This window comes from Mustelus asterias, chromosome 24, assembly GCF_964213995.1.
Source record: "Mustelus asterias chromosome 24, sMusAst1.hap1.1, whole genome shotgun sequence".
In the NCBI taxonomy this organism is placed as follows: Eukaryota; Metazoa; Chordata; class Chondrichthyes; order Carcharhiniformes; family Triakidae; genus Mustelus; species Mustelus asterias.
Window position 1 is genome coordinate 28,649,730 of NC_135824.1, and position 72,089 is coordinate 28,721,818.

The window sequence follows — 72,089 nt, forward strand, 5'->3', positions numbered from 1 at the left end:
CTAACCCCTCTAATCTATGCATTCCGGGACACTAAGGGGCAATTTAGAATGGCCAATCAACCTATCCCGCCCCACGCAGACACGGGGAGAATATGCAAACTCCACACAGACAGCGACCTGAGCCGGGATTCGAACCCAGGTCCCTGGAGCTGTGAAGCAGCAGTGCTAACCACTGTGCTACCGTGCCGCCCCATCATCATGCGTGGCATTTCTGTCACTGCCAGCTCTCCATCCAGTTGTCAGAATCTACCTTCACAATTTGAACAATGCAACTTTTCCTGAACACTGCACTGTATTGTCAGACTAGAGGATGGCACAGTGGCACAGCGGTGAGCACTGCTGCCTCACAGCGCCAGGGACCTGGGTTCGATTCCCGGCTTGGGTCACTGTGTGCGCGGAGGTTGTACATTCTCCCCTGTCTGCGTGGGTTTCCTCCGGGTGCTCCGGTTTCCTCCCACAGTCTGAAAGATGTGCTGATTAGGTGCATTGGCCATGCTAAATTCTCCCTCAGTGTACCCGAACAGGCGCCGGAGTGTGACGATCAAGGGATTTTCATAGTAACTTCATTGCAGTAAGCTTATTTGCTCTTTTGGAGAGTCAGTGCAGACCAGATGGCCTCTTTTTGTACTGTGGGGTTTCTATAATTTAACTGAATGGTAGAACAGATTTGAGGAGTTGAATGGCCTCCTTCCAACCCTATGTTCCTATGTGAGGGACTATGTAAAATGATCTTCTTCAACTAATAAGGAGCGATCTGGAATAAAATGAACAGAAACATACATTATTGAAATTGTATTGCAGAAACATCTGTCAATCAAACTTTTCTTTTAATTAAACTGCACGACCATACATAGAAGTGTGCACATGGTGCATTAATTTATTCACACACAGCAGGATTAGCACCATACTATTTAATGAATAATTTCCAGTCATCGAAAGTTGCTCATTCACACTAAGCTGGAGGTGATATTATGAGAAGTGTTTATGGCCCAAATATTAAAAACAGTTATGGTTCAGCTTTATTCAGATGTACATGTCCAGCTGTTGTATAACATGGGTAAGGACTGCTACGTTTGAATTTTTTTTTAAGGATTGTATTTTTACAAAATTAAATTGGTGTTAAAATCAATCATTTGGTTACGTTAGAATTATTTTCAAATTGCTTTGGACAGCTTTTCCACTGATTAACTGAAGGCACTTTACCAGGTTTGGATAAGGGTTTAAGCAAAATACTGCGGATGCTGGAATCTGAAACAAAAACAGAAAATGCTGGAAAATCTCAGCAGGTCTGACAGCATCTGTGGAGAGAGAATAGTGCCAATGTTTTGTATTTGGATGACCTTTTGTGAGAGGTTGGATAGGGATTTTATAGATGCCAGTTGACACTGGGCGAGATTTTCTGCCCCCACCTGTGGCGTGTTTTTCAGTGGCAGGGGTGGCTCACCGTTGCTTGACGGCGGGATTTTCTAGTCCCACTGATTTGTACGGCGTATTGTGTGGCTTGCCCATTCCTCCGCCGGGGACCCGGTATGGGGGTGGGGGTGAATTGGAGAAGGGGTGCATGGGGGGGTTGGCCTTTGGAGCTTTGGGTCCAGAAGATCCCGCCAGCAGGAAGGTTTGGAAAATCCCACCCATCAAGTACCTCACCCAATCTCCCATTCATGTGGGATCTTGTTTGCGAGTATTAGCAATCTATTCAACTATAACCATCAAATTTGAGTTCCATTCGATCCTTCTTGAAATGTTTTCACAAGGAAACACCAAGCAAGAATTAATGCAAAGGAAGCGACATCAGAATAATTGGCTGATTTTTCTTTTTCTTTCCAACTCAATCCAATTGTAATATCCATTTTATTATCTTAACTTAGATCAGGTTCGGGGATAAAATTTAGTAACTCCCTGAATTTCTGGCTTTCAAATGAAACTTTAAACCAAGGTCAGATTCCCCCTTCACAGGTGGACATAAAAGACTCTGTGGCAGTATTCAAAGGGTGTAGTTGTATTGTCACTGAAGCAGTTAATCGTTGGTTTGAATCCTGCCAAAGCAGATGGTGGAATTTTCAATAGATATCTGGAACTAAACGTCTGGTGATAACCATTGGTGTAAAAGCCTATCTGGTTCATGAATGCCTTTTAGGGAAGGAAATCTGCCGATTTACCTGGCCTACATGTGACTCCAAACACGACAGTGGTTGACTCTTAACTGTGCTCTCAAACAAATGCTAGCCTTGCCAGTGATGCCCACATCCAATGTGAAAACAAAAAGGGTGTCCAACTCAATATTTATCCCTCAGCCAACACCAGAAAAGAAAAGTTGGCACAGTGTCCATCACAGCTCAAGGGACCCAGGTTCAATTCTAGCCTTGGATGATTGTGTGAAGTTAGTACATTCCCCCTGTGTTTGGTGGGTTTCCTCCAGGTGCTCCAGTTTCCTCCCACAGTCCAAAGATGTGCAGGGTTAGGTTGTTTGGCCATGCTAAATTGCCCCTTAGTATTGGGGGATAAGGCCTGGGTGGGATTGTCGTTGATGCAGGCTTGATGGGCTGAATGGCACTGAATTTGCACTGTAGAGATTCTATGATTCCATGATTGATCTTCTCATCTGACTCATTGCTGGTTGTGGGAGTTTGATGGGGGATTATGTTTGTATTTCCTATATTAGAACACTGATTATGCTTCAAAAGTATTTTATTGGTTGTAAAACACTCTGGGATTTCTGGTGGTTGCGAAAGGTGCTATACAAATGCAAGTACTTTTTTTAAAGCCTTTTTGTATGGTTCGGCTTCACACTTGGCAATGTTACATGGACAGCTGTGTTGTAATATTTAACGTAACAATGCATTGAAATGGGGAAAATATCATGTTACCTTTAGTTTATGTTTTTCTAAGATGCATTCACACTATGGAAGAAAATGACTTCAACCGTAGTTGAACCATTGTTTACTTCTTTTAATAAAATAAATCAAAATGAGGATATTCATGGAGCACAATTGTCCCATTTTGAGACTTAGTCCTGTAGCGGGGCAGGAGTGTGAAGTGTTTCCCGCTGCAGAGGCAGGCAGGAAAACATGTCAAATCCTCTGGCCCCCAATCTCATTAATTATACATCCAGATGTTTCACACCGTATTCAGTGACAGGAAAAGCCTGGATTGCACGTAGTCTCCTGTCGTGTCTGGGGGCCACAATGAAAAAGCTCCCAACATAACTGACCCACTATTGAAGAAAGAAGGTGCACTTCCTGGAAATTAAGATGGATGTCCAGCAGAACTCTGAGCCAGAAGGTGGACCACCTAGGAATGAAAGTGGAGCTCCAGGATCATTCTGAGGCTGGAAGATGAAACCCCTCCAGGATACGAATCTGGAAGGTCCACCTGCAGATGCTCCCCCGACTCTTGTGGTATTCCGGGATCCAGGATTGTGGGCAACCTCCATCCTGAACTCCGGAGCCAGCCATAAGCATTTTTCAGATGAGGCCCGATATCTGTACCCCATGTGGTATGAACGTATTTCATATCGGAATGTTTTCCTGTCTGCTCGTGGAGAATCTGGAATTGTGGGAGGGATGGGCCTTCACTGCATCCCATTAACGGGATGCAACTGAGGTTCACCATCGCCCCAGCAAGTATTCTGACCCGCCACGGTGGGCGCCCGAGGAAGATCCCGCTGCAAATTCACGTTGGCATAATAATGATTTCTGGGAGTTCTGCCATATTCTTCCATCGTGCCCGCCATCGAACATGCCAGCAGGGGACTGGGAGAATCCCACCCACGATGTATTATCGTAATGACTTCCAAATTTATTTGGTTAATTTTATTTGACAGGTGTCCACAAAAGTGGACTGTGACCCGCTGAGAGGGACTTATCAGCAATGGTGCAGCTACACACATGAGGCAGTTCGTGGCATTTGACCTACTGATCAATTTACTCCTGTTGTGTAAAGTAGATGTGCGGGTTAGGTGGATTGACCGTGCTAAGTTGCCCTTTAGTGTCAGGGGGACTAACAGGGTAAATGCATAGGGTTACAGGGATAGGTGGAACTGTGGTCGGTGCAGACTCGATGGGCCAAATGGCCTCCTTCTGCACTGTAGGATTCTATGATAAATATAAATCTAAAAGTGGCAGCCTTACGTATGAAAATACAAACTGTTGCTACATTCATTTTAAAGTAGTTAATTAAAAAAACATGATGCTAACGTACTTGTGGGGGAGATATTCTGTGCATGCTTTGTGTGATGAAACTGTTTATATGCTGACTTAAGACGTTTTAAAACTCCACTCATAGAGGATTGATACATTCCTGATGTACATTAATGTATCCTACTGTGAATTAGTCATTGAAGTGGCCACAGATTTAGTGGCCCCTGATTTGATTTGATTGAAAATGAGTTGCATAGCTGCTATAAATGCCTAACACTCTTGCACAATGACAGACCAGAAAGAATATTTATTGAAGTTAACTTTCAGTTCCGTTCCTGCAGCTGACAAAATGCAGTCTTCCTGTCATGAGCATTTCAATTTAATTCATAACTTACTGCCGAAATGAGTAGTGCCTGAAATATTCCAAATCCCATAAGGTAAGCGGGCTATGACTTCAGTTCCTGGAATTGAGAAACCAGTTGGAAACTAATCCTGGATTCTAACATTTGAACAATTATGGCTTTCGAAATGTGAAAGTATGAAGAAATATTTGGACTATTTCTGAATCCCATGTAGCTTTCAGATGAGTGGTTATTGGATCCTGGAACCCATTGTAAGTGCGCAGCCTTACATTAGCAGTTGAACAGATGCTGTTTCGAAATGTTAATGAAACAAAAAATGCATTTGTGACTGCAATTTAAGCAAAAGAAATTGTGCTCGTCCCAGTACCAATGCTGATCTATGAATCATTAACCTGGCAGTTCAGAGGTTTACTAGATTAATACCAGGAATGGGCAGGTTGTCTTAAGAGGAAAGGCTGAGGAAGTTAGGTTTGTATCCAGTAGAGTTTAGAAGAGTACGTATGTATTCATTTATTAGTGTCACGAGTAGGCTTACATTACACTGCAGTGAAGCTACTGTGAAAAATCCCCTTGTCGCCACACTCCAGCGCCTGTTCGGGTACACTGAGGGAGAATTTAGCATGGCCACTGCACCTAATCAGCATGTCTTTTGGACTGTGGAAGAAAACCGGAGCACCCGGAGGAAACCCACACAGACACGGGGAGAACGTGCAGACTCTGCACAGACATGACCCAAGCTGAGAATCGAACCTGGCGCTATGAGGCAGCAGTGCTAACCACGGTGCCATTGTGCCAACTGACTTGATTGAAACCTTTAAAATTCTGAGGGGTATTGACAGGGTGGATGTTTTCTCTCGTGGGAGAATCTAGAACCGGTGGCGGGGGGGGGGGGGGGGGGGGGGTGGGGGCGGGGGTCACTGTTTAAAAATATGGGTTGTCTCATTTAAGACAGAGATGAGAATTCTTTTCTGTCTGAGGGTGGTGAATCTCTGGAAATCTCTTCCTCAAAAGGCAGTGGAAGCAGAAGCTTTGAATGTTTTTAAGGCAGAGTTAGATAGATTCTTGATTAACAAAGGGTTGAAAGGTTACCAGGATGAAGTAGGAATGTGGGGTTGAGGTTACAATCAGATCACTCACGCACCCCGGACATTCTCTCTTCCACTTTCTTCCGTCGGGAAAAAGATACAAAAGTCTGAGGTCACGTACCGATGGAAGAACAGCTTCTTCCCTGCCGCCATCAGACTTTTGAATGGGCCAACATTAATTAAGTTGATCTTTCTCTGCACTATAGCTATGATTGTCACACTGCATTCTACACTGTCTCTTTTCCTTCTCTATGAACGGTATGCTTTGTCTGTATAGTACGCAAGAAACAATACTTTTCACTGTATACTAATAGATGTGACAATAACAAATCAAATCAAATCTTAGTGAATGGCAGAGCAGGCACGAGGGGTCAAGTGGCCTACTCCTACTCCTAATACATACATAACTTGGAATCGTACCACAGTAAACACTTGCCTTGACAGTAAGAAGGCTCAGTTCTGAATTAAGTTACAATTCAACTGTCTTTAATTTAAGGGAGGAGGGGGCATTCAAATCTAAATAGAGCTGTTTTAAAAATTATGTTAAAAATTAAGGACGTATCTTCTTTAAGATACCGGGCGGCACGGTAGCACAGTGGTTAGCACTGCTGCTTCACAGCTCCAGGGTCCTGGGTTCGATTCCCGGCTCGGGTCACTGTCTGTGTGGAGTTTGCACATTCTCCTCGTGTCTGCGTGGGTTTCCTCCGGGTGCTCCGGTTTCCTCCCACAGTCCAAAGATATGCGGGTTAGGTTGATTGGCCAGGTTAAAAATTGTCCCTGAGATGTGTAGTTAGAGGGATTAGCGGGTAAATATGTGGGGGTAGGGCCTGGGTGGGATTGTGGTTGGTGCAGACTCGATGGGCCGAATGGCCTCCTTCTGCACTGTAGGGTTTCTATGTTCTTAATTGTTTGCAGGAAATAGGCAGGAGTGTTGCAAAGTTAATTCTGATCCCGGAGATTTAAACCAAAATATATTCAAATATTCTTGGATGTTGAACAGCTGCTGTGTCAGAGGTATCAGACAGGAATAGTTGCACAGAGTATTGGGTATGGTGCAATAACTCCCTCTGCCCTTTTCCCCCCTTAACATGTGGATTTTTTGACTATGTTAATGCATTTGTTGATGTCAGTTGTGGTTCAGTGAATAACACACTTGCCTCTGAGTCAGAGGCTTGTGAGTTCCAACACCACTTCACAGACTTGAGCCCAGAACCAAGGCTGACACTCTTGTGTAGTGCTGAGGGGTTAAGTGGTTTAACTTCCTCTTTTGCAAACATTATTATTCATTCTTCATTATTCATTTGTGGGACACGGGCGTCACTGGCTTGCCAGCATTTATTGCCCATCCCTAGTTGCCCGAGGGCAGTTGAAAGAGTCAACCACATTGCGGTGGCTCTGGAGTCACATATAGGCCAAACGAGGTAAGGTTGACAGATTTCCTTCCCTAAAGGACATTGTGGTTAGAAACAATAGGTGTACTTGAGGTGCGTTCAAGCATGAAGGGAAAGATAAATAAACACAGCTGACTGGAGGCTGAGTAGAAAACCACTAGAGCAATGTGGTTGACTCTTAAAATGCCATCTGAAAAGGGCACAGCAAGCCACACAGTTCAAGGACAATTCGGGAAGGGAAATAAATGCTGTCCCAGCCAAGTGATGCCAACATCCCCTGAATAAAACGCAAGGTTAGAGCTTTTCCTCTTCAAGATCTCTTTTAGTCCTGTGATTTGACTTTATTGCTTCATGTATGCTTTTGATGCTAACACTTTATCCTATACTAAGTGTCCTGTCCTCATTCCCCTGCCATTAGTTGTCATTGGATGTCATTGGATGTCCCGAGGCATGGTACATTGGGGAGACCATGCGGACGCTACGACAATGGATGAATGAACACCGCTCGACAATCACCAGGCAAGAGTGTTCTCTTCCTGTTGGGGAACACTTCAGTGGTCATGGGCATTCGGCCTCTGATGTTCGGGTAAGCGTTCTCCAAGGCGGCCTTCACGACACACAACAACGCAGAGTCGCTGAACAGAGACTGATAGCCTAGTTCCGCACACATGAGGACGGCCTCAACCGGGATCTTGGGTTCATGTCACACTATCTGTAACCCCCACGACTTGCCTGGGCTTGCAAAATCTCACTAACTGTCCTGGTTGGAGACAATACACATCTCTTTAACCTGTGCTGAACCCTGTCTCCACTCATATTGTCTGTACCTTTAAGACTTGATTACCTGTAAAGACTCGCATTCCAACCATTATTTTGTAAATTGAGTTTGTGTTTTTATATGCCCTGTTTGTGAACTGAAATCCCACTCACCTGATGAAGGAGCAGCGCTCCGAAAGCTAGTGGCTTGTGCTACCAAATAAACCTGTTGGACTTTAACCGGGTGTTGTGAGACTTCTTATTGGTTGTCAAACACATTAGTACTCTTCGTGCACAGTGGTCTAATACCAAATGGAACAAAAACATGTTCTTAATAATCTGATTATAGGCTTTATTATCAGGTCTCCAATAATTTTATATCTGATAAGTGTTCAAAGAAAATGCAAAAAGACGTGCTTGTCCTTCACCCTGTGGAAATTACTGTTTCCATTTATTCTGGCCGGAATTCTCCCACCCTGTCCGCCACTGCAATTGTAGCGGGTTGCGGACAACGTGAAGGCCCATTGACAGCCGGGCAGGAATTTCTGGCCTATAGACCAGCGCGGCTGAAGAATTCCGCCCTGTGTCTTTGGGCCTCTGTAGATTGATAGCTCAGTTGATAGATAGTGAACATTTCAATTCAAGGTCATTGGTTGGGCACCTCATTTACTGAAAAGCCCTGATTATATATCTTCCTGAATCTTCAGGAAGAAGTCTCACAACACCAGGTTATCATCAGGGACATCCTCCCAGAGGAAACAATAGAAAATGACAGGTAGACTCTCGATATAGGAACTTGAGTTTGGTTAAGGACTGCAGAGACCTAAAACTGGGTAACTTGAACTTTATTATTGGACTTTGTGAAACCAACTTGTTGATCGTAAAGGAGGTCGTTGACACTCTGACACTGACAGAGTCTGCGAATGAGCATGAACAAGAGAGGATGAAAGTGGAACAGATACACAAACCCCCTGGGGTACATCTCTTGTTGATTTTCACACCATACTGAAACTCTTCAAAGGTTTCTGAGATGAAACATCAAATGGCACGGCGGCACAATGGTCAGCACTGCTACCGCACAGTGCCAGGGACCCGGTTCAATTCTGGGCTTGGGTCACTGTCTGTGCGGAGTGTGCACGTTCTCCCCATGTCTGCATGGAGTTCCTCTGGGTGCTCCGGTTTCCTCCCACAATCCAAAAGACGTGCTGGTTAGGTGCATTGGCCATGCTAAATTCTCCCTCAGCGTACCCGAACAGGCGCCAGAGTGTGGCGACTGGAGGATTTTCACAGTAACTTCATTGCAGTGTTAATGTAAGCCTACTTACATTAAATAAACTTCAAACTTTAAACCAATATTGCCCAAATATCCAAACCTTCATCTATTAGAAAAATGCCCATACCTTTCTGGAGCCTGAAATGACTGAAATTGTCCTTTTCCGCTCCGACCTGTCCTGTGTTCCTGCGCACCACAGTCAAAACTAGTCAAATGTACTGAGATGGTTCACAGCAGTGTGCTCAGACAAAAAATGGCACCCAAGCCGAAGGCAAAGATACTAGGAAGGGTAACGAAAGATTTAAGGAATGTCGTAATGGAGGAGAAAGAAAGAAGGAAAGTGAGTAAGGTGCAAAGAAGGAATTTTGGAGCTTAAGACACTGATGACAGAAAGCACAAGTGCCAATGGTGGGATGAAACAAGTGAAGGATACACAAGTGGGCAGAACTAGAGAAAATCGATAGTTCTCAGAGGGTTGCAGGGCTGGAGAATGTTACAGAGGGGCAGACAAGACCATGGAAGGATTTTAACACAAATATGAGAAGTTTAAAATCAAGACCTTATGTGACCAGGACCCAATGCAGATCAATAAACATGATGATGATGGGGGAATGGGACAAGCTTTAGATGAGAAATAGTTTATAAAGGGACGTTAACCAGGACAGTAGTTGAGTCTGTGGGTCACTAAGCATGGTTGAAGTTTTCTTGGAATCACAGAATCATAACAGTGCAGAAGAAGGCCATTTGGCCCATCGAGTCTGCACCGGCAACAATCCCACACGGGCCCTATTCGCGTAACCCCACATTTTTACCTTGTTAATCCCCCTGACACTAGGGTCAATTTAGCATGGCAAATCTAACCCACACATCTTTGGACTGCATCTTTCAGCTGCAGGTAAGATAAAGAAAGGAAAACCATGATGTGTTAAACATTTTGGGGTGAATTTGCCCATTCTGCTCGCCACGGGAATTGTAGCGGGCGAGGGACAGACCATGGAAAGGTCTGTTGACCTTGGGGGGGAGCTTTTCGGTCTCAGGGCGAGCGCAGCCGGAAAATCCCACCCCTTGTCACAAACAGATTACAAAGCCATTGCCACCTCAATGGGCATAAGGAAAAACACTGAGGAGCAATGATCTTCTCATAGAATCCCGACAGTGCAGAAGGAGGCCATTTGGCCCATAGTGTCTGCACTGACCACGATCCCACCCAGGCCCTATTCTCACAACCCCTCATATTTATCCTGCTAATCTCCCTGACACTAGGGTTAATTTAGCATGGCCAATCAACCTAATCCACAGATCTTTGGACTGTGGGAGGCAACCAGAGCACCCGGGGGAAACCCACGCAGACATGGGGAGAATGTGCAAGCTCCACGCAGATAGTGACCCGAGGCCTGAATCGAACCCGGGTCCCTGGTGCTGTGAGGCAGCAGTGCTAACCACTGTGCCACCGTGCCGCCCCTAGTTGAAGAAGGTGTACAGTGTGGCAACACAGAACCCTCGGTTCTGCTGCAAAACATCACTATATAGGTACTGGCTAAAGTAGACACCTGAGGTAGAATGCCAATCATGCCGCTGTTGGAAAATGAAAGAAAGTGCAGAGGCCACCTTACTTTGTATTGGGAGAATTAATTTGTGAGCTGTAAAAATTCACAGCTCCACCCCGAAAGGAGCAATTTTGAACTTTTCCCACAGCATCACTGCGCTTTGTATATCCTTGGTCCCTGAAGAAGACAAGAGCAATTATACTGATGACTTTATACAGTACTCCCATGACACTGCTCATTGTGAGTCAGTGAATATACTGTTTAATAATGGCAAGTGCCATGCAAGGCGCAAAGCATTATTATAAAGCACAAATCGAGTTACTGAAAAGCTCAGAAGCAACAAAAGTATGCAGCAAAATTACATTTCTTTCTCCCTGCGACACAGAAGATGCTGGAAGTGCTGGTGAGGGGTTGAAGGGGGAGAGGGTCAGAGATCATACGGTTCACATATGCACACAGCATGGGACAGTGGTGGTGGAGAAAAATAGAGAATAGAATAAGAAGGCTGTACAGAATCGACCACGGCTAGCAAGATAATAAAAGTTCTTCAGGAAAGAATTGAGTGCATAATATTTTCAGGCAGTCAAAGCTTGCCTGTGTCAGCCAAGTTGGAAAAAACATTTTTTACTTTTTAGAAAGTTAAATACTTGGACAAGCAGTCGGCAGACAGAAAATTAAAAACACATTTTGGTTTTTGGCAGAGATTATGTCCAAATCTGAAAGGTCACGCCTGATGGCGTACGTGTGATCAAAAAACAAATCTGTCGAAGGAGTGAGGAGAAACCACACTAGGAATCAAGGTGACTGCTAAAAGGAGGTTAAGAACATCGAGTGGATTGTTTGATTTGTTTTGTGTAAGTTTTTCCTCACCCAAATTGCTCATTTTGAAAATAAATGGAGTGGTTTGATGTGGATATTTGGCTGTTTCCTTTTCATTCATTTCAACAGGAAGAGTCGGATAGCAGATTTTTTTTAGATGGCATCAAAATGACAAATGTACCGAAGAACTTGGGTGCACTTAGAATCAGAATCCCTCCAGCACAAAAGGGGGCCTTTTAGCCTTTTAGCCCACTGAGCCTCTACCGACAACAATCCCACCCAGGCCCTATCCCCGTAACCCTACACATCTACGCTGCTAATTTCCCTGACACTAAGGGACAATTTAGCATGGCCAACCCACCTAATGTGCCCATCTTTGGACTGTAGGAGGAAACTGGAGTGCCCCCACACAGACAGGGGGAGAATGTGCAAACTCCACACAGTCACCCGAGGCTGGAATTGAACCCGGGTCCCTATCACTGTGAGGCAGCAGTGCTAACCACTGTGCCACCGTGCACTTGTCCAAGGGACCACGGAAAGTTAGGGTTCAGGTAGCCCAGCAAATCTAGGAGACAAATCTCATCTCGACCTTTATTGCAAGGGGATTGGAGAACAAGAATAATTAAGTCTTGCTCCAATTGAACAGGGTTTTGATGAGACGACCAACCTTGAGTACTAGTCTTGGGCAGTCTTGGGCCTGAATTTTTACAACCAAGGTCAGCCTCTCCGTCACTGCGAAAGTGGGAGAGGAGGGAGAAATCTGGAAGGCACCTACCATTTTTTGCAGGGGGCAGGAATGGGACTGGGCCAGGATTTGCGCATGTGTGTTTCACAGAGGCAGCTACCCAGATAAAACAGTCACTGCCTCCAATCATGTCTGATTTTTATTAGCCAGGAATAGGAAACATGATGGTGGCATTTTCCAGTCCCACCACTGGCAATTCCCACCGTTGGCGAGAACGGAAAATCCTGGCTGATGTTTGCAGATTAGACATGCTCCAATCCTTTGGACAGGTGGTGTTCCCTTTTGGCTCTTTGGGCGGAAGCTTCTCCGTCATTTCATTGTACGATAAACTTAAAATGAGGAGGCGGGGCGGTGGGTCACATAACATCATGCTGGCAGGCTAAGTTCTGATTGAGTGCACCCTGTCAGCAACTTAGTTTTATGAAGACCAGGGTTCCTTTCCAAAAGGTCACACTAGTGCACAAAAGTTCATATGGAAACCCTCCCCCACACACCCCACTCCCAAGCAAATGTCCCCTCCCCCATTCCCCTCCCAAGGCACTGACTAGGCACTTCCCCTGGCACTACCCAGGTACTGTCCCCAGAACTATCTGGGCATTACCTCTTGGCACTATCCGGGAACAACTCTCACTCCGCTGAGTGGTGCACTAACCTGAACTCCTCTGGAAGGTCTGCCTGCCAGGTGCATGCCTTGGGAGCCAAAAGAGAAAATGCTGGAAAAACTCAGCAGGTCTGGCAGCATCTGTGAAGAGAGAAAAGAGCTGACGTTTCGAGTCCGCATGACCTTTTGTCAAAGCTAAAAGGCATAGAAAGTGGGAGATATTTATAATGCAGGGCGAGGGAATGAAAAATGAGTCATAGCCACAGAAACCAGGGGAAAAGGCTGCTAATGGCAGTCCATAGAGAAAATAAAGGGTGTGAATGGCCAAACGGCAGAGTAGCTGAAATGAAGATGTTGAGTGAGGGGAGGGGGGGGGGGGAATGGATGGGACAGAGGTAAGATTTAGAAAAGGGGAAGAAAAGTAAGGGAAAGGGAATAAAGTAGGGGGAAAGAGTGGGGGGAGAGGAAGGAAAATGAAGAAAGACAATAAAGAAATAAAATAAATAGAAAACAGTAAAAAAGTAAATAAAATAGAATGAAAACAAAGGGGTCGAGGTGGGGTAGAGCAAATCATCTGAAGCTGTTGAATTCGATGTTGAGACTGGAAGGTTGTAACGTGCCCAGCCGGAAGATAAGATGCTGTTGCTCCAGTTTGCGTTGAGCTTCACTGGAACATTGCAGCAGGCCAAGGACAGTCATGTGGGCATGGGAGCAGGATCGTGTGTTAAAATGGCAAGCAACCGGAAGGTCTTGATTGCACACAGACCAAAGGTGCTCAGCAAAGCGATCACCCAGTCTATGCTTGGTCTCTCCAATATAGAGGAGACCACATTGGGAGCAGCGAATGCAATAGACCAAATTGAAAGAGGTGCAAGTGAAACGCTGCTTAACCTGGAATGAATGTTTTGGACCTTGGATGGTAAGCATAGAAGAGGTAAAGGGACAGGTGTTACATCTTCTGCGATTGAGGACAGTTACGTCACGCTTTACGTTGGTGTGAAACACAATTTGACATTTTACGAGATTTTCTGTTCCCATCACCAATAATACTTGACGAGAATGGGAGCAGAAAATCCTCCTCTTTGAGCACCTATTTTGGATATGGTAATGAAACACCTTTGGGAGAGGTCAGGTGCCATTTCAGAGAAGTAAGATGCTCTTTGGTTTAGTCAAAAGTCAGTATGAATGTGTATAAAAAGTGCATGAACTCAGTGGAATTGTCAGCAGAGCTGTCTGTTTAAAGGAACTGATAAAAGCAACTGTCAAACTGGACTTTGAAATAAACTGAGTTAAATGCTAAAAAAAAATGCTTGCTATTTCACTCTGCCTGTTGATGTAGGCCTGGGGTGGTCATTGCTGTTTACTGCATGACGCATTTCGTAACCATCCATTGAAGCTGTTGAATTCGATGTTGAGACCGGAAGGTTGTAACGTGCCCAGCCGGAAGATAAGATGCTGTTGCTCCAGTTTGCGTTGAGCTTCACTGGAACATTGCAGCAGGCCAAGGACAGTCATGTGGGCATGGGAGCAGGATCATGTGTTAAAATGGCAAGCAACCGGAAGGTCTTGATTGCACACAGACCAAAGGTGCTCAGCAAAGCGATCACCCAGTCTATGCTTGGTCTCTCCAATATAGAGGAGACCACATTGGGAGCAGCGAATGCAATAGACCAAATTGAAAGAGGTGCAAGTGAAACGCTGCTTAACCTGGAATGAATGTTTTGGACCTTGGATGGTAAGCATAGAAGAGGTGGGGTGCCTGCTATGATGAACAGCTACAGGTGGTTATAGACTATGGATTCCAATGCTTGTTTTTATGATGGATAAAATATTTCTTTTAATGAGAGATTACTCTCTTGAATTAAATATTTGTTTTATAAGGGATTATTTAGTTGAAGGAATGTAATAATAGTAAATGGGTTTTTACAAATTTGAGTGTTTTATTTAAAATTAAGTTTGCAATAGACCCTTAGAACTTTATTTTATTTTTTCTCAACATGGTCTGAGGTCTTACCATTGTAGGTACTGGGTGAATTTCCATACAGGGTGCAAGGGCAAAGGTTGGTAAGTTCATAGAATCATAGAATCCCTACAGTGCAGAAGAGGCCATTCAGCCCATTGAGTCTGCACCGACTCTCTGACAGAGCATCTTACCCAGGCCCTCTCCCCCGTCCTATCCCTGTAGCCCCATACATTTACCATGGCTAATCCATCTAAACTACACATCTTGGGACATTAAGGGGCAATTTGGCACGGCCAATCCACCTAACCTGCACATCTTCGGACTATGGGTGGAAACCGAAGCACCCGGAGGAAACCCCACAGACACGGGGAGAACCTGGGATTGAAGGCCGGGATGGAACCTGGGTCCCTGGAGCTGTGAGGCAGCAGTGCTAACCACTGTGCCACCGTGCCGCCTTGGAAAAGCATGGGTTGTCATGAGTTAGTATGGGGTTATAAAGGGTGCTTGGGATGGGTATAAGGGCATAGGCTGGCATGGATGGTATGAGGGGAGATGAGGGTGGGTAAGGGGCATAAGGTGGTAGGGGTTGGCATGAATAGGACATGGGAAGTGTGTGAGGGTTGATTTGGCATGAGAGAGAAGGGCTAGAGAGCTGTTTGATGTTTCACTGTTTTTTCAAAATGTTGGATAAAGTGCCAGTGCACCAAGGCAGGCCTTCTGCCATCAGGTACCCTATGCATTGTTTCCGAAGTCACCCACCATGACTTCCATTTTCACCCACTTGACTCATCCGGACTGAAAATCTGATTTTTAGGGCCACATCAGGTTCGTGGATCCAGAAATTCTCCCCTCCCTGCGCCCTAAGCGAGAGCAGAAATTCAGGCCTTGGTCACCACAGTTAATGAGGAATATATTGCCTTGGAGGCGGCACAGCTAAGGTTCTCCGGGTGGATATCTGAGATGAGAGGCTTGTCCTATGATGCGGGGCTGAAAAAATTGGGCCCATACTCTCTGAAGTTCACAAGGCTTGAGAAGTGATTTCATTAAGAACATACAAGATTCTGAAGCAACTTAAAAGGCTAGACAAGATCATGGGAGCACAATTTTAGGTTGAGGGGCCGATCATTTCGAACTGGGATATGGGAAAATTCCTTCTGTTGAAGGGATGTGAATCTTTGGAATTCTTTACCTCGGAGAGTTGTGGATGTTCCATTGTTGAACATGTTTAAGGCTGAGATAGAAAGGTTTCTTAGGGAATCAGTAATATTGGGACCTGGTGGGAAAATGGACCTTGGGCACAAGATTAGCTTTTTTTTCATTCATTCGTGGGACATGGGTGTCGCTGGCTGTCTGGCATTTATTGCCCATCCCTCGTTGCCCGAGGGCAGTTGAGAGTCAACCACATTGCTGTGGCTCTGGAGTCACATGGAGGCCAGACCAGGTAAGGATGGCTGATTTTCTTCCCTAAAGGACATGAGTGAACCTGATGGGTTTTTCCGACAATCAACAATGGTTTCATGGTCATCGGTAGATTCTTAATTCCAGATTTTTTTTATTGAACTTAAATTCCACCTTCTGCCTTGGTGGAATTCAAAGCTGGGTCCCCAGAACATTGAATAAAGAGAACAAAGAACAAAGAAAATTACAGCACAGGAACAGGCCCTTCGGCCGTCCAAGCCTGCACCGACCATACTGCTCACTGAACTAATACAAGATTCTGAAGCAACTTAAAAGGCTAGACAAGATCATGGGAGCACAATCTTAGGGCGAGGGGCCAATCATTTCGAACTGGGATATGGGAAAATTCCTTCTGGGGACCATATCCCTCTATTCCCATCTTAGTCATGTATTTGTCCAGACGCCCCTTAAAACTCACTATCGTATCTGCTTCCACTACCTCACCAGGCAGCGAGTTCCAGGCAGCACCCACCACTCTCTGTGTATAAAACTTGTCTCATACATCTCTTTTAAACCTTGCCCCTCACACCTTAAACCTATGCCCCCTAGTAATTGACTCTTCCACCCTGGGAAAAAGCTTTTGACTATCCACTCTGTCCATGCCCCTCATAATCTTGTGGACTTCTATCAGGTCACCCCTCAACCTCTGCCGTTCCAGTGAAAACAAACCATGTTTCTCCAACCTCTCCTCATAGTTAATGCACTCCATACCACGCAATATCTGGCTAAATCTTTTCTGTACCCTCTCCAAAGCCTCTTTCTGGTAGTGTGGCGACCAGAATTGAACACTATATTCCAAGTGCAGCCTAACTAAGGTTCTATAAAGCTGCAACATTACGTGCCAATATGTAAACTCAATGCCCCGGCTGATGAAGGCAAGCATTCCGTATGCCTTCTTTCCTACCTTCTCCACCTGCATTGCCACTTTCAGTGACCTGTGTACCGGTACACCCAGATCCCTCTGCCTATCAATATTCTTAAGGGCTCAGCCATTTATTGAATATTTCCTATCTGCATTAGACCTTCCAAAATGCATTACCTCACATTTGTCCGGATTAAACGCCATCTGCCATCTCTCCACCCAAGTTTCCAACTGATCTATATCCTGCTTTATCCTCTGCTGGTCCTCATCACTATCCCCAAATCCACCAATCTTTGTGTCATCTGCAAACTTGCTAATCAAACCAGTTACATTTTCCTCCAAATCATTCATGTATATTACAAACAGCAATGGTCCCAGCACTGACCCCTGAGGAACGTCACTTGTCACAGCCCTCCATTCAGAAACGCACCCTTCCACTGCTACCCTCTGTCTTCTATGATCGAGCCAGTTCTGTATCCACCTTGCCAGCTCACCTCTGATCCCATGCAACTTCACCTTCTGCACCAGTCTGCCATGAGGGACCTTGTCAAAAGCCTTACAGAAGTGCATGTAGACAACATCCACTGCCCTACCCTCATCAATCATCTTCGTCACTTCCTCGAAAAACTCGATCATGTTAGTGAGACATGGCCTCCCCTTCACAAAACCATGCTGCCTCTCACTAATACGTCCACTTATTTCCAAGTGGGAGTAAATCCTGTCTCGAAGAATCCTCTCCAATAATTTCCCTACCACTGATGTAAGTCTCACCGGCCTGTAATTACCTGGATCATTTTTGCTAACCTTCTTAAACAAAGAAACAACATTGGCTTTCTCCAATCCTCTGGGATCTCCCCTGTAGCCAGTGAGGATGAGCTTTTGGATTAATAATCCAGCGATAATACCACATCGCTTCCCCGATGATCAGATTAAATCACGAAGCTGGCTCAAGGGGCTGTCTGGTCCACTCCTACTCCCATTTCTTAAGTTCTGATGCTTTTCATTTGTATTATTACATTTTGTTGTCTACTTCGGTCTCTGAACAGATTAATGAGTAGCTTGTGGCTATTTAAGCAAATCAAATATTCATAGAATCACAGTAACAAAATGAGGCCATTTAGCTTATGGCTACACCATTGAAAGATCAGACCATCGTGTCTCACTCACCTGTTCTCTCCCTATAGACCTGGAAATATTTTCCTGGAAAGTGTTTAACCAAGTCCCTTTTGAAAGTTATGGCTGAATCTGCAACTTTTCAGGCAGTGCACTATAGATCCAAAATAAATGTTTACGCAGTGAGTTGGTAAGAACATAAGAAATCGGATCAGGAGGAGGTTACTTGGCCCTTTAAATGCTTGATTGTTCAATCAGAACGTACCTGATCTTCAATCTCAACTCTAGCATCTTGTGTTATCCCATGTCCTCTTATTTCCTGTGTCACCCTTAGATCGATCATTTTCTGTCTTGAATAACCTCAAAACCTTAGCATTCACAGCTCTCTAAGGTAGAACATCCCAAATATTAGCAGCCCTATGGGTGAAGAGATTTCCTCTCATCTCAGACCAAAATGGATGATTCCTTATTCTGGGGCTGCAACCTCCTGTTCTAGATTGCCCAGCCAGGGGAAACACTGGGCAGAATCTGGGCAGAGGCCCAATCAGGTTTGGGGTGGGGGGCGGGGGGGGAGGGGCTCGTCGGACGAGCTTCTCAGGGAGGGGCTGACATGGGAATCGGCAAAACACTCCATGGAGCTGGGTAGGTGACCAAGCCAATGAAGGCCCCACTTAGGGGTTATTTCCAGAACATGTTGGCAATCTTCTGGGATCGGATGGGCTTGTCACTGGCGAGGAGCCTGGCAACCTGGACGCGGTCTGGTGACCATCAGAACCTTCTCTCCGTCCTCCCATCGTGGAGCCTCTCCAATGAATAGACCATCACTGTAAACACTTTCAATCCCATGGGGAGATTTTCTCTCTCCACTGATGGCTCTGATAACTATGGCCATTATTTTATCTGAATTGGCTTCTGAGAGCACCTCCATTTGGAGACGCTCTCACACTTCCCTATTTGGTTCAGCCACGTCCACCTCTCCCTAAGGGACTGTCAGTTGTCCAGTTTTGGGTGCCACCCTGCCTCAGAAACCCCTCCGCTGTCATTAATTGGACAGTGAGTGCTGAGGAGGCCTCATTATCGATTGGGTCTTGCAAGATTGCGACGCTGCGTGGCCAGCAGACACCAGTGTTGTAAGGATCTGAAAATGGTTCCAATGTTTATAATATTCTGACCATTTTCACAGTATCTACACTATCCAGTCCATTCAGGATGTTCACTTAGCTCATCTTCCATTTTTCTAAGTTCCAGGGAATAGACCTCTTCCCTCAGGACAATTCCCCTCATCCCTAAGAACATCCATTGCATTTTTTTCCTATCATAGTAAGGAGGCCAAAACCACACAATGTACTCCAACTGTGGCCTCACCAATGCCCTATGCAAGACCTCTTTATTTGTATATACCAATTCCTTTGTCACAAAAGCTAATATTCTATTTGCCTTCCTAATTTCTTGCTTTAACTGCGTGTTAACTTTCCTTAATTCATGTACAGGTCCCTCCCAGATCCCTCTGAATGGAAACACTTCTCAGTCTCTCACCACTTGCAAAATAACCTGCTTTCTAAAATTTTCTTATCAGAGTGAATAACTAAAGATGTCATCACAATTTATTCGATCTGCCATGTTCTTACTCACTCATCTAATCCATTTTGATCTCTCTTCAGCCTCTTTACATCCCCCTATTTGCTTACTTTCTCACCTAACATTGTATCCTCAGCAAACCCTCTATAAAGCCTTGACTACAATATTCCAGCTGGGCCCAAACCAGCCTCGAACGGATTCAGCGGGTGGAATTTTCCACTGGTGTGATTTTATGTTTCTGACTAAGTCAATGGACTTTTCATAGTATCACAGAATCCCTACAGCACAGAAGGAGAGTATTTGTCACATTGGGTCTGCACTACAATCCCACCCAGGCCCTATTCCCGTAACCCCACACATTTACCCTGCTAATCCTCTTGACACTCGGGTCAATTTAGCATGGCCAATCAACCTAATCCACACATCTTTGGACTGTGGGAGGAAACTGGAGCACCCAGAGGAAACCCACGCAGACACGGGGAGAATGTGCAAACTCCACACAGATAGTGACCCGAGGCCAGAATTGAACCCGGGTCCCGAGCGCTGTAAGGCAGCATCGCTAACCACTGTGCCACCCTGCCGCCCCAATGGCTCACCGTATTTTCAAGCCACACTTCCTCTGTGACGGGGCCATAAAATTCAGCCCAACATATTGAATATTCAACATAATTAGGAGCAGTGGGTGGGAAGTTACGGAAGCGGTTTTGCACTGGGGTAAATTGTGCTAAACCACTCATCCTCGATTCTTGGGGCCTGCTCTAATGTGTTCTGTGCCGGGTGCAGCATGAATCATAGAATCATAGAATCCCTACAGTACAGAAAGAGGCCATTCGGCCCATTGAGTCTGCACCGACCACAATCCCACCCAGACCCTACCCCCATATCCCTACATATTTTACCCACTAATCCCTCTAACCTACGCATCTCAGGACACTAAGGGCAATTTTTTTTTTAGCATGACCAATCAACCTAACCCGCACATCTTTGGACTGTGGGAGGAAACTGGAGCACCCGGAGGAAACCCACGCAGACATGAGGAGAATGTGCAAACTCCACACAGACAGTGACCCAAGCCGGGAATCGAACCCAGGTCCCTGGAGCTGTGAAGCAGCAGTGCTAACCACTGTGCTACATGGCTGGAAAATTGTGACCATATGTTTCTTAGTTCCCCAGCCAGTCTAAGAAGTGTTTCAATACAACATAATTTGAACTTGCAAAATTAATTTCTGATTGTGTTTGTGGGCTTGTTGCTGTAATATTTCTTCAATAAAGGATCAAGTACACCAAAACTATTAGTCAATTAATAGCAGACAAATTACAGAAGCAGTTACAGGCTTGGACTTATTAAGCAGCTATAAACTGTGCTGTGTTTGACAGAATCTTCTGTGATTGGTATCAACAGTTTAGCCTGCTATCGAGAAAGCTACATCTCTTTAATCTGAAAGAAATACCTTCTTGTTCACACGTCAAACCTTCTTCCACTGAAGGTGGAATTTTCCGTCCCCTTCACAATGGGGGCAGGGCCAGAAAATGCGAGCAGCCATTCAAAGGTCCTTTGACTTCGGCGGGACTGGATAATCCTGCTGGTGGGAGGCGATTGGGTTTCAGAGGATGGCGGGGAGGGAAGCGATCTTGGCGGTGGCGGGGGGTTAGTGGTGCCCCTGATGGGCACAGGGGACTCCACAAATGGGGCACCCTCCCCCTTTCTGCCCACCAGCAGTCCACACTGTGAAAGCTGCCAGGCTGCCCGCCTTACTTCCACCTTCCCTCTCCATACATTATATTGTGGTGAAAGCCTCACTAGGCCCAAGGCCTGATGCCTTATGCATCCACTGTTAATTGAAAGACAGCTCAGGGTTGGCTGGGAAGCCAGTGGGACGGTCGCCTGTTTTATTTTGTGAGCCTTCCCCCTGCCCACCCCACCTTCAAATTTACAGTAGGGGGGGCCCATAAAATTTACCCCTCAGCCTTGTGCATGAATCAACACTTTTAGGATGCCATTCTGCATTTTTTAAGAAGTCCCATTGAATCAGTGTAATTTTCATCTAATATATTTATCACAACACCAGGTTAAAGTCCAACAGGTTTATTTGGAATCACGAGCTTTCAGAGCGCTGCTTCTTCAAGACCTGATGATGTGAAGTGTTGTGAGACTTCTTACTGTGCCCACCCCAGTCCAATGCTGGCATATCCACATCAATGTATTTATCAATCAATATTTTAGTTGTTTGAATGATTATAATTTGTTGACAATAGAATTGAGCTTAAGCTGTGGGAGGCGCAGTGGCCCAGTGGTTAGCACTGCTGCCTTACAGCACCAGGAACCTGGGTTCAATTCCCGGCTTGGGCCACTATCTGTGTGGAGTTTGCATGTTCTCCCCATGTCTGCGTGGGTCCCCTCTGGGTGCTCCGGTTTCCTCCCACAGCCTGAAAAGTGTGCTGGTTAGATGCATTGACCTGAACAGGCACCGGAGTGTGGCGAGTAGGGGATTTTCACAGTAACTTCATTGCAGTGTTAATGTAAGCCTTACTTGTGACTAAGAAATAAACTTTACTTTAAGGAAGTGGAGGAGAGAAGTAACTAATTAAGGTCTTGATTCTCTCCTACTTGACTTTAGCTATGGTCCAATTTGAAACAAGACCCACATTATCAATCATACTGCTCTAGATGTCACAAGACTGGAGGAACATTCAGACTTGGTGCAGCCCTGTAATAGGCTACATTCACTGAAAGGGCACCACCACTTTTCAGCACGGTGGCAGGATGAGCCATGGGGGTATCAGCAGCTGACCCTCAGATTTACTGATGTATCCACAGTGGGTACGACTGTCTTTGAGGGACAAACTGAACAGCATTGAGATCTGGAAGCCCCTTAAATCTTAAGTCTGGAGAGTGGTGACAGAGGCACCTCCAACAACACACCAGGAATTGCATTCGGGTGCAGAAAGAACTTCAGTGACCTCACAAGAGTGGTAAAGTTGTGTCACAGCTCTGGTGTCAACGTGCATCCTCTATCATCTATACCAAATGTATGCACCTCCGTGTAATCAAAGCGTGTGGTTGTCAGAAAGACTCACTTCCACAATGTCCAATGACTTCAAACACTCAAGTGCCTTCTCCACTCAAAGTTATTCCCTCAGTTCTTTGCCTGGCACAAAAGCTTTAGTTTCTCTTTAAAAACACTTCATTCAAAGCGAAAAGACACCTTTGCTTCTTGTAGTTATGGCAGGTGTAGCCTCAAATTGGAGACAATGATACCAACTAATATTTTCTTTTCTCCCTCCAGAGAGGGAGGCCGGAATTTTACTGCCTCACTCACCCAAGGCTCGTAAGATCATGCTGGAGGCCAATGGAGAATGCTGTTTGGCAAGCCTCACCCGCCCCAATTTCGGGGTGGGCGTGCCTGTAAAATCAGGGCCGGAGAACCTCTTTCTCCCTCCAAAGTGGGAGAAACCCATTGGATTAATTTCCTTCTTTTCAGGAAGGAAATCTGCCATCCATACCATGTCTGGCCTACATGCAACCCCAAAACCACAGCAATGCAGTTGATTCTCAACTACTCTCGGGCAACTAGGGATTGGCAATTCATGCTGGCCAGCTAGCGATGTCCATGTTCCATGAATGAATAAAAAATAAGAAAAACTTAACATTAAGCTAACACCATAGTATAAAAAGGAGCTTACATTTAAATGGCACCTTTCAGGACCTCAGGATGTCCCAAAGCACCGATGTGAACCTTTGAAGGGTAGTCAAAGTTGTAATGTAGGAAACTGTAGCCAATTTATGCACAGTAATGTTCCACAAACAGCAAATAACATAACTGGTCAGATAATCTGTTTCTGATGCTGTTGTTGAGGATAAATATCAGCCAGGACACCAGGGAAAACCCTTCAACTATTCTTTGCAAGTAGCGCCATGGGATCTTTTATATTTAACTGTGATGGCAGACGGGGCCTTGTTTTAAGGCTTCATCTGAGGGACGATAAATTTTTAATTGAGATTATTATTTTTTATTTTATACTCAAAAGTAAGAGGCAGAAAAAGAGAAAGGACTTTTTTTCTAAACAAAGCTTTTTTTTTCCATTCATTAGAGAAAATGTGAAAGATTAAGTAAAATTTGTAGACACAAATCTCATGAAAAATTAGTCATAGTCCTGCATGTACATTAGAAAAAAAAATGGTTTGAGCGTACAACACATAATTAGTGCCAATCTGAGTGGAATAATTAACAATATGTGCACATATCCCAAGGTGCCTACTCTGTTCTTTTCTCTATAACACAAGTCACATGCAGTTGACGACTAGTCATCTGTTTTATAAATAGCAAGATGAATTTATTTTAAACTGCCAATCAGAAACTACCAACAAGCAAAAAAGCAGAGTAGACTGTGGCTAAATGAAACAAAACGTGTAAAATGCCTACTTTATTTTCCCGATTTGCAAGTCTGATTCCACTACAACTTATTGATTGTCGCAAAGGATAACTTCCATCAGTGACTGCTCTACTTAGAATAGCTTGTCGGGTAGTTGCAGCTTTTCGAAGAAGAGTATTTTTGAATCACATATTTTAAAATCATTGCCAGTGGGTTTGCTGTTAGTATTTATTCCCCCATTGCTTACATCAATTCATTGACTGCCCTTTATATACCTTTCATCCTTTATTAAAAATTGAGAAACAAAGGCAAAAAATGCAATGTCCGGCCCACCAACACGGTTGAAAAGAGTGAAAGGCAGATGAGGTAAATTAGAAAGTGAAAATTAGGCATCTGGCTCTCAAGATTTCAGGTACAAGGGAAGACTGAAGGAGGTAGGGGAAAGAGGGGAAGATGACATGACCTCAAAGAGCCATTGAGACTCAAAATTCCCAATAGACTGAAGAAACCATGAGTTTTATATTTATTCATTCATGACATGGGCGTCGCTGGCTGGCCAGCATTTATTGCCCAACCCTAGTTGCCCTTGTTCAATGGGCAGTTGAGAGTCAACCACATTGCTGCAACTCTGGAGTTACATGTAGGTCAAACCAGGTAAGGACGGCCATCGCCTCCCCAGGTAAGTGATATGAGTGACAGACCTGTTCCCAGGACAGGCTGTAGCTAAGAATCCCTTTAAATAACACTGTAATGGCCACCTCCAAAATAACCTCCAGTTGCTTGTGACCATGTTGGCAGGATTGACATTGAAATTAAGATCTGATCTTCTGCTTAAATATGTTACCTAGGCTCCCACCCATTTCTCAGAAAGTCCTTCTAAAAATTGGAACATGCTTGGGAGAGGTGCTGGCATAGTGATATTGTCACTGGGTTAGTAATCCAGGCAATGCAAGGTAATGATGTGGGGATCCAAGTTCAAAACTTACCACAGCAGGTGGTACAATTTGAATTCAATAAAAATCTGGAATTAAAAGCCCAGTGATGACTATGAAACCATTGTTGATTGTTGTAAAAACCCATCTGGTTCACTAATGTCCTTTATGGAAGGAAATCTGCCATCTTAACTTGGCCAGGCCTATATACAAGTCCAGATCCACAACAATTGGGTTGACTATGAATTGTCCTCTGAAAAGGTAAACCATTCAGCTCAAGGGCAATTAGAGATGGACAATAAGGGCTGGCCCAGCCAGTGATGTCCAAATCCCATTAAATGTTTTTTTTAACTGTGGATGACTAGCAGTAAGTTGATATTTTTTTACTCTTGATTTTCATCTTATTATTGTCCATTTATATGTATAAACATGACAATAATGTCAGGAATCCTCCCCCAATCCAGAGAATGAGTTTATTTTTAATGTTGAGAGAACAAACGAGAAACGGAAGGAAGAAATAAAATTCAATGACAGAAGGAGATGGACAAAAGACTAACTGAGAAAGTGACAAGGTGAAAGTGGAAGGAAGCAGAGAGAGGAATTAAATTGCAGAAAGTGTGAATAAGAGAGAGGCACAGCAACAGAGAGAAAAAGTGAAAGGCAGGGAGAAAATTAAGGAATAGGAGGCAAATAGGAAATTAATGGAACAAGGGGTGGAAGGAACGGAAGAAGGAAGGATATAGAGAAACAAAAGGTTTGGGGAATTAGTGGGGTAAATGTGTGGTTTAAGGGAATGGGGCAGGGGTGAGCCTGGATAAAATAAAGTTTATTTATTAGTCACAAGTAGGCTTACATTCACACTGCAATGAAGTTACTGTGAAAAATCCCTAGTCGCCACACTCCGGCACCTGTTTGGGTACACTGAGGGAGAATTTAGCATGGCCAATTCACCTAACCTGCACATCTTTGGACTGTGGGAGGAAACTGGGACACGCGGAGGAAATCCACACAGACACGGGGAGAACATGCAAGCTCCACACAGACACTGACCCAAGCTGGGAATCGAACTTGCGTCCCTGGTGCTGTGAGACAGCAGTGCTAACCACTGTGCCATAAGATACTCTGTCGGAGAGTCAGTGCAGACTTGATGGGCTGAATGGCCTCCTTCTACACTGCGAGGATTTATGATTCTATGATTCTATGAAATAATAGAAAAGAACACCGATGAACAAAGGAAATTGAGAGAATACGAGATAGATTGAGAGACAAGAGGGGAGGGAATGAGAGAGAGCAGTGAGTGAAAGTGAGGGTGGGATTAAGTAAGGAGGAAAATATAATGTGAAAAGGAATTATAGAGGCAATGAGGATATGAGTGAGAAAATGGGAGAACATGGAGAAAGTTGTTGTGTAAAAGACAGAGAATGATGGAGACAGGGAACGAGTGAATGGGAATGGGAGATACAAAGAGATGTTGTCAGGATTCAATCCAGAATTCAAATAAATAGTTGGAACCAAAGAAGACCAAAGACTTTCTCAACAGTCTAGGTTTCAACATTAGACATTGAGTGTATTTAAATTACAGTGACAATACAGTATGTGAAATTACATTTGGTGATCTCACACTCAGAACTCAACTCAGATGGAGCACAAATCAGAAATTTGGCTACAACACTGTAGTGTTGGCTTACATTCCCTTCGAGCATGCTCCCTGCTAGGGGCAATGGACAGGTGAATAAATCTGAACATTTAAAACACCTGCCTTTCATCCCAATACTCTTTCTTGTTCCTACTCTTGACCTTTGAGATGCTGTCCACCCATCAACAGGAAGAATTTTACATAATGCAATAAGTAATAGCGCAAAATGATAATTTGTACTTATCATGCACTGACCAGACAATTACACTAAATAGGGAGAAAATGAACCATTTGCCACATCTTCAATTTGAAAAGGATGCAGAACATTAATTTTGTAAGCTTGGCTTAGCATATTTCAAACCTGTTCCAGATGCTTGAGATTTTAACACTTATTAAAGTTTACAGAGATTCGGTCATACGTGTAGTTATGCATTTATCAATTAGTTTCTCTTATTCATACCTGCAACTGAAATAATGTTAGTGCTTGAAGTGTTAACTATTCAGTGAGAATCTATCAGAAAGCGCAAGGGTCTGGTTCGAAGTAAACAATTAGCTTTCCACTGGAGCATTACTGATGCTTTAATGAAATGAGCAAACAAGCAGTCAAATCTGTTGAAATCATGTGCTATCATTTCATTTTGATGTGAAGCTCTTTGAAGCAGCCTTATGGTGCGCTGGGATTATGCATGCTGCAATATACAGTCCAGTACAAAGGATTCTCAGGCAAATGCAAAAGGTACATTAGATTGTGTTTTTCCTCACTCATAAACAATGGATGTTGCAAGGTCTTCATAGCAGAAGAGCTACTTCAGAATAAAAGATGCCATTCCTGAGTTTAAAAAAAAATTTATTTGTTAGTCACAAGTAGGCTTACACTAACACTGCAATGAAGTTACTGTGAAAATGCCCTAGTCGCCACACTCCGGCGCCTGCTCGGGTACACCGAGGCAGAATTTAGTATGGCCAATGCACCTAACCAGCATGTCTTTCGGACTGTGGGAGGAAACCCATGCAGACACAGGGACAATGTGCAAACTCCATACAGACAGTGACCCAAGCCAGAAACCGAACCCAGGTCCCTGATGCTGCGAGGCAGCAGTGCTCGCAACTATGTCACCATGCCGCCCCATTGGCCAATGCACCTAATATTATGACTCTATAGATAGTTACATGGATAAGATGGGTATAGAGGGATATGGGCCAAATGCGGGCAATTGGGATTAGTTTAGAAGTTTAAAAAACCTCTATGGCTCTATGACTCTATGACTCTATAACACGTCTTTTGGACTGTGAAGGAAACCGGAACACCCGGAGGAAACCCACGCAGACATGGGGAGAGTTGACAAATGTCTGATTAAGAAATAACCTGAATTTACTTTTCGTGTTGTTAGAAGAGAAGAATAATAGAATCGCTATAGTGTGGAATGAGGCCATTCAGCCTCCATAACCTCCAAGGGGCAATTTAGCATGGCCAATCCACCTAACTCGCACATCTTTGGAGTGTGGGAGGAAACTGGAGTACCCGGAGGAAACCCATGTAGACACGGGGAAAATGTGCAAACTCCACACAGACAATCACCCGAGGCTGGAATTGAACCCGGGTCCCTGGTGCGATGAGGCCCAAATAATTTCTCATTTAAACAAAAAGACTGCTGAGGTAATTCTGGAAGTATAGTCGCTGTTGTCATGTGAAAAAGTGTCACAACCAATTTGTGCAAAGCAAATTCCTACAAACAGTAAAGGGAACAAATGAACAGCTACTTTGTTGTGATGGTGATGGTTAGGGAATGAATGAAGTCTCAGCCCCTGACAGGACTCTTCTGCTATTCTTCAAATAATTTTTTGGAATCTTTTACATCCATGGGATTATTGTACGGCAGCAGTGCTTGCAACTATGTCACCATGCCGCCCCATTGGCCAATGCACCTAATCAACATTATGACTCTATAGATAGTTACATGGATAAGATGGGTAGAGAGGGATATGGGCCAAATGCGGGCAATTGGGATTAGTTTAGAGGTTTAAAAAAAAGGGCGGCATGGACAAGTTGGGCTGAACGACCTGTTTCCATGCTGTAAACCTCTATGGCTCTATGACTCTAGTGAATGTGTAATAAATCTTTTGGCTCCAATAGTGAAAGTTACTTCCTCTACAAAGAGCTTTTGAGAAAAATTACAGTGGACTTAATTTCAGTTTGGGGCTTATTGAAAAGAAATCAGTCAGAATTGTTATTCTTTCATGATTCAGGCTTTTGGAACGGGTGGAAAGACTAAGCATTTCAAATCGCATGAAAGATTAAGGCCTGAATTTTCACTCCCGAGTCGGGAGCAAAGAGTCGGGATATTTCCTGGCTCCACAAACCTGACATGGGAAATAGTCATGATGTGGAGATGCCGGCATTGGACTGGGGTAAACACAGTAAGAAGTTTAACAACACCAGGTTAAAGTCCAACAGGTTTATTTGGTATCAAAAGCCACACAAGCTTTCGGAGCTGCAAGCCCCTTCTTCAGGTGAGTGGGAATTCTGTTTGTGAACAGAATTCCCACTCACCTGAAGAAGGGGCTTGCAGCTCCGAAAGCTTGTGTGGCTTTTGCTACCAAATAAACCTGTTGGACTTTAACCTGGTGTTGTTAAACTTCTTAATGGGAAATAGTGCCTCAGAAATTTTGTTCTAGAGTGGCGGTGTTGTCTGGGAGTCAGGCTGAATGATCCTGGAATGAGTGTGGAGGCTGTTGGGTGTGGAGGCAGACTGGGTGGAAGGCTCTGGCACTGCATTAAGGATTTTCAGCTCTCAATCCTTATTCCCCCCTGTAACCCCTAACTCCCCACTCCCAGTACCCCATTTATGCCAACCAATGCCTTCGAACCATCTCCCATGGTACCTCATACCATTCATGCCCACCTATGCCCCTCTGGCAATCCCCTATGGCCCTTCATGTCCTTCATGACAACCAATGGCTCTCTAACCACCCCATGAGCCATCAGACCATCCATTACAATCCCTGCCTCTATACCCACCCCAAGACCCCTCATGCAGTGCCTGCCATCCTATGCCCCACTGCCCACTCCCATGGTACTTTGTAGCCTCTATTCCAACTTAGTGCCAACTCATGCCAACCCATGCTATCTCCACAACCATCTTCTGTCCTTACATCTAACATTCCAACTAACCCAATATCCACCAGGGGCGGTTCTCTGGAATCATGCTGTGATGAAATAATATAAAGTTCTCAATGTCCATTATAGACTTAATTTAAAAGAAAATCATTCATGAAAAATTATTACATTTACATTCCTTCAACTACATAATCCCTTATTAGAACAAACATTTTATTCAAGTGTATAGTCCCTTATAAAAACAGGTATTGGTATTCATAGTCCAACTTCAAAGAGTCAATAAACATTTGAAACATTCAATTAAATTGTGAAATGTCAGGCACCCTACTATGATAATGGGTGTTGTGAAATCAGTCATGTAGCACAAATCAGTATTGGTAGCCCTAAGGTTTATGGAAACAGAATGAAATGCCAACCAATGATTTGTTTAAACATTTTAAAAATATTTAAAGGGCAGGAGTTTTAAATATCTTGACTGTTTGATAGTTGCATTTGACAGTTCGTATGCACTCCTTTGACAGTTCCAATGAGCTTAACCATTATAGATTGACTCACATTCATGTCTAAGACTTCACTCTGCCTGGGGAACCATCTGTCACAGTGGCTCTGTTTCCTTTTAATAGCAAAACACACAGATAGCTCAGGACAAAAGGCAAACTAAAAAGAATGGACAGTCCAGGCAAAAGCAGACAATTCACCCTTGCCCACATTGTGGACAGCCATGTTAGAACATACAACAGGTGACTCTGCATGCATAGGAAATTGTCATGTTTGATAAGAGAAACCAGTGAGATATTTGAGAAGTAAGATGTATTGGTGATATTCAACATACCAAATGGAAAGAATGCAGATGCCTTGAACATTTTTTGATGTATTCATCCAAAACAGAAAAAGGACAGTTCATTTGAATATTTTGTCCTTTTACTCTCGTCAGAATTTGACTGGTCTCCCAATGTATTGCCAGTGGGAATTCTGTGGAATCCATGGGGAAAAGACACTGATTGTTATTGACACTGTGTTATGGACAGGAAGGAGTTTAATTTAAAACAGCTTTGATTTCTCCTCTCACCACCCATTAACAGAAGTGTTTGATTTTTGACCTCCCTGTTTATTCGTGTTGACATATTTTCTTCAATTTTGAAGTGATCCAATCCTCTATTACTAACCCCATGGCAAACATGAGATAGAGTAAATTCAGAGGGTTAGTCTATTTTACACATTTTCCAAAATGCAAGGAGGGGTGTCACTATGTAAACCCCGGTATATTCACACAACAAAGTCCAATGGTGTATTCCTTCTCAGCTGTTAACAGGTTGACTAATCTATTTGGGTAGGAAGGGGGAAGGGGTCATGAAAAGAGAGTATAGGGAATTAGGAAGACAGCTGAGAAGAAGGAAAGCAAGGGTAGTAATCTCAGGATTGCTGCCTGTGCCACTGGAAGGTGAGGACAGAAATGGAGTGAGGTGGAGGATGAATGTGTGGCTGAGGGACTGGTGCAGGGGGCAGGAATTCAGGTTCCTGGACCATTGGGACCTCTTCAGGGGCAGGTGTGACCTGTACACAAAAAACGGGTGACACTTGAATCCCAGGGGGACTAATGGCCTGGCGGGAAGGTTGGCTAAGGCTACTGGGGAGAATTTAAACTAGATAGGTTGGGGGGAGGGGATCGAGATGAGGTGACTGGGAGCGAGGAAGTTAGCTCGCAAACAGAGAAGGGCTATAGACAGTGTAAGAGGGAGGAGGTTAATAACATTTCAACAATTCGGGTCCAGATAAAAGCTGGAATAAGGACACTTTGCCTGAATGCACGAAGCATTCGGAACAAAGTAAATGAGTTGACGGCTCAAATGGGTATGATCCAGTGGCCATTACAGAAACGTGGTTACAGAGTGACCAGGACTGGGAAATGAATATCCAGGGGTATCAGGCATTTAGGAAGGATAGACAGGATGGAAAAGGTGGTGGGGTAGCTCTGTTAATAAAGGATAATATCAGGGTAGTAGTGAGGGACGACATAGGCTCTCAGGAGCAAAACGTGGCATCATTATGGGTGGAGATAACGAATAGTAGGGGGAGAAAGACACTAGTAGGCGTGGTCTATAGGCCCCCAAATAATAATGTTGAGGTGGGGAGGGCTATAAACAAACAAATAATGGACGCATAAAAACGGAACGGCAACAATCATGGGGGATTTTAACCTGCATATTGATTGGCTGACTCAAGTTGGATGTGGTGGGATGGAGGAAGAGTGCTTAGAATGCTGTCGGGATAGTTTCCTTGAGCAGTATGTTACAGAACCTACGAGGGAACGAGTTATCTTAGATCTGGTAATGTGTAACGAGACAGGTAGAATTAAGGATCTTCTTGTGAAGGACCCTCTTGGGTCAAGTGATCACAATATGGTCGAATTTCTGGTGCAGATGGAGGGGGAGAAAGTAGGGTCCCAAACCAATGTCCTCTGCTTGAACAGAGGGGAGTACAATAGGATGAGGGCTCAATTGGCTAGGGTGGACTGGGAGAGCAGACTGGTAGGTAGGACAGCTGAGCAACAATGGAGGATTTTTAAGGAGATCTTTTTCAGTACTCAGCAAAAATATATTCTGTGATAAAGATGGACTGTAAGAAAAGGAATAGCCAGCCGTGGATAACGAAGGAAATAAAGGAGAGTATTAAATTGAAAACCGATGCGTACAGAATGGCCAAAAATAGTGGAGACTTAGAAGATTGGGAAAGCTTTAAAAAACAACAAAAAATGACTAAGAAAGCGATAAAGAAAGCAAAGATAGATGATGAAACTAAACTAGCTCTAAACATAAAAAATAATAGTAAAAGTTTTTACAAATATATAAAAAGGAATAGAGTGGCTAGAGTGAATGTTGGACCCTTGGAGGACGAGAGGGGGGATTTAATAGTGGAAAATGAGGAAATGGCTGAGACTTTAAATAGGTTTTTTGTGTCGGTCTTCACGGTTGGAGACACAAATAGTTTACCGAATATTAGCAATCGAGTGTTGGTAGGAGGAGAGGTACTCAATACAATTATTGTTACCAGGGAGGCAGTGCTTGGTAGACTAACGGGACTGAAGGTGGACAAGTCCCCGGGCCCGGATGGAATGCATCCCAGGGTACTGAAAGAAATGTCAGAGGTAATAGCGGATGCGTTAGTGGTTATTTATCAAAATTCACTGGACTCTGGGGTAGTGCCGGCGGATTGGAAAACGGCTACTGTTACGCTGCTGTTTAAAAAAGGAAGTAGACAAAAGGCGGGTAACTACAGGCCAGTTAGCTTAGTGTCTGTAGTTGGGAAAATGCTGGAATCCATCATTAAAGAAGAAATAGTGGGCCATCTGGATAAGAATGGTTCGATCAAGCAGACGCAGCATGGATTCATGAGAGGAAAGTCGTGTTTGACGAACTTACTGGATTTTTATGAAGATGTGACTAGTGCGGTTGACGGAGGGGAACCGGTAGATGTGGTGTTTTTGGATTTCCAAAAGGCATTCGATAAGGTGCCTCACAAAAGGTTGCTGCAGAAGATTGGGGCACATGGAGTTGGGGGTAAAGTGTTCGCGTGGATTGGGGATTGGCTATCCAACAGGAAGCAGAGAGTTGGAATAAATGGGTGCTTTTCTGGTTGGCAGATGGTGACTAGTGGCGTGCCGCAGGGATCGGTACTGGGGCCTCAACTGTTTACTATTTACATAGATGATCTGGAGGAGGGGACTGAGTGTAGGGTAACAAAGTTTGCTGATGACACGAAGGTAAGTGGGAAAGTGAATTGCCTGGAGGAAGTGGAAGGTCTGCAGAGAGATTTGGACAGGCTGAGTGAGTGGGCGAGGATCTGGCAGATGGAGTATAACATTGGCAAATGCGAGGTTATTCACTTTGGAAGAAATAATAGCAAATTGGATTATTATTTAAATGGAAAAAAACTACAACATGCTACTGTGCAAAGGGACCTGGGGGTCCTTGTGCATGAGTCGCAAAAACTCAGTCTGCAAGTACAACAGGTGATCAAGAAGGCAAATGGGATGTTGGCAGTTATCGCGAGGGGGATAGAATATAAAAGCAGAGAAGTCTTGCTGCATCTGTACAAGGCATTGATGAGGCCGCAGCTGGAATACTATGTGCAGTTTTGGTCCCCTTACTTGCGAAAGGATATATTGACCTTGGAGGGAGTCGCAGAGAAGGTTCACCAGGTTGATACCGGAGATGAGGGGTGTAGATTATGAGGAGAGATTGAGCAGATTAGGTTTGTACTAGTTGGAGTTTAGAAGGCTGAGGGGTGATCTTATAGAGGCATATAAGATAATGAAGGGGCTGGATAGGGTAGAGGTGGAGAAATTCTTTCCACTTCGAAAGGAAACCAGAACTAGAGGGCACAGCCTCAAAATAAAGGGGGGTCAGTTTAGGACAGAGTTGAGGAGGAACTTCTTCTCTCAGAGGATGGTGAATCTCTGGAATTCTCTGCCCACTGAAGTGATGGAGGCTACCTCGTTGAATATGTTTAAGTCACGGATAGATGGATTTCTGATCGGCAAGGGAATTAAGGGTTATGGGGAACAGGCGGGTAAGTGGAACTGATTCATTTCAGATCAGCCATGATCTTATTGAATGGCGGGGCAGGCTCGAGGGGCTAGATGGCCTACTCCTGCTCCTATTTCTTATGTTCTTATGTTCTTATTTTTCTGGTAGAGATGGCATCCACAATGGAACAGGCACATAGAGATGAATTAGTCTTGTAGCCACTGGTACAGAAGGTCGGAAGTTTCTGTAAAAAGCAGCGTAGGTGCAGAAACAGGTATTTGAAAGCTCTCTTTTTGCCTCTGCCTGCCAGATGGAAAATGGCAATATGCATTTTACAAGCTTCACAAGGCAAAATTACAGGTTCTAGCAGCTGGGGTGGAGGGGATGGGGAGTAGGTAGGGGTAGGTCTTGTGACGTGACTTCTCCACCTTGGTTTGGCCAAAGGATTCCTGCTCTGTATTCTTCAGATGGTTAATGTTTCAACCATTAAAAAGTTCAACAGTGGTTTCCATTCTTGCAGATGGATCATCTTCATTGGCCAGGAGCCTTGCTCTAGAAATGTAAATAGCCTCTGTGCAAGTCCTGGGGCTTTGATCTCTGCAGTAACCATACTATTAGAGCCTCTTTAGAGATAACTAGGTCGCTGAAGACCAGAGCTTACTTTTGTGTGAGTCATAGCCAGTCATGGCGTCAGTCAGATTAAAGTCATTGCCCAGTTTAAAACATAATAATTTTATAGACTAGTCAGGATGATGTTACATTATTAAAATATAGAGTGAGGTGTTCGGTCATTGACACATTGGGCAGGATTTTACGCCTTCGCCTCCCGAAACCGTAAAATTCTGCCCGAGGTCAACAGACCTTTCCATTGTCCGCCGCTCGTCTGCTCTAATTCCTGTGGCAGGCCGGTCATAAAATTCCGGCTATTATCAACACGGAAGTTTTTCTGGTCTTTGGCTGGAGAGAGAGCAGCCATAGATTCCGCCACAGAATATCCCACAGAACCTTAGGGCTTCCCTACTCTGGATAAGTACATTGGTATGGTATAATTCCTGCCACAAATCCTGCAAATTTCGATACTAACTATGTGTAGCAGGCCTCACATAGTGTAGTACAGCTCAACCTTAGCACAGTAAATTTTGCAATAGAAAGTGCGAGTGGCAAAAATGTCCATTTCCCAACAAATCTCTTCCTGTCACAAAATGCTCTCCCTAAACATTAATATTAGTCATTGCCTCCTCCGACCCCCACAGTCCCCAGCAGGCTGAACGGTTCTCCCGGGCTGACACGCCCCCCCCCCCCCCCCCCGCCATCCCCATCACCAGCCCATCCCGATCGCTGGCCTCTCTGCTTCCCCCACCAATCCCTATCCAGAGTGACAGCGGGACCCCCCTACCCACCCATTGCCAGATGGGCATTGGCACTTGGCAAGCAGGGTGTGAACGTTCATGCGAACCCCACAAATTGGCCAATGTGAGAATCTCCTGGCCTGCTGCACTAGGAAATTAGCACAGTAGGGATTCTATAATACTATTATTCTATCTCGGACTTAAACCTAACAATTGAACCAGCATCCACTGCCGTTTCAGGAAGAGAGTTCCAAAAATCCACCACTCTCTCCGTGTCGAGGTGTTTTCTAGCACCTCTTCTGAACGTCTTGGCCCTAATTTTTAGATTATGGCCGCTGGTTATAGTGTCTTCAACTAGTGGAAACAGTTTATTCTTATCCTCCCTGTCCTTCCCTGTCAATAATTTGTAGATTTCTATGAGATCACCCCTCAACCTTCTGAATTTGAAAGAATAAAGGCATAATTTATCTAATCTCTCCTCGTAACTTAACCCCTGAAATCCAGGTATAAGTCTTGTAAACCTGTGTTGAACCCCCTGCAGGGCCAAAGCATCTTTCCGAAGGTGTGGTGCCCTACATGCTCACAATACTCTAAGTGGGTTCTAATTAGGGTTTTGTACAACTGCAGCATAATATCTGCATCCCTATACTCCAGCCCTTTAGATATGAAGGTCAGCATTCCATTGGTCTTCTTGATTATATTTTGTACCTGTTCATGACATTTTAAGGAGCGGTGCACCTGAACCCCCATATCTCTTTGTGCATCTACTAAAATTAACTCTGTGCCTTCTAACACTTACCCTGATCTATCCTTTTTTGATCCAAAATGGATAACCTCACACTTGTTTATATTAAAATCCATTTGCCACAGCTTGGCCCATGGTAGTAAAAACCATCTGGTTCACTAATGTCCTTTAGGGAAGGAAATCTGCTGTCCTTACCTGGTCCAGTTTACATCCACATGTGTCTCCTGATCCATCGTATTGGTTGACTCTTAACTGCCCTCTGAAATGGCCAAGAAAGCCATTAAGTTCGAGGGCAATTATGGACGAGCAACAATGCTGGTCTTGTCACTGGCACCCATAGCCCATGAAATAATTTTTTAAAAAGGCCATCAGCCCAACAGACTTGTCAGCCTTTAGTCCCATTAGTTTTCTGAGTACTTTTTCTCTTCTGATCATGTTTCTTTCAACTTCCTCCCTCCAGTTTGCCTGCTATCTCTGTCTTCTGCTTCAAAATATTTGTTCAAATTCTCCAGCATTTCCTTGTTTCCCATCATTAGTTCCCTTGTCTCAACCTCTGAGGCACCAATGTTCACTTTAGCTACTTTAGTTCACTTTTATGTAACTGGAGAAGTTTTTATCTTCTGGGCAAGGGTGGCATCAGCAAAAATCCAATGTTTGTATTTTATGTATAAAATTCCCTGCACCTTTGCATCAGTGCAGCCAATTTAACTTGGATTGTGTTGTAAAACTAACGCAAGCAAATGGAAACTATCCCCAGACCTTCATACCAAGCCTCTGTAAGGTAAATCTGCTTTCAACTCCTGAATAGATTCAGCACATACTTGTTCAGGATAAAAATTACACACCACTTATGGATTTTGAGTTGTATTAAACACAATCTGGCATTGATTGATTGTTGCCAATGATAATATAGCCCACAACGCAGGTGGTGCCATCTGTTGCAGGAAATTCCTGCATTCAAATTGTTTCTCAAGATGAACGTTGAAAGGCATCTCAGGCAATCACTTTCGAAACCAACTGTTGATCAAAACAAGAAAAGATAAAAGGGTCCATTGTTCTGATCAAGTAACTAACAACATGTCTGCGTGGCCAATGAGTTATCCTGGACTGGTTCTGATTATCTCAGGAGTTCAGAGAGGAATTTTCCAGAGGTTTTCTTCCCCTCTCGATCTTTACGTCTGGTTTTCATTCACCTCACCCAGAAGATTACTTGGCTGCAGGGCAAAATGAGAAGTATCTAGGGATGGTGCTCTGGGCATCATGAGAGCGGCAAATTTGATGAAAGAGATGGGCCAGAATATTCAGGCCGTTCACACTGGCGGGATTCTCCGATCCCGCCGACAGCGCACCCCCGGCCATGGATTTCCCACCAGCATGGAGTGATGTCAATGGGAATTCCCACTGACAGCAGCGGGTGCATGGAATTCCACCGCTAGCAAACAACGCGCCACACACGGAAACACGCAGCTGGAAGGCTGGAGAATCTCCCCCCTGGACTTTTCCTGGCCATTATTTGTGTAGGTTTATAAGTTAAGATTTATCAGGCACGAGCCGCTCACCCGATGAAGGAGCAGCACATTTGAAAGCTCATGATTCCAAATAAATCTGTTGGACTTTAACCTGCTGTTGTGAGACTTTTTACTTTATAAACCATGAGGAGGGACAATGGGACCCTTTTCTTTATCGAGTAATTTGTTTTATATGTCTGAGGAACTACCAGTAGAGTAAATTTCCATGTCGGGTAATATTCCATCCATCATCAAATATCTTTGACCAAAGCGGTTCCATCAATCTGTCAACTGTACCCATTTCAATTGCTTCCACTTATTGGAATAACTGTTGCAATGAGTTGAAAAGTACACAATGTATTGCAAGAAATTTGTTTGAGTATATAATAGTTCACTTTTTTCAAAATTAATTTATGGTATGCGAGTGTCGCTGACTGGGTCAGCATTTATTGTCCCTAACTCCCCTTTATTTCAGAAGGCATTTGAGAGTCACTCACATTGCTGTGTCTCTGGAGTCACGTGTAGGCCAGACCGGGTAAGGACGGGAGATTTCCTTCCCTAAAGGGCATTAGTGAACCAGATGGGTTTTTACAACAATGGTTTCATGGTCTTCATTAGACCATCTATGCAACTGTTCTAGCTGCTATCTTTTTCTCCTCTCCCCCTTTACCTTTGTTCCCCACCCCCAAACCACCCCCTACCCCTTTCACCCCATCACAACCAGTATGCACTTTCTAATTCCTCCTTACTACCTTCACCACCATTGAATATGAGCATCTTTTCCATGAGACCAATCCTATTCTCCTGATCTCTACACCAGCCACCTCTCGATCATGAAATTATTTTTCTTGCCCCAATTTTGCATGCATTGTAAAGAAAATTAAACCTCTCAGGTATCATTGATTTCTGTACTTTAATTAAAACTTTTTTTTCATTCAGGGATGCGGGCATCGCTGGCTGCACCAGCATTTGTTGCCCATCCCTAATTGTCCTTGAACTGAATGCTTTGTGAGGCCATTTCAGAGGGCAGTTGACAGTCAACCATATTGCTGTGGCTCTGGAGTCACATGTAGGCCAGACCAGGTAAGGACGGCAGATTTCCCTCCCTATAGGACATTCGTGAACCAGATGGGTGTTCAAAGTTTATTTATTAATTTCACAAGTAGGCATATATTAACACTGCAATGAAGTTACTGTGAAAATTCCCTAAACGCCACACTCCGGCGCCTGTTCGGGTACACTGAGGGAGAATTTAGCACGGCCAATGCACCTAACCAGCACGTCTTTTGGACTGTGGGAGGAAACCGGAGCACCCAGATGAAACACACACAGACACGGGGAGAACATGCAGACTCCGCACAGGCAGTGCCCCAAGCCGGGAATCGAACCCGGATCCCTGGTGCTGTGAGGCAACAGTGCTAACCACTGTGTCACTGTGCCGGGTTATAACAATCGACAATGGTTTCTTAGTCACCATTATAATTTTAATTCCAGATTTTTATTGAATTCAAATTTCACTATCTGATATGGTAGGATTGAACCTGGGTCCCCAGAGCATTACCCTGGGTCTCTGAATTATTAGTCCAGCGATAATACCACTATAAAAGGGTAAAACCTTTTTTCAAGAAGTTCATCCTGATCTTTCTGGCTACTCTAGTGACCACTCTTTATTTCTCCAAAGTTACTCTATATATCACCACCTCTTAACTCCCTGCTTATCATTAGTCTGGTTTAGGCCATAAGACTTGTGGTGCATTATCCCTCCTTGACCCCTGCTCCATGGTTCACATCTGAGGAACTACTTTTGTCTCTCCCCGTCCTAAAGCATTCTCTGCATCTCCAGCAATGACTTCTCTTTCCATACCCACCCTGTCAACACTGTGTACTTCACTGTTACAACCTCTGCACCTTCTTTGTTCTCCTACTACCCTTAGGGATTAAATCATAGACTTGGGGCCGGTTTCCAAACATAAGTGTTACCTTCTTCCCCCACCCCCTTGGCTTCTCAATGCCACTCAATAACTGTTTTGTCTGACTGCCTGAGTAAAGTCAAGTTATTTGATTGGGCTTTCTTCCATGTTTTTATTGAAGAGCTCACAGGCTAGTTAAGGCAGATAGGCTGGGACAAATGGTTTCCCTCTGTGCTATGAAATCCTACCAAGAAAATACTGGGAGGACTGCAGCAATCCTACTTATCGCCTTTTGAAAAAAAAAATCCTCACCACTGAATTCATCGATCTTTCAGACTGAAACAGGTGCTTAACAACACTGAATGTCCTACTTGACCTATCTTCAAACCCCCCTTTCCTTCCTTTCCTCCCCTAGTATTAGGTTCATCCGAGGAAGAATGATGTGGGGACTTAATAGACAGCGCACAATTTGCTTGCAGTGGAAATTTCTTTACACTTCCTTATCTTCAAGGCTGATGCAGTTTGGATTACATCCCTGTCTGAAGTGGGTTGATCTAGTCAATAATCAGCTACTTGAAAGAATAAGAAGAACCATTAGCCATGAGTTACACTGACTCACCCTCGAGAGTGGCAGCAGGGTCACCAAAGTATGACACTTTTTCCACTTAGTGCCTAGCTTTATTTGTTACGTCTGTTGAACTTTGGTCGAGTAATGGGTGGGCATTTTCAACATTAACCTTGAGTCAAATGTTACTGCTGACCTGTCAATTCCTATGTAATGGTGAGAGTGTTTCATACGCTGACAGTTTCCAGGTGAACACATTTTACTGCTTCTCACTCAGGCAGGCTAGAATCTAGGGTGACGTTTGATGTACAAATATCGTCATGTTTCTATTTTTTAACCTTGAGGATGGAGGTGGGAATTATACATAAATGTGAAACAGTGACATGTGGTCAGATGCTTATAACAATATAAGGAGAGATAATTGGCATTCACAACCATTTATTTCTCTCTTTTATATATGTTTAAAAGTTTATTAGTGTCACAAGTAGGCTTACATTAACAATGCAATTAAGTTACTGTGAAAATCCCCTAGTCGCCACACTCCAATGCCTGTTCGGGTACACTGAGGGAGAATTTAGCATGGCCAATGCACCTAATCAGCACATCTTTCGGACTGTGAGAGGAAAGCGGAGCACCTGGAGGAAACCGACGTAGACACAGGGAGAATGTGCAGACTCCGCGCAGACAGTGACCCAAGCCAGGAATCGAACCCAGGTCCCTGGCATTGTGAGGCAGCAGGGCCAACCACCGTGCCACCGTGCCACCGCTTATGATACAATAAGGAGGAAGGGATCAAGGGAATAATGAAACTGAGGTCACTGTAATATGCGGCGTGGTAGTATGGTGATTATGTTGTCGGATTATTGATCTCGAAACATGGAGCAGAGTTTTTTGGCCCCGTTGTGGCAGGGGTGGGGCCAAAGAATGCTGTGAGCCCTTCATTACTCCATTGGTTAGGTTAGGTGGATTGGCCATGTCAAATTGTCTCTTCGTGTAGGGCGATTAGCAGGATAAATATGTGGGGTTATTGGGATTGGGCCTGGGTGAGATTGTTGTCGGTGCAGACTCAATGGGCTGAATGGCCTACTTCTGCATTGTAGGGACTCTATGATTCTATGACTTCATTGGGGAATTGAAAATCCTGGCAATGGGAGAGGCCGTGAAATTCTGCCCATGAGTTCAAATTACACCATGACATCTAAGAAATTTCAATTCAGTCAATTAAATAAATCTGGAGTAAAGAGTTTGCATCATTAATGGAGACCAGAAACTACCGTACTGACACAAAATTACCCATCTGGTTCACTAATGTTCTTTAGGAAAGAAAAATCCACTGTCCTTACCGGCCTACACATAACTCCAGGTCCACAGCAAGGTGGTTGATTTTTTTTGATGTAATTTTATTATTTTCTTCAAGTTACAAAGCCAATGCGCAGAACGGACTGGGCAAGCCCTTAATCCATCTCCTTGCTTGCTCCAAAAATCAGTTTAAGTTGAATCCAATTTATGATTCCACAAGAGAGACAAACAAAATCCAAGCTGACAATAGAATCATAGAATCCCTACAGTGCAGAATGAAGCCATTTGGCCCATCGAGCCCACACCAGCAATAATCCTACCCAGGCCCCACCCATCGTAAACCCACATATTTACCATGCTAGGCCCCCTGACACAAAGGGGTAATTTAGCATGGCCAATCAACCTAGCCCGCAAATCTTTGGAGTGTGGGAGGAAACCGAAGCACCCGGAGGAAACCAACGCAGACACGGGGAGAATGTGCAAACTCCACACTTCTACCCAAGGCCAGAATTGAACCCAGATCCTTGGCACTGTGAGGCAGCAGTGCTAACCATTGTGCCATGATGCTGCCCATAAAGATAAGGCATTGCATCCCATTTGAACTTGACCTGACGCTTGATCTTAGCCAAAAGGCTGAGAAGCAATTGCCCTCTGTACTAGCTGAACAAGATGTGGAGATGCCAGCGTTGGACTGGGGTAAGCACAGTAAGAAGTCTCACAACACCAGGTTAAAGTCCAACAGGTTTATTTGGCAGCACTAGCTTTCAGAGTTTCAGGCTCCTTCATCAGGTGAGTGAGGACTTGTGTTCTGAAACAGGTCATATACAGCCACAAACTCAATTTACAAGATAATGGTTGGAATGCGAGTCTTTACAGGTAATCAAGTCTTAAAGGTACAGAGAATGTGAGTGGAGAGAGGGTTAAGCACAGGTTAAAGAGATGTGTATTGTCTCCAGCCAGGACAGTTAGTGAGATTTTGCAAGCCCAGGCAAGTCGTGGAGGTTACAGATAGTGTGACATGAACCCAAGATCTCGGTTGAGGCCGTCCTCATGTGTCTGGAACTTGGCTATCAGTTTCTTCTCAGCGATTCTGCGTTGTCGTGTGTCGTGAAGGCCTTAGAGAAGGCTTACCTGAAGATCAGAGGCTGAATGCCCGTGACTGCTGAAGTGTTCCCCGACTGGAAGGGAACACTCCTGCCTGGTGATTGTCGAGCGGTGTTCATTCATTCATTGTCGTAGCGTCTGCATGGTCTCCCCAATGTACCATGCCTCGGGACACCCTTTCCTGCAGTGTATCAGGTAGACAACGTTGGCCGAGTTGCAAGAGTATATACTGTGTACCTGGTGGATGGTGTTCTTATGTGAGATTTTGGCATCCGTGTCGATGATCCGGCACTTTTTGCAGAGGTTTCTGTGGCAGGGTTGTGTGGTGTCGTGGTCACTGTTCTCCAGAAGGTTGTCTACCTGATACGCTGCAGGAAAGGATATCCCGAGGCATGGTACATTGGGGAGACCATGCAGATGCTACGACAACGAATGAATGAACATCGTTCGACAATCACCAGGCAGGAGTGTTCCCTTCCAGTCGGGGAACGCTTCAGCAGTCACGGGCATTCAGCCTCTGATCTTCGGGTAAGCATTCTCCAAGGCGGCCTTCACGACACACGACAACACAGAATCGCAGAGCAGAAACTGATAGCCAAGTTCCACACACATGAGGATGGCCTCAAACGAGATCTTGGGTTCATGTCACACTATCTGTAACTTCCACGACTTGCCTGGGCTTGCAAAATCTCACTAACTGTCCTGGCTGGAGACAATACACATCTCTTTAACCTGTGCTTAACCCTCTCTCCACTCACATTCTCTGTACCTTTCGGACTTGATTACCTGTAAAGACTTGCATTCCAACCATTATCTTGTAAATTGAGTTTGTGTCTGTATATGACCTGTTTCAGAACACAAGTCCTCACTCACCTGATGAAGGAGCCTGAGACTCCGAAAGCTAGTGCTGCCAAATAAACCTGTTGGACTTTAACCTGGTGTTGTGAGACTTCTTACGAGCTGAACAAGGCACTATAGACAATCAGAAGTCGGTTATAAATAGCTTTGTAAGTGATACCTGCATCCTGTGAATTAATAGATAAATAAAAATCTCCTTTGGATACTCTTAGTTCCATGTGAAATTCCTCCACTCCACCCCTCACTCTGTTCCTGCCCCACCTCCCATACCCCCCAAGTTCCCCTCCCTCAACTTCCCTTCTCCCGCTTCCCTGAAAGATAGTTAGTGAAGTATTATTTTGACAGGGCAAGAAGGCTGTGACCTGTTGCACCTTGTGTCACCTCTTTTCCTTCTTAGGTCAGTTTCAATTTGGAGTTCTCGCCCACAATTTCTATTGAATTTTTTAGGAAGAGGTAGTTTCTTTATGAAGGTTCCTATCCCCGAACATCTGAAACCGTGAATTATAAATGGGAGACACCTCTCATTACATTCTCCTGTTCATTCTGAAAAGCAGAAAATGTAAATATTTAATTTGTAACAATTTGATAGGTTTATTATAATCACACTGAAGCAGAAGAGAAATGGAAAAGATGAGCTATCAATGTTTAATTTACACATACGATTAAGATGTTCCAAGAATTATACAAGGTATAACATCTTTGAGCTTTTCCATATTCTTCACCCTAGTTCATAAATTCACAAGATATAGGAGCAGAATTAGGCCATTCGGCCCTCGAGTCTGTTCCACCATTCGATCATGACTGATATGCTCCTCATTCCCATTTTCCTGCCTTCTCCCCATAACCCTTCAACCCATTACCAATTAAATATCTGTCTAACTCCTCCTTAAATTTACTCACTGTCCCAGCATCCCCCGCACTTTGGGGTAGCGAATTCCACAGATTCACAACCCTTTGGAAGAAGTAGTTTCTCCTCAACTCTGTTTTAAGTTTGTTACCCCTTATCCTAAGACTATGGCCTCTTGTCCTAGAATGCCCCACAAGAGGAAACATCCGCTCCATGTCTACTTTATCCATACCTTTTATCATCTTGTATACCTTAATTTGATCTCCCCTCATTCTTCTAAATTCCAGAGAATATAAACCTAAACTATCCTTTGCTTCTCTATGTATTCTATGAGTGGTATATTTTGTCTGTATAGCATGCAGGAAACAATACTTTTCACTGTATTCCATTGCATGTGACAATAATAAATCAAATCAAATCAAATCAAAGGACTTTATCTGAGTTTATGATGAATGCAATGTGGATAGTCACCTTCACAGTCCCCTTTCTACTGTTATAACAGAATTACAAATAACCAAACAGGGAAGTGGGTGGTCAACAGCCTAAAGCATCCCCCTGACACTTTCTGAAATGCAGGTCAACCGCTTTGAATCTTGGATCAAAGCAATGGCTTTTCACTCAACATGCAAGCACATTATTAATTATTTTACTAGCCAGGTGACAGAATGAGAACAGCAACCCTCTGACTATTCACTGATTTTGTTTTCTTTTAATCCCTGACTTGCAGATTAAGATGCTTGCTTTACAGGGAAGAAGAGGATGGAAAACGGTAAACTGTTTCCACTAGTTGAAGGCTCTGGAACGAGGGGCCATAATCTAAAAGTTAGGCCTAAGTCATTCAGGAGAGATGTTAGAAAGCACGCAGAGAGTGGTGGAGGTTTGGAACTCTCTTCCTCAAATGGCAGTGGATGCTAGTTCAATTGTTAGGTTTAAGTCCGATATTTTTTATTGAGCAGGGGTATCAAGGGATATGGGCCCAAGGCAAGTACATGGAGTTAGGCCACAGATCAGCCATGATCTCAGTGAATGGCGGAGCGGTCTCGATGGGCTGAATGGCCTACTCCTGTTCCTATGTTCTTAGACAGCAACCCTCAGTTGTCTCACAGGCATTTGTAATTTCAGAAACATCAGGGGAATTCCTAATGCAAGAAACTTGTAACTATATATAATGAGTTGGCTTTGGGGACTAGCTAGTCAGTTCATCTAAAACTAATAGCTCTTCCTGGACAGAATTGTGTCTTGTCTTATAGCTGGACCTAGAGAAAGAAACTCTTTTAATTATGCAGTTTAACAGAATTTCATTTTATATTGCAATATTTTGGTCTAATTAAAGTTTCACACGATAAAGATATAATGCAGATACTTTACAGTCTGCGGCTAGAAAAGAATTCTGCTTCTGTCACAGGGTCTAATGTCACTAATATGATTTGTCCTACCACATTTAATGAGATTCATTTCAATCTGAGTTGCATACTCGGTGACAGATTTCAATATTTTATACCTCCTTTCAGAAACACTTGTGAAGTCACAACAATTATTTTAGAGGAAAATGCAAATTACTCGAACCTGAGTAAGTACATAACAAGATGAATGATTCTATGTAATGCGAATGGTAATAGGATTTCTCGCTGTATTATATACCAGCTATGCATGGAATATACTGTATGGTTATTTTGCATGGGCCCATTCTTTGAAAGTGGCACATTTTTCATGCAATTATGCATATTCTTAATGCCATCGATATAATGGGAGATAATGTGCATGGACTAAAGTAAAACAATTTTGCCCACAACTGTCCATGAATACACCACACAACATAACGATGCCAGAACAACTTCAGTTAGCCACCCACAACAAGCAAAAAATTGCCTCTAGGATTGCAGAGCTTAGATCTGATACATTGGTTGCAGGATCGTTTCGCTCTGTTATTTACAGATTTTTACTTTTACTTTTACAGATGCATCATAGAAAGCATTCTTTCTGGTTGTATCACAGCTTGGTATGGGCTCCTGCTCTGCCCAAAACCGCAAGAAACTGCAAAAGGTCATGGATGTAGCCCAATCCATCATACAAACAAGCCTCCCACCCATTGACACTGTCTACACTTCCCACTGCCTCGGAAAAGCAGCCAGCATAATTAAGGACCCCATGCACCCTGGACATACTCTCTTCCACCTTTTTCCGTCGGGAAAAAGATACAAAAGTCTGAGGTCACCAACTAACTCAAGAACAGCTTCTTCTCCGTTGCCATCAGACTTTTGAATGCACCTACCTTGCACTAAGTTGATCTTTCTCCATACCCTAGCTATGACTGTAACACTACATTCTGCACTCTCTCCTTTCCTTCTCTATGAACGGTATGCTTTGTCTGTATAGCGCGCAAGAAACGATACTTTTCACTGTTTGCTAATACATGTACCAATAATAAATCAAATCAAATTAAAAATAAAATAAAATCTATCGCATCCAATGTAGTCCGGTGTTGTAGCTTCACCAGGCTGGCACCTCATTTTTAGGTATGCCTGGTGTTGCCCCTCGCGTGCCCAAACTCCTGATTCTTCACTGAATCAGGGTTGATTCCACCGGCTTGGTGAGAATAGTTTATTGGCAGCACTCTTACTTCTGGCTGTGGTGCGCTGTGGGTTCAAGTCCCACACCTGGTCCAGTGCACTTTTGAATGTGCAATTTTCGCTTCTCAGTTCAAACAAAACCCACGGCACTGTTTGCATGAAGAGCAGGGGAGATTTCCCCAGTGCCCCGACAATTTATTATCCCTCAGCCAACATCACTTAAACATATTATCTAGTCATTGTGACATTACTGTTCGTGGGATCTTGCGCATCAATTGGCTGCTGCACATCTGACTATACAACGGTGATTGTGCTTAAAGTAAAAGTGAATTGAAGGGAAAAAGATTTGCGGTGTCTTCAGTTCTTCAAAAGGATAGTATTATAGAATGCTCAAAGAACAGAAGGATGCCATTTGACCCATCCTACCTGTGTTATCCCACCAAAGGAACATTTCATCAAGTGCCAGCCTCCCCCACCACCCCCCCCCCCCGCCCCCCCGCACCCCCCCGCTCCCCCTGCCCCCCCGTCTTTTCCCTATAGCTCTGGTTGTTGGTCTTTTTCAGATATTAATTTAATCCCTTCTTGAACCATAGAATCCCTACAGTGCAGAAGGAGGCCATTTTCCCCATGGACTCTGCACCAACTCTCCAAAAGAGCATCTTACCCAAGTCCACCTTCCTGCCTTATCTCCGTAACCCAGTGCATTTACTATGGCTAATCCATTCACAACCTCCAGGAATTCCAGAGTGTTTTACAACCAATAAAACAGTTTTGAAGCATAGTCAGTGTTGTAATGTGCAGAGGTAATGAGCACTCAGCAAACTCCCACAATCAGCAGTAAGTCAGGTGAACAGAACAATCATAGAATCCCCACAGTGCATTCGGCCCATCGAGCCTGCCCCGACAACAATCCCACCCAGGCCCTATCCCTGTGACCTTACATCCTACTAATCCCCCTGACACTGAGGGGCAATTCAGCATGGCCAAGCAACCTAACCTGCACATCTTTGGACTGTGGGAGGAAACCGGAGCACCTGGAAGAAATCCACACAGGCATGGGGAGAATGTGCAAACATCCAAGGCCAGAATCAAACCTGGGCCCTTGGCACTTCCATTGACCCTACCTCCACCACACCCTCAGGCAGCGCATTCGAGATCAAAAACAGAAAATGCTGGAAAATCTAGCAGGTCTGGCAGCATCCGTGTGGAGAGACCTGCTGAGATTTTCCAGCATTTTCTGCTTTTGTTTCAGATTCCAGCATCCACAGTATTTTGCTTTTCTCTTCGTGCATTCGAGATCCGAACCACTCACTGTATTCAAAGGTTTTTCTTCAGGTTGCCGTTGCTTCTTCTGCCAATTACCATAAATCTGTGCCCCCTTGGTTCTGGATCCTTCCATCAATGGGGACGGCTCCTCTCTATCTACTCTATCCATATCCCTCATGATTTTGAATACCTCTAAGGAATCTCCTCCCAACCTTCTCTTCTCCAAGGAGAACAGTCCAAACTTCTCCAATCTTTCTCCATAATTGAAGTTCCTCATCCCTGTCATCTGCAAAATACGTGTGTCATATTCCCTTCTACATTCACGTCCAAGTTGTTAATATATATAACAAACAGCAAGGGATCCAGCACCTACCCCTGTGGTACACTGCTGGTCGTAGGTTTCCAATCACAAAATCAACCTTCCACCATCATCCTTTGCCTCCTGTTAACAAACCAATTTTGCATCCAATTCATCAATTTGCCTCGGAGCCCATGGGTTCTAACATTTTGGAACAGCCTTCCATGTGGGACCTTGTCAAAGGCCTTACTGAATCCATGTACACCACATCAACTACCCTCATCAATGTATTCAGTTACCTTTTCAAAAAGCTCAATTAAATTAGATGAGATCTCCCGCCGACAAATCCGTATTTGATTATCCTTGATCAATCCCTGCTTTCCAAATGTTGATTAATTCTGGCTCTGAGACATACAGGGCAGAATTTTCCCCTCCTGCCCCCCATGGGAATCGTAGTGGGCAGTACATGGACCATGCAAATGTCCATTGACTTTGGGCAGGATCTTCTGGCCTTGGGGTGAGCTTTTTGAAGAGATGTGGGCATTGCTGGTTAGGCAATTATTTATTGTCCATCCCTATTTGTCCTTGAAAAAGTGGTGCTGGCTTCTTAAACGACTGCAGTCCGTGTGGTGTAGGAATCTCTATAGCACTGTTAGGGAGGGGGTTCCAGGATTCTGGCCCAGTGACAACGAAGGAACAGCAATATGCTTCCAAGTTAGGGTGGTGTGTGGCTTGGAGGTCAACTTGCAAGTAATGGTGTTCCCATGCATCTGCTGCCTTTGTCCTTCTAGCTGGTGGAGGTTGCTTTTGAAGGAGCCTTGGTGAGTTGCATCATGAAGATGGTATGCACTGCTGTCACTGTGGGTCAGTGGTGAAGGGAGTAAATGTTGAAGGTGGCTGATGGGTGCCAGTCAATTGGGCTGCTATGACCTGGATGGTCTCAAGCTTCTTGAGTGTTGTTGGAACTGTACTCATTCAGGGAAGTGGAAAGTATTCCATCACACTCCTGATGTAAGCCTTGAAGACAGTGGTCAGGCTTTGGGGAGTGAGGAGTAAGTTGCTCTCCACAGAATTCCATGTCTCTGACCTGCTTTTGTAGCCACAGTATTTATATGACTGGTCTAATTAATTTTTTGTCAATAGTCACCGCAGGAATTTGTTAGAAAGGGATTCTAAAGTAATGCCATTGAATATCAAAGAGAGATGGTTAGATTCTTTCTTGTTGGAGATGGTCATTGCCTGGCACTTGTGTGGCACAACAATTACTAGCCACTTATCAGTCCAAATCTGAATATTGTGCAGGTCTTGTTGCACATGGACATAGACTGCTTCACTGTCTGAGGCATTGCAAATGGAGCTGAACATTGCATAGTCATCAGCGAACATCCCCACTTCTGACCTTATGATGGAGAGAAGGTCACTGATGATACAACTCCAGATGATTGCTCCTAGGACACCACTCTAAGCTACTCATGTAGCAATGTGCTAAGCTGAGATAATTGACTCCCAACAACCACAACTATCTTCCACTATGCTGTGTTTAACTCCATCCAGTGGAGAGCTTTTCCCCGACTCCCATTGACTTAGGTTTTGCTAGGGCTCCTTGATGCCACACTCGATCAAATGCAGCCTTAATGTCAAGAGCACTCACTCTCACCTCACCTACTGAGCTCAGTCCTTTTGTCCACATTTGGAGCAAGACTGTAATGAGGTCAAGAGCTGAGTGACCCTGGCGGAACTCAAAATTAGCATCAGTAAGCTAATGGTCATGGCTGAGTAAATGTGTTTTCATAGCACTGTCAGTGACACCTTCCATCATTTTGATGATGATTGAGAGTCGATTAATGTGGCAGTAATTGGCTGGGTTGGATTTGTCCTGCTGTTTGTGGACAAAACCTGGGAAATTTTCCGCATTTTTAGGTAGATGCCAGTGTTGTAGCTGTACTGGACCAGCTTGGCTAGCAGCACAGCTAGTTTGACAGCACAAGTTGTCAGTGCTATTGCTGGAATCGTGTCGGGGCCCATAACCTTTATGGTATCCAATGACATTAGCCATTTCTTGAGATCATGTGAAGTGAATCGAATTGGCTTGAGGACTGGCTTCTGTAACGCTGGGGACCTCTGGAGGTCCAAGCACAACTTCATCAGCAATGTTCTCATTTAAAAAATAAATTAAGGTTATCTTTTCAAATGGGTTAGTCATCTCACCTTAATTATGACACTATATAACACTAATCCTGTGAAAGAGCGCCATGTAAAGGCTGTTATAATAATGCTTGAAATGCTGCACTTACTGGTGAGCACCACCAGCCTTGGTAAGTGTGGGTCGACCTGACGATTTTTATGCTTCTCTCAGCACTCCCCCATGGGCATTCCCTCCGAGGCGAGCCAAACCGCTCACTCCACACTGCACATTGCTATTGAATCCGTGGTTTTATGTTTTGAGACATATGCAAATTGAAAAGGGAAACTGACAAGGGAAATTGATCCTTCCGGCTTCTAAGGAAACTAAAACTGAAACTGAGATTGGAACACAAAACTTCTGAGAGACTGAAGTTGACTGAAACCGTGGTGGGATCCTTCCACAAAAATTCTAAGTGTCGAATTCGCGTGAAAACTGGAGCAATTCACATTGTTTTTTTCAGTGGGAGTTCAGACTAGAATCTCCCACACTCTGTGCACTGCAGAGGCCACCAGCATATCATTAAATTTCAGGGGGCATGGTCTATCTCCGCTGTAGAAGCTGAATTCAGAGTGCTGAGCGGGCTACTGTGCATGCACCGATCTGTCAGTGCTGAGATTGGCGCATGCACAGTGCAGGCCACTGATTGCCTCCCAAATGCTGGCCAGTTCCACAACCCCCACAATGCTGGTGCACCCCCCCCCCAACACAGCTCAATCTTTGGCCCCACTGCCCAACTGCTGGCCCCTAACCATTCCCGGGCCCAGCCTCGAACCCCCCGGCTCATCATGGTCTCCAGCCGACCCCCCCAGCAGGCTGATTGACCCCCCCCCCCCCCCCCCCCCCCGCCAGCTTACCTCCCCCGGCCCGCCCCGTTCACTGACCTCCCTGTTTTCCCAATGACCCCTCTGCAGCATGGCAATGGGAACCCACACCCCCATCAAGCCCCACACTCCAGGACCTTCCATATGCCCTGGTCCCTTGGCATTGCCCCATGCCCGGTGGGCAGTGCCAAGGTGCCCCCTGGGCATGGCCACTTTGCCCATTGGGCAGTGCCAGTAGGCACAGGTTGGCACTGCCAGGGTGCCCATGCCCAGGAGGCACCTCCTCCCCACCTCCCGACCCTATGAGGGGCCCTGACTGCCCTTCTTCACTCCAGCGGGGTTGGGCTGCTAGCTCCACGAAGGTGGGGAGCTAATGTAATCCCCGCTGGAGTGAAATACTCCTCGTGGGGCGGGAGATGTTACAGGGCCGGGAGACCTCAGTCCTGGGCTCGCTAATCATATTGAAATTATATTACCATGACCACGTAAATGGTCTTTGTGCCCCCAAGCTGATTTCCGGTGTGGAGCAGACACCACTGGAATTCCAGCGCTGGGAGACGGAAGCAGGGTGCAAACATTCGCATGAACCCCACGAATTGGCCAACACAAGAATCTCCCGGCCCGCTGCGCTAAAAAATGAGCACAGTCGGATAGGAGAATTGCGGCTGATGTTAAAGGACACAGTGCCATGGAAGCTCAGATCATGATTCCAGTAGTGCAGTACAGGCAGGCAGGAGAAGATGGAGGCTAGATCCAGAAGCTGAGAATGGGCAAATAAACTCTGCTGTAGCCATTTCTGTTACTTGAGGATAACATTGGTGGATCAATGCCAACTGGACTTTCATAAGCAGAGTTGAGGAGGTTCTGCAGCCATGAACCTTTATTGGTGAAAACCATGCCCATGGAACTTGGGTTGGTTGCATTCTGCTGTTGGTGGGGGATCAGGCTAGAAGGAGAGGAATTTATATTCTTCAAAGGGAAGAGAGAGTTTTGAAGGGCTTTCTGTCTAAGATTGATGTCATATATACTGAATAAACTGCTGAACCAATTTGTAAGATATGCCTCATCTGCCATTTAAGGTGTAATTTATAGTTTATAATCAAATACAATTTTCCTGTTAATTCATGTCTAACCTAGATTGATCCTAGGGTTATAGAGCATAAATCATTACCTAAGATAGCATTTAGTGTTGCTATATTTGACTCTTGTATAGTAAAAAATTGTTTTTTTTAAACCGTGGAATCTTGAGGTTTTGTTTTTTCAGTAAATACTGTAACTGGGATTTTCGATTTCTTCTTTCTTACAAAAATAAGTTACTTGTGTGGACTGAAGTCATGTGGCAGCTAAATGCCAGTCCTACCTTTAGGTGCATGCAGAAATCATGTCTGGTCACTGGTCGTTACTACGCAGATCCAATGGAAGAAAGGCTTTCTGGGAACCCAGGGATAGGGGTTGGGTGCTTCTGCAGACCCCAGTTGGAGAAAAACTGAGCTAGTAAACACTTGAAACATTCGCCATCTGATTGGATATGTTATTCATATCATAAAAGTCTGCTTCTCTGGTATTTTGAATCAAAAAGAGCTGTACGTTCCAGCAGCAGGTTAGATGGCTAACGGATGAAGGTGGGCTATGATGACTAATCTTGCAGTAATTACTGAGATTTTCAGTTGTTTTTCGCATTTTTGTACCATTTTGCCTCAAACTGGAAGACTTTCAATTAACAGGATAAGACACAGGAACATTGTGGAGCATCACTAATTTTAAGCACCGTCTTTATAGTCATCTCATTAGATGTGATCATTGCTTAGTTATACAAAGTTGCACTGGACACACATCAACCATTCAGTCAAGAACAGAAGAAACTTCAGATAGAACCATTTTTACATCTCAAGGTCACAGTAAATGTAACCTCACATTGGAAGCAGTTCAGCGGAGGTTTACAAAATTAATACCTGGAATGGGTGGGTTGTCTAGTGAGAAAAGGTTGGGCAGGCTAGTCTTGTATCTGCTGAAGTTTAGAAGAGTAAGGGGCAACTTGATTTAAGCATATGATAGAGGATGCGATGGCTTGTGGCATAATCGCTAAACTACTAATCCAAAAACTCAGCAAATGTTCTGGAGACACCAGTTCGAATCCCACCACATCAGATGTTGGAATTTGAATTCAATAAAAAATATCTGGAATTAAGAATCTACTGATGACCATGAAACCATTGTCGGAAAAACCCATCTGGTTCGATAATGCACTTTAGGGAAGGAAATCTGCCATCCTTACCTGGTCTGGCCTACATGTGATTCCAGAGCCACAGCAATGTGATTGACTCAGACAACCAGGGATGGGCAATAAATGCTGGCCAACCACCAAATTCATGAATGAATTTAAAATAAAATCTCGAGGGGGTGGATATGGAGAGAATGTTTCCTCTTGTGGGTGAATCGAGGGGCCACAGTTTAAAAATAAGGAGTTACCTGTTTCAAACCGAGATGAGGATTTTTTTTTTCTCTCAGAGAGTTGTGAGACTTTGGAATTTTCTTCCTCAAAAGATGGTTGAGGGAGGATCTTTGAATATCTTTAAGGCAGAAATAGATTCCCGATAAGCAAGTGGATGAAAGGTTATCGGATGTAGGCAGGAACGTGGAGTTGAGGTTAAAATTAGATCATCCAAGATCTTAATGTTGGAACAGTCTCGAAAGGCAGAGTGGCCTACTCCTAATTTCAATGTTCTTATGTTCATATATTACTTTTAAACATTGGCAGTAATTGTATATTTAAGCTTATAACTTGTGCTTGGGCTCAAGCCACACTGTATGATTAGGCACATAATTTGGGTTGACATATCAGTGCAGTACTGATGAAGTGCTGCACTGTTGGAGCTACCATCCTTTGGATGACACATTAAACTGAGGCCCCTATCTGCCTGCTTGCGTGGGTGTAATGGATCCCATAAAACTATTTCAAAAGACGTTTGCCTGATGTTCTGGCCAACATTTCTCCCTCAGTCAACACCATCCCGAACAGAATAACTCGTCAGTCATCTCGCTTGCTGTTTGTGAGTCTTGGCTGTGTGAAGAATGGCTGCTACATTAGTCTGCATAACAACAGTGACAGTGCTGCTATTCATTGGAAGTGAAGTGCTTTGGGACTTCCTGAGAGTGTAGTAGGTACCATATAAATACTCCTGTAACTTAGGCATGTTTGTTATTAAAAACAAAAGACAGCATTTGAACTATATAATTCCTTTGAGGACTACGGGTGAGATTTTACAGTCTCGCTTGCCCCAAAACTGTAAAATCCCGCCCGAGGTCAATGGACCTTTCCATTGTCTGCCCCTCACCCACTCCGATTCCCGTGGTGGACGGGACAGTAAAATTCTGGCCTTTGTATCTTTGCAGCTTGCCCTTACGTCATATTGTGTCTGATAAGGCATGTTCTAAACTATTCCTTCAAATGAATATTGTAAACCAGAATTAGTTAAGTGTAGAAAACCAAATGACTTTCAGTCTTTTATCGGAGTAAATTGTAAGGTGGTACTTGTCCAATTTTGGAAATGAGAATGGATCTCCTGAAGGTGCTGAATCACCTTGTTTGAGTGGATAGCATCACTGCTTTACCTTCCTTCAAGAGTTAAGTTATTTTGGGTAGGTGGTGAAAAAGCAACCCAATGTTATTCCGTCATTTGCGTAACACTGTGATATTTTTAAAAGTAGGCAATTCTCAAAATGAATGATTAAAACCTAAAATCTAAGCGGTCAGTATATATTCGAGATAGAAATATTCATTATTTATGGTTTAAAAGAGTGTTTGCATTTCTCCTATTCATATGGTTAGGTGGCCATGTGATATGCAACTTGCAAGCAGTCTGCTGTTTGTCACCAGCAATTAATTTCACTGATGCTCCCCTCTGATGCACGATTGTGCTTTGTGCTTTGAATCTTGTGATTATAAGCCTCCTCTGTTGTACTGCTGTAGAATACTCAGTCTGTCAGATTATCGTGGTGCAGCTGAGCATGTAATTGCTCAAATGAGTTAAAATCCTTTCAAATGTCTGTCTTTGTACCTCATCGCACTACTTCTTAGACTAAAATATTTGACAATTGATCAAGATAAACGAAAGGATCTTCATTAGCTACCAACCACCGTGACATGTATTTTTTTTTAAAGTGCCGAGGCAGTTTCTATTCTTGTTATCAAGTCAAAAAGTGGGAGAAAAATTGGTAAATTTTATGAATGTGGTGAACTGTGCTTAATTTGACTCCGCAATAAATGTCAAATAACTGAGAATGCCCCTTCTCGGAATGCTCATTAACAAAAATATTGCTATATTAGTGGGTTAGCAAAGTTGGGTTAGTGAAGTCTTTCGGGGCGATGAATTGAGTACTGTTGTCTTTTTAAAGCATCCTGCATTACGATACCTTGTAGACGGAGGGATGAGTCATGATGTGAAGAGTGATTCAATGATGTCGTCACATCACCAGCCATGCTTCCTTCAATGTCCGCATTCTCAATTGGTTCCTAATGGAATATGGGTTCTTATGAAATGACACATTAAACTGAGGACCCTGTCTGCCTGCTTGCGTGGGGGTAATGGATCCCATAAAACTATGGGAAAGTTGCACAGGGGTAATGATGCAATGTGAATTTATTGCAGCGGACAGGAAATACAGCAACTCAGCCGCACTTTCAAAGCGGCCAAATGTTTCTTATGACTATTCCAGCCGAATCAAAAATAATCCCTCTCGTGAACCTCCAGTCGATGAGTTAAGAAAGAAATCATGAGCTAATTAACTGAAGATTCCATTCAGCAGTATTTATTAATGGTAGGATCTATTGATTTGTTCATTATTACTTTTTATGCCACCTCCCAATATTAATTAATTGCATCATGCCAGTGTTAGTTATACAGAGATAGACCCAGGTGCCATTATATTCAATGTAACTTGCATGTGTCCCTGTTTGAATTGTGCAACTGCCAGGGATCGAATGATCTACATAATTGGTGATCATTTACAGATGAGTTTCAGACACTGTCATTTTAAGTCTCCAAGAATGGCAATTGTGTCTTTGTCTATATATGTTGTGTTTGTGAAACCTACCTCTCCACTCACGTGATGAAGGAGCAGCGCTCTGAAAGCTCGTGATTCCAAATAAACCTGTTGGACCTTAACCTGGTGTTGTGAGACTTCTTATGGTGCCCACCCGAGTACAATGCTCGCATATCCACATCCAAGAATTATCTCAGAGGTATTACTGTTGGCTGGGGCTGCACATGCCTCATGGGCAAGGGCCAGCTCCAGGTCATGCTGGTGTGGGCAGCATGGTGGCACAATGGCTAGCACTGCTTTCTCATAGAGCCAGGGACCTAGGTTAAATTCCAACCTTGGGTTACTGTCTGTGTGGAGTTTTCACATTTTCCCCGTGTCTGCATGGGTTTCCTCCAGGTGCTCTGGTTTCCTCCCACAGTCTGAAGATGTGCGGGATAGGTCATTGGCCATGCTGAATTGCCCCTTAGTATCAGGGTGACTAGAAAATTGAATACATACGGTCATGGGGATAGGGCCTGGTTGCTGGGTGGGATTGGTGTCGGTGCAGGTTCGATGGGCCGAATGGCGTCCTCCTGTAGGGATTCTATGATTCTATGAAATTGTACCTGGAAAGCTCTCTATGCACTGTGCCCTAGAAATGGTTGAGAGCTTCAAGTTTTTAGGTGTCCAGATCACCAACAACCTGTCCTGGTCCCTCCATGCGATCACTATGGTTAAGAAAGCCCACCAATGCCTCTTCTTTCTCAGAATACTAAGGAAAATTGGCAAGTCCATTACAATTCTCACCAACTCCTATAGATGCACCATAGAAAGCATTCTTTCTGGTTGTATCACAGCTTGGTGTGGCTCCGGCTCTGTCCAAGACCACAAGAAACTACGAAGGGTCGTGAATGGAGCCTAGTCCATCACTCAAACCAGCCTCTCATCCATTGACACTGTCTACACTTCCCGCTGCCTCGGCAAAGCAGCCAGCAAGATCCCACGCACCTGGACATACTCTCTTCCAGTAGGAGGAGAATTTGAGAATTTTCCCGTTCTGCCCACCACAGGAATCATAGCGCGCAAGGGGTGGACCATGGAAAAGTCCGTTGACCTTGCGTGGGTTTTCAGATTTCGGGGTGAGCACAGCCAGAATATCCCACCCCAGGACACCGACACTTCCAAACTGCTGAGATTTTTCAGCATTTTCTGTTTCCGTTGCTGTTTTTGTTTCAGATTCCAGCATCCAGTGTAATTTGCTTTTAGCATAGAAATCAGGACTGGTTAAGTCCCCCAACACACCTTTTGCTTATTTTGTGGTTTTAATACATGTGGAAATTGAATTTTTGCACTGTATCAACACACCTTTTCTTTGACAAATGTCTTTGTCGGAGAACTAGAAGACAGGACATTGAGGCAACTCCCAGAGTGATCCTAAAATCCAGAATCCATCTCAAAGTTTTTATCAAACGTTGGCAAATGTTTTCAAATACTTTGGAATATAAATGAATTAATTCACAAGAAGCCAGAACAAATTAAAACAGACTGCTGTAAAATTGCCAGTTTTTGGGAGATTCTGATTATAGGAAGGGATAATGAACATTTTTTGAGGCACAGCCTCACTGCTTAATGCTGTGTGTTTAAAATGTATTTATTGATGCCACAAGTAGGCTTACATTAACACTGCAATGAAGTTACTGTGAAAATCCCCTAGTCACCACACTCTGGCACCTGTTCGGGTAAACTGAGGGAGAATTTTACCTGGCCAATGAACCTGACCAGCACATCTTTCGGAGTGTGGGAGGAAACCGGAGCATCCAGAGGAAACGCATGTAGACACAGGGAAAAAGTACAAACTCTGCACAGACAGTGGTCCAAGTCGGGAATCGAACCCAGGACCTGGCACTGTGAGGCAGCAGTGTTAACCACTGTGCCACCTATATCATGTGATGTGATACTGAATCAGCTAGAGCCCAAACATTCCTTGTTCAGTTTCTGGTCAATGTCCACATAAGTGAAAGTAATGACGGGGTTGCTATGATTGGCCTGAGAGTTCCCCCACTCAAAGGGAAATAAATCTTCCTAGGTTTAGATTCTTGATTACTGTCCAGTACCATACTGAAAACCGAAGACACAGAATGAGGACAGGATGTGCTCAGCATTGACGCTTGTAGGTCAACCTACTTCATGGTGTCAATGTTGGCTCTGTGGGAGCATTTCCACCTCTCAATCTCAGAAATTTAAGGATTACTGTTCATAAATTGGAATGGCTTTCTTACCAGTGTCAGACTCCCGAGATTCAGCTCTTGTAGCTGATATTCCACATTCAAAGGACAGGTAAAGCCTTTGAGTGGGGGAACTCTCAGGCCAGTCATAGCAACCCCGTCATTACTTTCACTTATGTGGTTCACTCTTGTCCTGATAACAAAACAGCCCAATCTTGTACAGGTCAAGGGGGTTTATGCTCGGAATAAATCTTATGATTTTTTTAACAAAATTGAGTAAATGGTACATATACATTTGGAAATGGTTGTAAATTGGAAGTTTGAAGTGACACCCTTTAATGTTTGTAATAATCCCATATTTCATAAACTAGTTAAATTGTGGTTTAGTGGTAGGTCTCTCACCTGGGCATTAGGAGATTGTGGATTGAAGTCCCTCTTCAGACAGTGCAAAATCAGCACTGATGCTGAGGAAGTGTTTTCTTTTGGATGAGCCATTACACTGAGGCTCTGGCTGCCCTCCTAGGTATGTAGTACAATAGGTTGCAGGAAATACATTTGGGGCCAGATTCTCTGATCTCGCCCGCAGCTTGGATTCTCTGGTCCCGCTGCAGTGACTGGGGATTTGGCTGAATGCCAATTTCTCCATTCCCGCTGGCAATGGCACCAGGGCGTGAACGGCCAGAGAATTCCAGCTTTAGTCAAACAGTGGCCAACTAATTTTACTCATGAGCTTGCATAGTCTCATAGGGGAGACAATGGCATGGTGGCACTTGTGACAAATATGTAAACTTTAACTTTATTGTCACTCGTCTAGTAATCCAGAGACCCAGGGTAATACACTGGTAATATCCAGGTTCAAAGTGTTGAAATTTGAATGCAGTAAAAATCTAGAATTAAAAGTCTAATGATGACCATGAAACCATTGTCAATCATCATAAAACCCTAATGTCTTTTAAGGAAGGAAATCTGCCATCCTTACCTGGTCTGACCAATATGTGACTTCAGAGCCACAGAAATGGGGCAATGTGGTTGAATCCTAAATGCCCTCTGAAATGGCCTAGCAAGCCATTCAGTTTGAGGGCAATTAGGAATGGGCAATAAATGCTGGCCTTGAAGTGGTGCCCAAATCCCAAGAAAACATATGAAAAAAAAAATTCACTTGCATGTGCACCTATTTTGTTTGTTTGCTCTTTTTATATAAGGCTGGGCTTGGAGGACTACTTTTGTCCAGATGTGACACACTTAAATTTGTGAAATTTCCAATATAAGTTTGGAATCAGTTCTTGTTTTAACTCCACAACTCAATGAAACTCCTTTTTCTAATCATTTGGAGGGGGTGGATGCTCCATGTCATGATAGCATTTATTGCCCACACCTATTTGCCTTTGGGAAGGTGGTGATGAGTTGCCTTCTTGAGCTGTTGCAATCTGTGTGATGAAGGTAAGGGCTGTTAGGTAAAGAGTTTCAAGATTAGGACCCAGTGTAGAAAAAGTAATTTCCAAGTCAGGACCTCCTGTGTAACTTGGAAGGTAATCTTTAGATGGTAGAGTTCCCGTGCACCTGTTATATTTGTTCTTCCAGATTGTAGAGGTTGTGGATTTAGAAGGTGTTGTTGAAGGAGCTTTGGCAAGTTCCTGCAGTGCATCTTGTAGATGCATCAATTATGCATGCAGTGGTGGAAGGAATGAATTTTTATGGTGGTAGATGGTGTGCCAATCAAGCAGGCTGTTTTGCTTTAGATGGTGTGGAGCTTCTTAAGTGTGGCGAACCAAGCAAGTGCTGAGTATCCCACCACATTTCTGACTTGTGTCTCGTCAGCTATGGAAAGACTTTGGAAATCATTGGTGAGTCACTTAATGCAGAAAAATCAGCTGCTGACCTGCTCTTGTAGCCACAGTATTTATGTCGCCGGCCTCATTAATTGGTATCTCTAGGACCTATGACACACTTCTTGTGCATTGTGAGTATAACTCTGGTCCATCACCATAATGTTTTCATGGATGAACATTGGCTTTAATTATTAAATATCCAGCGTTTTTTTTCACAAGAATCGCTCAAGTATTGCTTGAATATGAATCAGAGTTTCAGTGGGTGGGAGAGGGCATTGCTTCAGAGAAGTGTGGATTCAGTACATTGATTTCCAGCCTTGGGTCCCCTACAGCGTAAATGTATATAAAATCCGAAGGAATCAATTACAAAGTTTACTCTGCCAACTGAGTGGTATCTGCTGGAAGTGTGTCTGTTGTTTCCTGATTTCCACTGTCAATAAGCTAGTTGATTTGCTGGCTCAGAAAACTTGTGCGTATTGTTACAAATGTGTCATTACAATATTATAGATTTTGTAAACAAAAAGCTAATCTTTCTTTAATGTACCCATGAGGCATTTAAAATGGTGGCCACAAGTCACCTGACCTTTTACAACCGCAATGTTTGTCAAGCTTCTAGAAGGGACCAAGCGAATTGCACATAGACATATTCAGCCATGTGAAGACATTTGAAATTCTATGCACTTTTGCGCAGGGTTAGCAGAAACTCATTGACAATGGCTTTACTGGAGGTGTGAATCACTCTATCCTATCTCATCAAACCTGGAAGAGCGGGAACCATTCAGGTGAATTGAAGCAAAGAAGATAGGAGCAAGAGAAGGCCATTCGGCCCTTCAAGGCTGCTCTGCCATTCATTATGATCATGGCTGATCATCCAACTCAATAGCCTGATCCCACCATCCCCCATATCCTTTGACCCCCCATTCGCCTCAAGTGCTATATCTAACTGCTTCTTGAAAACATCCAATGGTTTGGCCTCAACTACTTTTTGTGGTAGCGAATTCCATAGCCTTACCACTCTCTGGGTGAAGAATTTTTTCCTCATTTCAGTCCTTAAAGGTTTACCCTCTATCCTTAGACTATGACCCCTGGTTCTGGACATTCCCATCATTGGGTAAATCCTTCATGCATTTACCCTGTCTAGTAGTCATGTTAGAATTTTATAGTTTCTATGAGCCCCCTCATTCTTCTGAACTCTGAATATAATCCTAACCGGCTTAATCTCTCCTCATACGTCAGTGCCGCCATTCCAGAATCAATCTGGTAAACCTTTGCTGCTCTCCCTCTATAGCAAGAATATCCTCCCTCAGATAAAGAGACTAAAACTGCACACAATAGGCAAAGTCTTACCAAAAACTGGCAGGTTATTGCTTCCGGTGAGAAAATGACATGCTTGTCTTTGGTGAAATACTTCAGTTTTCTCTCCAGATCTTACCACACTCTGTCACATAAAAACAGGTGGGCGTGTTTTGTGCCATCATGTCAGGGTTGGAGGTTCAACACGCTAGCGAAGCCTAACTGCATTGAAATCAGGACATCCTTTAAAGATGGCGCCCCGATCGGACCAAACATTGACTTCCCCCCAGCCCACCACAGAGGTCTCAGAGGATACTCCCCACCCCGTGATCAGAGCTGACATTTGCCCCTCCCCCCGACACACACCCGATTGGAGCCGGCATTGACTCCCAACAGTCAGTGTTCGGAATGGGTTAACTGCAACCTCCCGCTTTAGACCTAATGTTAATTGTTTAATAGTACTCATTGGGATATATAAAGGGGTTACAGGTGGCACTGCGTGTTGGGTGTGTGTATGTAGAGTTTGTAAAAGAAAATAAAGTGAGTTTGTGAAGAAGATGCATCATCTTTTATTACTGGATTGCAATTGGAAGGCTCAAACAGTCAGCACTGGCAACCGTCCCCTCCTTTCCCGCGAACATTGGACCCCTTCCCGCACCCACCCCCCAATAGTCAGTTCTGGCACCCCCACCCCTCCCTTCCCTCAAGCATCAGACCCCTTCCCTCACCCACACAGCTGTCGCCAGCAGCCGTAGCTCCCACGTCCGCTCCCGATCATCACCACGAAGGAATGAATCCCCTCCCCAGTGAGGCTCCAACTGGTGTCCACTCCGGAACTGCCCTCTGGCACAGGCTGGCACAATTTCCAGGTTTTGCTGGATCTTGAGTCCCTGCCGGCAATCTCGCGAATGGCGAACGTAGGCTCAAGATCGCTCCCATGATTACAGATGTGGTTTCAACATGCCAGGTTGGCATGGGCATAGTGCCAACCGGGCAGTGCCAACCTGTGCCAATGGGAAGTACCAGGGGCACTACCTGGCCATGTCCCTTTCCCCCAAGGGTAATACTCACTTTTATGCCCCCCCAGGCATCCACACAACAGATTTACGTTTGGGTGAACCTGTTGTACCGACATGCAGCGGGGGCTCAATATCTGGCAGGGTGGAGGGTATTTAATAATTTGCAAATATATTAAAATGAATGTTAATCAGGTTCATGCCCATTATGGGTATGAACCTAATTACACTATTGAGGAGTGGCAAAAATCCAAAATCACAATCTTGCCGGTGAGATTCATAATTTCCAGGTTTTGCCGGATCTTGAGTCCCTGCCAGCAATCTCGCGAATGGCGAACGTAGGCTCAAGATCGCTCCCGTGATTCCAGATGTGGTTTCAACAAGCCTTGTATGGTTGGAGCAAGACATCCCTGCTCCTGTACTTGAAACCTCTCTTTGTGAAGGCCAACATACAATTTGCCTTCTTTACTGCCTGCTGCACCTGCATACTTATGTCCAGCGACTGGTGTACAAGGACACCCGGGTCTCTTTGCACATTCCTCTCAATTTATAGCCACTGTTTTCCAAATGCTCTGCTATAAAATCCTTGATAATGGACTGTAGAATTTTCCCCACCACATATGTTAGGTGGACTGGTCTATAATTTCCTGTTTTCTCTCTACCTCCCTTTTTAAATAGTGGGGTTACATTTGTTACCCTCCAATCTGAAGGAACTTCCAGAGTCCATAGAATCTTGTAAGATGACCAACAATGCATCCATTATTTCTTGAGCCACTTTGTAAATACTCTGAGATGTAGATTATCTGACCATGGGGATTTATTGGCCTTCAATTCCATCATTTTCTTCCCCAACACCATTTCTCTACTAATACTAATTTTCTCCATGTCTTCCCTCTCAATAAACCCTGTGTTCCCCAACATTTCCAGTATGTTCTTTGTGGCCTCCTTTGTGAAGACAGAACCAAAGTATGTATTTGATTGGTCAGCCATTTTTTTTGTTCTCCATTATAAATAAATTCCCGTTTCTGACTGTGAGGGACCTACATTTGTCTTCACCAATCTTTCTCTCTTCACATCCCCATAGAAACTTTTACAGTCAGTTTTTATGTTCCCTGCAAACTTACTCTGGTACTCTATTTTCTCCTTCTTAATCAATCCCTTTGTCCTCCTTTGCTGAATTCTAAACTGCTCCCGATCCTCAAGTCTGTTGTTTTTTTTTCTGAGCAATTTTTATGCCTCTTCCTTGGATCTAATGGCTGAGATATTTAAAAGATTAATTACCTCAGCTAAAAGACAATGGATGGGACTATATCCCAAACTTGAGCTAACCAATATCTAATATGGAAACATGATTCAACAGTTTTAGGTGGCAGCCATTTTGAGTTTTGAACTATATAAAGTCTGGCTGGGAACAGCCATTTTCAGGAGAACCCCAGGAAAAACTTGGAGGCACATCATCAAGGGAGATCAGAGACAGATATTTAGAAATCGCTTGCTGTTGAAAGAGTCCAGCCAACCTGCTAGTGCTGTAACTGCAGAACATTCTGGGTGGAATTTTCCTACCCTGTCCCGTCCACCATGGGAATCGTAATGGGCGGGGGTGGACCATGCAAAGGTCCATTGACCTTGGGCAGGATTTTCCAGTCTTGGGGCGAGTGCGGCTGGAAAATCCGACCCTCTCCCTCTCTCCCAAAAATCTGCCGACCTACTGAGCTCACCCACAAAGGTAACCTCTTGCTATCTGACCACACAAGCCATCACAGCCACCGAACATAACTCTTCAACTTCAAACCTCCACTCAAGACAACCAACACTTCAACTGTAAGCCATGGACCTGCAACGACACTAACTTTCACCTTTTATCCTTATCTGCATTTAATCTTTGTATATACTCAGTAACTTTTTTATTTCTTTTTAAGTAGTTTACAGCATTAGTTTTGTAGCAAATGAACACTTGTTTAAGACTAAAACCTTGCTGCTCCTTATTGTTAAATTAAATCACTCACAAGTTAAAAGGGGACTGCGTACACACACACACGCACACAAATTCCTATTTCACGGACTGCTTTGAGGAAATGCTTTTCCATGGGTCGTGACAATATTGTGTGTATTGTCTAAACGGTGACAAAATTCATAATGCTAAAGTGCAAAGGGACTTGGGAGTCCTAGTCCAGGATTCTCTAAAGGTAAACTTGCAGGTTGAGTCCATAATTAAGAAAGCAAATGTAATGTTGTCATTTATCTCAAGAGGCTTGGAATACAAAAGCAGGGATGTACTTCTGAGGCTTTATAAAGCACTGGTTAGGCCCCATTTGGAGTACTGTGAGCAATTTTGGGCCCCACACCTCAGGAAGGACATACTGGCACTGGAGCGGGTCCAGCGGAGATTCACACGGATGATCCCAGGAATGGTAGGCCTGACATACGATGAACGTCTGAGGATCGTGGGATTATATTCATTGGAGTTTAGGAGGTTGAGGGGAGATCTGATAGAAACTTACAAGATAATGAACGGCTTAGATAGGATGGACGTAGGGAAGTTGTTTCCATTAACAGGGGAGACTAGGATGCGGGGGCACAGCCTTAGAATAAAAGGGAGTCACTTTAGAACAGAGATGAGGAGAAATTTCTTCAGCCAGAGAGTGGTGGGTCTGTGGAATTCATTGCCACAGAGGGCTGTGGAGGCCGAGACGTTGAGCGTCTTCAAGACAGAAATTGATAAATTCTTGATTTCTCGAGGAATTAAGGGCTATGGGGAGAGAGCGGGTAAATGGAGTTGAAATCAACCATGATTGAATGGTGGAGTGGACTCGATGGGCCGAATGGCCTTACTTCCGCTCCTATGTCTTATGGTCTTATGGTATTACACTTAGATATCAGAGCTTATGCATTACCTCCACATAACAAATAAATTATGCTACATTAATTAAAATGTACACATTATCCTACAAACATAGTACTCCAACTAAAGAATCATTGCATCCAATTTTTATCAGGTCAAAGTATTTCTACTCAAAGTTATGAATGTACATGCATACAAACATCTGAAATAGGAACAGAAATAGGCCCCTTGAGCCTGCTTCACCATTCAGCAAGATCATGGCCAACCTGTTTGTGTTGTCTTCCACATTCCCCATCTACCCTGGTAACCTTTAATTCCCTTGCCCAACAAGAATCTATCTACCTCTACCTTAAAAATATTCAGTGACCCTGTCTTCTGAGGAGTCCCAAAGTCACTCAGCCCTCTGAGAGAAAAAAATTTCACCTTTGTCCTCATTTTAAAACAATGCCCCGAGTTCCGGACCCGTTCTCTAGAGGAAACGTCATTTCAACGTCACCTTGTCCACACTGTTCAGGATCTTATATGCATCAGTCAAGTCACCCCTCACTCTTCTAAACTCCAGTGGAAACAAACAGAGCTTTTCCAACCTCTTGTCATCAGACAACCTGCTCATTCCAGGTATCAATCAAGAAAACCTCCTCTGAATATGGTAATGAAAAAATATCTTAGAAGAGCAGAATAACTGGAAGAATTAGAGATGGGAGTCAATTCCCCTTTCAAACAAAAGATCTGGCCAATTTGGGCTGTTGCATACAAGTTGGGAATAACTGATTTGATTTGATTTGTTATTGTCACATGTATTAGTATACAGTGAAAAGTATTGTTTCCTGCATGCTATACAGACAAAGCACACTGTACATAGAGAAGGAAAGGAGAGGGTGCAGAATGTAGGGTTGCTGTCATTGCTAGGGTGTAGAGAACAATAAACTAATTATAAGGTAGGTCCATTCAAAAGTCTGATGGCAGCAGGGAAGAAGTTCATTAGTACGTGAGCTCAGACTTTTTCATCTTTTGCCCGATAGATGAAGGTGGGAGAGAGTATATCCGGGGTGCGTGGGTCCTTCATAATATAGGCTGCTTTTCCAGGCAGTGGGAGGTTGGTTTGCGTGATGGACTGGGCTTCATTCCTGACCCTTTGCAGTTTCTTGTGGTCTTGAACCCAGGCCCTTCCACAGAGACATCAATAGTACAATCAGCTTTGTAAAGAGCCTGAATTTAAAACTTACATTGCCTTCCTTTTCAGGAATTATATTGGAAATGGTCAACAGCTTCAATTTTCTAGGTGTCCAGATCACCAACAACCTGTCCTGGTTCCTGAGGCAGGAGCCATATTAAACTGTGACATGACCAGACAGGATGTTTTCTATAGTGCATCTGTAAAAGTTGGTGAGAGTCGTAGCGGACATGGCGAATTTCCTTCACCTCCTAAGAAAATAGCAGCATTGATGGGCTTTCTTAACTATAGTGTTGGCATGGAGGGACCATGACAGGTTGTAAATGATCTAGACACCTAGAAACTTGAAGCTCTCAATCATTTCCAATGTAGTCTTTAAATACTCAAAGACAGCACAGCAAATGGGCAGTACGGTGGCACAGTGGTTATCACTGCTGCTTCACAGCGCCTGGCTTGGGTCACTGTCTCTGTGGAGTACCTTCTTCCTGTGTCTGTGTGGGTTTCCTCAGGTGCTCCAGTTTCCTCCCACAGTCCAAAGGTATGCAGGCTAGGTGGATGGCCATGGTAAATTGGCAGGGTGGATAAGTGGGGTTATGGGGAAAGGGCCTGGGTGGGATTGTGGTCAGTGCAGACTTGATGGGCCGAATGGCCTTTTTCTGCACTGTAGGGTTCTATGATTATATGACTCCCTCATTTCGTTCAACCATGGCCCCATTTTTACCACCCCCCATGATTTACTCGCCTTGATTTCTCTGCCCCTCAACCATTAAATTCAGCTGCTCCTGAAGTGGAGACATGTTCTACAGGACATCCCTAACCGACATGATGGGCTAATGGATGGGGGGCTTGGGGAAAAGATAAGACCATGCAATCCTTGGAGTTCAAACTTCCATTTTGAATAAAGCTGTGGCAAAGAGCTGGAGTAAGTTTGAGGAAATTCCCATTCCCGAACTTGTCTGAGTGTCTTGAAAGTTACCTATTTTTATCAAATTGCATGTATTCAGTTGCTACTACAGATACAAGAGCACAGGAACACACAAAGATGCATCTTCATTTAGCATCTTGGGATGGCATTAATTTATATTGCTTACCTAAACATCTGGTTCAATTTAGCTCTATTTTTGTGTTGGTGGAAAATGTAATCAGGAGTTCAATTGAAAATCATGCTCTTAAACAATAGACAAGCTTTAAAAAACAATCTTACAGCTACTATTGTTCCCATCGTCATTCACAGTATCTCTCAAAAGTGCACCATTGTTTCCATAGCATGTACAGTGTACAAGGCATACAATGGTTTGGAGAATGAATACACAGCATAAGGTATGAAACCTCAAGACATATGCATCTAAAAATGACGAGTCTATGCATTACATCCTACTGCCAAGTGATGAAGTCCCCAGCCATTTATTTTTACATCTTGCCTCATTAGTCACCCCAGTGGCTAATATTACTTAATTGTAACAGCTTGCATTTAAAAGACGCTAACATGACAATAAGACCATTCCTATCATTTAAACAATGGCTCTGTTAAGTTCCGCAGAAATTTCAGCCATCTGTTTAAAACTATGTATTCTGGAAAAAAATCTATGTGTATATAATACATTGGGCAGAATTTTCCCATCCTGTGTGCCATGGGAATCGTAGTGGGTGGGACACGGACCATGCAAAGGTATTTAATTTGATTTGATTTGATTTATTATTGTCACATGTATTATCATACAGTTAAAAGCATTGTTTCTTGCGCACTATACAGACAAAATATACCGTTCATAGAGAAGGAAACGAGAGAGTGCAGAATGTAGTGTTACAGTCATAGCTAGGGTGTAGAGAATGATCAACTTAATGCAAGGTCATTCAAAAATCTGATGGCAGCAGGGAAGAAGCTGTTCTTGAGTCAGTTGGGACGTGACCTCAGACTTTTATATCTTTTTCCCGAAGGAAGAAGGCAAAAGAGAGAATGTCCGGGGTGTGTGGGGTCCTTAATTATGCTGGCTGCTTTGCCGAGGCAGTGGGAAGTGTAGACAGAGTCAATGGATGGGAGGCTGGTTTGCGTGATGGATTGGGCTACATTCACAAACTTTTGTAGTTCCTTGCAGTCTTGGGCAGAGCAGGAGCCATACCAAGCTGTGATACAACCAGAAAGAATGCTTTCTATGGTGCATCTGTAAAAGTTGGTGAGAGTCGTAGCTGACATGCCAAATTTCCTTAGTCTTCTGAGAAAGTAGAGGCGTAGGTGGGCTTTCTTAACTATAGTGTCGGCATGGGGGGGCCAGGTCTGTTGACCAGGTCTGTTGACCTCGGATGGGATTTTTCGGCATTGGGGCGAGCGCAGCCAAAATATCTTGCCCATTATGTGTATATGGATTGACATAGAACATGCAGTACAGAAACAGGCCAATCAGCCCATCTTGTCTAAATCAGTGTTTGTGCTCCACATAATCCTCCCACCCCTCTTAATCTAATCTTGTTATCTTCTATAGGGAAGGGAAACTTCTATTCCCTTTTCCCTTACGTATTTACCTAATTTCCCCTTCAATGCATCTATGCCTTGTGGTAGTGAGTTCCACATTCTAACCACTCCTGGATGAAAAGGTTTTTCCTGAATTTCCAACCAGATTTATTGGTGATCAGATCTAAAAAATCATGGTTCCTAGTTTTAGCCCTCTTCCACATCCTGAATTATTTGTGAATAATAGGGTAAGTTCACCCATCAAAGTGAAAGGCTATGCTTATAGAGAAGATATATCATCAAATATTCACCACATTGTGATGCCATCTCTGCCCTGCAATCCATTGGAGTCCAGTTCCCTGCTAGGAGCACAAGATCAGAGAACTTGCCGTCCTGGTTTGGGTGGGATGATTTTGACAAACTTTGTGATCATGACTCAGTGAAGATATACAAACTTTCATGACACAATGGCGCAGTGGTTGGCACTGCTGCCTCACAGCGCCAGGGACCCGGGTTCATTTACAGCCTTGGGTGTCTGTCTGTGTGGAGTTTGCACATTCTCCCCGTGTCTACGTGGGTTTCCTCCGGGTGCTCCATTTTCCTCCCACAGTTCAAAGATGTGCAGGTTAGGTAGCTTGACCATGATAAATTTCCCTTTAGTAGCCCAAGATGTGTAGGTTAGTGGGATTGCAAAGTAAATATGTGGTTTATGTGGATAGCGCCTCATAGAATCATAGAATCCCTACAGTACAGAAGGATGACATTTGGCGCATCAAGTCTGCACATCCCACCCAGACTCAATCCCCCTAAATCTACGTTTTTAACCTGATAGTCCCCCTGACAGTAAGGGGCAATTTTAGCATGATCGATCAATGTAAACCCTTTGGGCAGTGGGAGAAAACCGGAGCAGCCGGAGGAAATCCGCGCAAATACGGGGAGAACATGCAAACTCCACGCAGACAGTGACCTGAGGCCGGAACTGATTGCGCGTCCCTGGTGCTGTGAGGCAGCAGTGCTGCCCACTGCCACTGTGCTGCCTAGGTTAGATGCTCTATCGAAGAGTCGGTGCAGACTCAATGGGCCGAATGGCCTCCTTCTGCATTGTAGGGATTCAATAATGGCAAACATTGCCTTTCAAGTATCCTCATTCACGTGATAGAATTTCCTGCCATAACATTGTCAAACATCCTGGTCATTAACCCAACTTGCATGGGGGAAGGTTAAAAAAAAACTTGCTGCAGGAATTCCCGGCACCTTTACTGTTTGAATGAAGCTTGTGTGCCTCAAGGTGTTGGAGCAAACGGAATGTTTTCACTTTCAGCATCCAGGCACATATCACACATTCCTACAGCAACACAAAGCCCCTTCTTCACTCTGTCTCATCATTTGTGTTAGCCTCAGCCTTAAGAGGGATCGCCACAGCAATCAGAGAATCTTACAACCCCACAGCTCAGCGCCGATTCGGCCTGCCACGGCTCTTTCAAACAGCTGTCTAATTTCTTCCCATAATGTGACTTTTTCCCCAGATCTTTGCAAATCAGTCCCACTTAAGTTCACACAATCAGAGAATCTACAGTGCAGAAGGAGCCCATTTGGCCCATCGAGTCTGCACTGACAACAATCCCATCCAGGTCCTGTCCTACCCCTGTAACCCCACATATTTACCCTCCCAATCCCCCTGACATTAAGGGCAATTTAGTACAGCCAATTAACCTTAGACGCGCATTTTTGGAGTGTGGGTGGAAACCAGAGCACCTGGAGGAAATCCATGCAGACATGGGGAGAACGTGCAAACTCCGCACAGTGACCTGAGGCCAGAATTGAACCCAGGTCCCTGGTGCTGTGAGGCAGTGCTAACCACTGTGCCACCACCGTGCTGCCCCAGATGGCCGTACGGATTCTGATTTCACCACTCTTATTCGGAATGGGCATCCCAGATCTTAACGCTCCTCCGTGCAAATAGAATTCTCCTCATTTCCCCTCTAGTTTTTCCACCAATTATTTTTAACTGCTGACCCATTTGCCAGAGGAAACAGTGCAATTATTCGGGTACTCCGGTTTCCTCCCACAGTCCGAAAGACGTGCTGGTTAGGTGCGTTGGCCATGCTAAATTCTCCCTCAGTGTACCTGAACAGGCGCCAGAGTGTGGTGACTTGGGGAATTTCACAGTACTTTCTTTGCAATGTTAATGTAAGCCTTCTTGTGACTAATAAATAAATAATTTCCCACTTAATTCATCGGCCATCCCATGGCCCTTTTTGAGTAAAATTGCTCATTAATGACAAATTAGGAGCAGTTGTGTGTTGTGGGCCAGTGTTTGCTGAAAATTGGATGCAGCCTGTGTAAACTCATTTTGTGCAGGACCCCAGATAGTCAGCAGATAGAGAAAACCTTTGTCCCATCAGTGTGGACTATAATAAAATTCAAGCCCCAAAAATGTGAGACCATTGTCTGTGTCTCGGCATCACCCTTCGGCTTAACCTCTTCCTGTCTGTGACGTTCCTATTGCACAGGGCATAACATTAATTTATTAAACACTATTTTGTTATCCTGAAAGGGAAATAGATTGTTCTTTCTCTCCCACACAGTGATGTGCGCACCAGTCAGCCTGCCTTGACACTAAACTCCCCAACTGT